The sequence below is a fragment of the Bufo bufo genome, chromosome 3 (genome assembly GCF_905171765.1).
Source record: "Bufo bufo chromosome 3, aBufBuf1.1, whole genome shotgun sequence".
Lineage (NCBI taxonomy): Eukaryota > Metazoa > Chordata > Amphibia > Anura > Bufonidae > Bufo > Bufo bufo.
This window is the reverse complement of record NC_053391.1, coordinates 44864025-44936113: the sequence shown is the minus strand read 5'-3', so window position 1 is coordinate 44936113 and position 72089 is coordinate 44864025. Positions and strand designations below refer to the sequence as shown.

The 72089-nt window shown below is 45.8% G+C and overlaps 1 protein-coding gene across 2 annotated transcripts; it reads right to left on the bottom strand.

Moving 5' to 3' along the window:
- Positions 1-15724: 15724 nt before the first annotated feature.
- Positions 15725-51310, bottom strand: BACH1 (BTB domain and CNC homolog 1). Of its 2 annotated transcripts, none has more exons than XM_040423174.1 (5): positions 51237-51310; positions 27636-27920; positions 22304-23629; positions 20281-20487; positions 15725-17075 (listed from the first exon to the last, which is right to left on the bottom strand). In XM_040423174.1, the coding sequence occupies exons 2-5, from the start codon at positions 27873-27875 to the stop codon at positions 16671-16673; spliced, it is 2178 nt and encodes a 725-aa protein (XP_040279108.1). In that variant the 5' UTR covers positions 27876-27920; positions 51237-51310; the 3' UTR covers positions 15725-16670. The 2 variants fall into 2 exon arrangements, with proteins under 2 accessions (XP_040279108.1, XP_040279107.1); XM_040423173.1 differs by lacking the exon at positions 51237-51310 and adding an exon at positions 38346-38435.
- Positions 51311-72089: the final 20779 nt, after the last annotated feature.

Genomic DNA, 72089 nt, shown 5'->3' with positions numbered 1-72089 from the left:
TGGGGCATTTCCCCTTCAGTTTTGTCTTAAGCAAGTGAAATGCATGCTTAAATCGGATTCAGGTCAGGTGATTGACTTGGCCATTGCATAACATTCCACTTCTTTCCCTTAAAAAACTCTTTGGTTGGTTTTGCAGTATGCTTTGGGTCATTGTCCATCTGCACTGTGAAGCGCCGTCCAATGAGTTCTGAAGCATTTGGCTGAATATGAGCAGATAATATTGCCCGAAACACTTCAGAATTCATCCTGCTGCTTTTGTCAGCAGTCACATCATCAATAAATACAGGAGAACCAGTTCCATTGGCAGCGATACATGCCCACGTCATGACACTACCACCACCATGCTTTACTGATGAGGTGGTATGCTTAGGATCATGAGCCGTTCCTTTCATTCTCCATACTCTTCTCTTCCCATAACTCTGGTACAAGTTGATCTTGTTCTCATCTGTCCATAGGATGTGGTTTCAGAACTGTGAAGGCTTTTTTAGTTGTTGTTTGGCAAACTCTAATCTGGCCTTTCTGTTTTTGAGGCTCACCAATGGTTTACATCTTGTGGTGAACCCACTGTATTCACTCTGGTGAAGTCTTCTCTTGATTGTTGACTTTGACACACATACACCTACCTCCTGGAGAGTGTTCTTGATCTGGCCAACTGTTGTGGAGGGTGTTTTCTTCACCAGGGAAAGAATTCTTCGGTCATCCACCACAGTTGTTTTCCGTGGTCTTCCGGGTCTTTTGGTGTTGCTTTGGTGTTCCTTCTTTTTAAGAATGTTCCAAACAGTTGTTTTGGCCACGACTAATGTTTTTGCTATCTCTCTGATGGGTTTGTTTTGTTTTTTCAGCCTAATGTCGGCTTGCTTCACTAATAGTGACAGCTCTTTGGATCTCATCTTGAGAGTTGACACAACAGATTCCAAATGCAAATAGCACACTTGAAATGAACTCTAGACCTTTTATCTGCTCATTGTAATTGGGATAATGAGGGAATAACACAGACCTGGCCATGAAACAGCTGAGAAGACAATCGTCCCATTACTTTTGGCCCCTTAACAAGTGGGAGGCACATATACAAACTGTTGTAATTCCTACACTGTTCACCTGATTTGGATGTAAATACCCTCAAATTAAAGCTGACAGTCTGCAGTTAAAGCACATCTTGTTCTTTTCATTTCAAATCCATTGTGGTGGCGTATAGAGGCAAAATTTTTAGAATTGTGTCTATGTCCCAATATTTATGGACCTGAGTGTACATGCGGTTAAGTTCCCTTACAGGCTCATTGCCCCCCGAATGGAACACCTGTGAAATTTTTGAAAGCGACTTATTTTGTTTCTGAGTGATCTTACTTTGTCCTGGGGTAAATAGGTTGTTTGGGATACAGAATCTAACTCTACGCCCAGGAACCTTATTTTTGTAGATGGGGTGAGTATTGATTTTTTCCGATTTATCACCCATCCTAAACCTGAAAGGGTACTTATAACTTCTTCTGTAGTCCTGGAGGTTTCTTCTTTTAAATTGCCAATTATTAGGAAATTGTCTCAGTAAGGGATGATATTGGTTCCCATCCTGCGCAGAAAGGCGATCATTTCCACCACTAGTTTGGTAAATGTTCTGGAAGCTGATGAGATACCAAAGGGGAGGGCTACGTAATGGAAGTGATGGAGGAGTCCCCCAGGATCTCTTATTGCAAATCTTAGCTATCTCTGGGAGGCCTGATCAATCGGTATGTAATAGTAGGCGTCTTTTAGATCTACTGACGTCATAAAGGCACCCTTTGAAATCAGCGGAATCGTCGATGCGATTGACTCCATCTTGAATCTTCTGTATACCATGGATCTGTTTAAAGGGCTTCTGTCACCCCACTAAACTCTTTTTTTTTTTTTTGGTGTACTTATAATCCCTATCCTGCCATATTGCCATACATTATGTTATTAATAATTTTCTTTCAGTAGATTTAGCAAAAAAATTACTTTTATGATATGCTAATTACCTTTCTACCAGCAAGTAGATGGCATTCCCCATGTTGTAAAAGGGACCTGTGCCCTCCATTCTCCGGGTCAGTATGATTACAGCAATGCCACATGTATATAGTTTTTATTGTGTTTTGATACTGAAAAAAATAAAAAAAACTTTTTTTTTAGCGACATTTTCTGATCCCCATATGGAACTGTATGGGAAGCCAGTGGCGTGCTAAGGTGGAGGGGTGGGCGGTCCGCCCCAGGTGCCAGCTCTCAGGGGGCGCCAGAGCCCAGAAGCAATGAACTCTTCCATCAATACAGATAGAAGCGCTCATTGCTGGAACACTGGAAGCTGCGGTCCTGTCACTCAGCTCCTCGCACTCCATCTCTCCCGCACTGAATGATGAAGCAGGAAGACTTCTCCCTGCTCCACTATTCAGCCTGCAGGCACAGATCGCGCTGCTGGCCTGTGTGGGAGAAGCCTGCAGCCCACACCGTGCTGCAGAGCGATCTGTGTCTGCAGGGGAGAGAGGACTGTGTGCTTCAGGAACGGGACAAGGTGATTAGTTACTGTGTTTTTTGTTTGTTTTTATTTTTTATTCAAGTGAAAGGTGGATGATTAAATATTTAAAAAATAATAATTCTACAGTAGATGTACAGCAGAGGTCGGGATGGGGCTAATTTAGGATAGGTCATCAATATTAAAAGCCCAGACAACCCCTTTAAATAACTGAACGATATATCCTAGTTTAAAAAAAAAAAAAAAAAGCATAAAATGCTACAACGGCCATTCCTTAAACCCCACTCTTCCACCCGGTGACCCCCTACCCGTGAGGCGAAAATAAAACGTAATTAACTATATGAAATCTCTACTTAGTTGTCAGTAAGGAATATTGACAAATTGCTTTGCAGCTGCAGATTCGGACTTTTATTTCCAGCTCTTCGGCCCCGTTTAATTGCCAGATGAAAAATTCATTGTAAGAGCGTTCCCGACGACAGGACTGTGCTGCCCTCTATAGCATTTCCAAATCAGAACAGATGTTCCACAAAATGAGAACCAATTACAGAGCCAAACAAACGTCCTGCTGGGTCCAAAAACAGTTGCATAATGCAATGGTGATTTGAATGTAATTAGATTGCTGGAGAGCCGCCAAATGCAGCATTATACAAGCTGATGTGGCTGAATGCAGCATGGCGACGTTAATTATCGCTGTGGAAAGTTCATTGGATTTCAATGCTTTGTCTGAGCACCTACATAACGAGGACAGTTGACTGAATGGCTATAAACAATGGCGACTTTTCCTTTTCAGAACAGGAGAGATTTGTTAAAACATAACGCTATTAGAACTTGTAAAATTTGTAAGCAGTCTTTTCAAGGATTACACCAGGGGTGCACAACCTGCGGCAAAGCAGCTGCATACTGTATGGCGCCACTATCCGTTCTGTGTGGCCCTCTGTTGGGATATGTTTATCGTCTGTGCCGCGATAAAAAAGCACAGCTTTCTTATTTCTACAGACAAGTTTGAAGTAATAAATTTTTTTAATTGATTTAGATGTATTTTGGGCTAAAATATTTTTTTTGTATTAGGGTTCTTGCTTTGTTTGGTTTCTGCAGCTTCTGTGTTTCACAATACAGAGCAGCTGCAGAATGCTCTTCTGTGATAAATCTATCAGTATGACTGCTTTTTCCCCATCTCCTCTCCTAAACGATCTTCTAAGCTGATTTATGAACTTTCATTAGGTTATAAATCAGCTTGGAAGATTGTTCAGGAGAGGAGAGAGAAGGACTGGATATCGAGGCCCCAGGCTTTAAGGTGTTGAGAAGACCCCCTGGATGCAGTTATTCCAGTTTTATTCTTGGTTTAGGCCTGTGTGAATTATGTTGGCGAGTTTCTTTTACCATTGCAGCTCCAGAGCCAAGCACCATTTGTTACTGTGTAATAGTGTTAGGGACTAATCATACAGATTATATATTAAAATTAAATTTTATTTTTATTTTTTCACTATGCTCCTCATGGGCCAGTGGCTAATAAAAGGGACTGCTTTCCTGCCTTAAGGGGTCCTGTTGGCATCTGCGACAGGGGAACAGATTAATCCCCCATTGGGCCCCTTAGGCAGGAGTGGGACCCCTGAAAAAAGCTGTACGGCCACTAGGGGTCTCACGTCCACTGCTTGTCAGGCAAGAGCCATCCCTGGTAGCAGAGACACAGATGACGGCTGAGAGGAAGTGGGGATGTGTTAGAGCTAGCCGAGATCCCGAACCAGTAAAAAGAACTGCTTCTACACTGCTTTTGAAGATTATTGGAGCCTCCTGTTTGTCTGCAAGTGTGATTTATCCCTCCTTATCTGTCCTTTGAGCTCCAGAGCTGAAAACAAACACAGTGGGAAGTAAGGGAAAGGATGTCACAGCAGTATAGTGCTGGCAGAAGGAAGACTCCCCATGCTTCTGAGTGAAATGCATCTATCTGTGCAGCTGAAACAGGGAATATGGCAGAAAAAAGCATTAGGGAAGCCTAAACATAACTGTTCCTTCACTGTTTGTACAAAGAAGCACAAGCCTTATTCAAACTTTTTTGAAAACTCAGGTACACTTTAAAAAACAAAAACAAAAAAGGAGGGGTTTAAAAAAAAAAAAAAAGTGAAACCACCCCTAGGGATGCAGAAAACAAATCTAAAAGAATAGCAACTGACATCATAAATAAGTGAAACCGAAATCCATGCTTCATACAATCTTTATTGCATTTATCTGTGCATCCAAAGTACAGTGAAAGATACCTGCAAATCTGGAGTGATCTTAAAATACTGAAACTTTATTTTCCTCACAGAAGTAATAAAATGATATGGCGTTAAGTCTTAAAATGTCCATTCGATTACCAAAAAAGACAGAATAATTGATTGAAACCACATACAACATATAAAATGGGAATATATAGGGCTTAGTATTTAAGAGGAACCCTGGTTATAGCCAACTGGATGTTGTCGGTGGGGTATCTCCTGGCAACGATCCATCACCGTTAGGGTCCTTTGACACTGTCAGATTACTGCACTGATCGATAATACAGCATGTTGATTATCGCTTGTAAAGTGCAGTATACATGCAGCGATCATCATGAGTACAATCGATTGTTAAAGGGAATCTGTCAGCAGTTGTCACCATGCTAAACTGCTAACAGGATTTTGTAGAGGATGGGGAGAGCAGTACAATACTTTTTATTTAAACCTTCATTATCAAGACTAGTGTGAATATGAAGTTTTATTCTGACAGGTTCTGCTCTTGCAGGAAACCAGGAGGCGGAGCTTCACTGTGAAGTGTTCTCTGCATGAAGCTGCTTCACAGCCCTTCCCCACGGAGTGACAGCTGTATCATCCAACCAGGAGAGCAGGGGGAGGGGCTGTGCAGCAGCTCAGTGCAGAGAGCACTTCACAATGAAGCCCTGCCTCTTGGGCACTTTCAGGAGTATAACCTGGCAGAATAAAATGTCATACTCACACTGCTCTTGATGAGAAAAACTCCACAAAAAGTATTGGTATGTTTGTCCTCCTCTCCACAGCCCCCACCTAGAACTGTCAGCAGTTTAGCATGGTCAAAACTGCTGACAGATCCCTTGGAATACAATCTCTCATCCTAGTTTTCAATTGTCGGCAGTACGTCCTCTGTTCACTGGGGCCATGTTCTGCTAACAATGAATTTTAGTGCCGCATAAAAGATACGACCACCCAACATGCCTTTTTAGGTATAAACCCAGGAAAAAAGGGCCCTCACATAATAGTCAAACAGACCAAATCAATAAATAAAGGCTAGGTTCATACCTGCGTTAACGGTAATCCGGTAGTCTGTTCCAGCAGAGGAACCGACTACCGGAGTTACAGCACCCGGCACAGCCAGATACTGCCGCACACCACCAGATCTCCATTGACTATAGTGGAATTTAGCACCATTCTGGCATACACCCATCAGATCCCATTATAGTCCATGGGAATCTGGCAGTGCATGGCGGTGTCAGACTATGCCGGATACTGTAACTCCGCTAGTCTGTTACTCTTCCGGAACAGATTACTGGATTACCTTTACCGCAGATATAGGCGTAGCCTTACACTACACATGCCGCTGGTACATATGTAACCAGATCCCGTGTCATGGCTCAGCTACGGTTATATTAAGCAAGTATTTTAGTGACGTTAGAATTACAGCAATGACAATTTCTACACACTTCACACCATAAGCATAACATGTACCTTTATCCCTGAATGTTAGCCATAATGCACCGGTATGGCGGCTCTATAATATTCAGCACGTTTCTAATAATTAACATAGATTACTTCCTTTATAAGACGGTTTAGCCTTAAGTCATTTTGTGCCCATGGATTATGGATTGTCAATAAATCAGTGACGTCGAGACGAACAAGACGGAGGTAATTTCATCTGCAGGCCAATACCCCGTTCACACTGCCACTGCTTTACGTTCCGTCAGGTCTGCATTGGTTTCTGGTAGCAAGAATACCACAGTGAGGCTACTTTCACATTAGCGTTTTTTTGCGGATCAGTCATGGATCTGTAAAAACGGATCAGTTACAATAATACAACCGCATGCATTTGTCATGAACGGATCCGGTTGTATTAGGTCTTCCATAGCCATGACGGATCAGACTTGAACACCATTGAAAGTCAATGAAGGACGGATCAGTTTTCTATTGTGCCAGAGAAAACGGATCCGTCCCCATTGACTTACATTGTGTGCCAGGACGGATGCCGTTTGGCTGCGCTTCGTTAGGCGGACAGAAAAATGCTGCAGGCAGCGTTTTGGTTTCGGCCTCCAGAGCAGAATGGAGACTGATCGGAGGCAAACGGAGGCATTCTGAGCGGATCCTTTTCCATTCAGATTGCATTAGGGCAAAACTGATCCGTTTTGGACCGCGTGCGAGACCCCTGAACGGATCTCACAAATGGAAACCAAAACGCCAGTGTGAAAGTAGCCTAAGCTGTACAATTGCCTAAAACCCAATGGGACCCATTATACGTCAAGGTCATGGCCCCCTTAAAGAGGGTTGTCCTGAATTTTAAAATTGATGACCTATCAACATCAGATCAGTGGGGGTCCGGCAACCTGCACTCCAGCCAATCGGCTGTTTCAGAGTAACTTGGGCACCGTAAGTGCACAGCTCCGACCACTGAGGGCCCCCCCCCTTCAAATTCTGATATTGACAGCCTAAGGGGCCATCAGTATTAAAATCCTGCAAAATCCCTTTAAGAAGAGAACCCATTACACCAATGTGAACAGTGCGTAAAAATTACTCAAACTGATCGTACAATCGATTAGTTCAACAACATATTTGCCAAGTTTGGCATCGCAACGGCGTAAACAGTGATTGGCCTTAGGCTAAGGTCACATGACATATTGCCAGTGTTTGATTGGTTCAATCAGCAATGTTAGTATGAGGTGAGTGATGGATCTGCCCCCTCTCCCGACACGTCTTGTTTTAGTAAACACTTGTTTTTTTCCCCATGAGGAATACAACTGTGGCAGATTTAACTCAGGACTCTGTTATTCCTCTTGGAAATTCCGGAACACATTCACACCTGGGTGTTGCCGTCCCCCTTTGTCAATAGGGGGTGACAAGCGCGTGTAGGGACGCACTCTACTGACAAGAAAAGACGGTAACGATTCATTCACAGATTTCCAGGAGGCGTAACACGGGGATGCCACAGTCCTAAGGAAAAGATGCTCCAGAATTGGTCTTTTTGCGGAAAACTAAGAATTTACTACGACAGATGTGTCGGGAGTGCGGGGCCGGTCCTTTTTTAACCAGTTAATTCAGACTGAATTTTTTTTTACATAGAAATCTGTAAACAAGCTTATTAAAAAATATCACATATCCACACGAGAGAATACTATAAAGTGTATGAAACTCCCCAAATGTATACAGAAAGAAAGGCTGCATAATATCGGATGCTGGATAAGCACCTACCTCAGAGAACTCTACAGGTAAAAGCCAATAAAAAACATTAAAAAAAACAACAAAACATATAATGCTTCAGATACTGAACTAATACGACGCACCCTGAAATCATCTGGAAATGAGGTAGTGTATGTATACGCATTTGTCTCCAATACACAGCATTCATTTTGGAACTATTTATTTTGCCCCCCCCCTTACAAATTTATCATTCATTATTAAATATGTTAATTATTGTCATCAGATTAGTTAGCGCGAGAAATCTTCCATTACTACTCTAATAAAGAAGTGCTCGGTTCATAATATCAAGCGTTATAGGGGTTGCACAGGATTATAAAATCATGGCTGCTTTCCACACCTGGACTGCAATACCACATACAACCTGCAGACAGGTGTGGCGCTGTTTTTGGAAGAAAGTAGTAGTATTTTTTTTTCCTAATCCTTGACAACCCCTTTAAAGGGGTTGTCCAACATTTTGATACTGATGGTATATCCTTAGGATAGGTCAAACAATATCTGATCAGTGGGGGGGGGGGGGGTCCGACACCTGGGACCCCTATTGATCAGCTGTTTGAAGAGGTTGTCGTGCTCTGGGGAGTGCTGCAGCCTCTTTAAACAATCGGTCGGACCTCCACCGATCAGCTTGGCTATCAATATAGAAATCTCCGACAACCCCCCCTTTAAAATGGCCTCGGTTTACACTGAAGGAAGCTAAACCGGTGACAGTTTCCAGTGGATTATATTGCATAACTCACAATCACAAGGTTATTTTTACAATTTTACTTTGAGGCAAAAAAATAAAAAATATATTAAAAATTAAAAAAGTGTTTGAATGAAATTTAAAATCAGTTATAGTAGGAAAGAAATTTAAAAAAAAATTGTCAAAAAGAATGTCGAAAAGAAAAAAAAAAAAAAGAAATTTTTTTTATGAGTTAACAAGTTCCTTAATAAATTATTAAAAAATAATAACATGAACCCCCGGTAAAACCACTCCTCCTGACGAAGCCTAGACCGCGAAACGTGCGTTGAAGATCCTTGCCACATGCACAGCCGCACTTTGGCATGTTTTTATCATAGAAATTCCCAGCCCCTCGTCGTATAAGATGGAAGGTCACTGTAGAATTGCAGGATGTTGGAAGCCACTGCATACAGCACGGTGAAGAGGCCTCCATCAGTGACCTTGTTCTGAATGCTGATCATGTATGCTCGGTCTCCTTATGTCCAGGAGAAGAGATTAGATGTGGGTGTTGATTTTATGGCTTAGAATATAATTATTGTAGTATACCGATGGCTTCATTATCAGGTATTGCAAAGTGGCATGAAGAAGTTTTTGTATTCCCTACTATCGACTATTTATTTCTATATTTTAATCATGGTAAATTAATAAAAATTGATTGATTACTAAGGAACTTGTTAACTCATTATTTTTGGAAGTGATGTTACTATATTGAGTGTTCCAGTAAAGGGGTTTTTTTTTGTGGTAATTTTGGATCTATTTTTGTGATAAACTAGACCACAAATCATAAAATTATCGACTTTCAGTTCACAATAGATCTTGGCAAAAAAACATCTGATAAAAGATTTTAATTATTTGAAGACACGGCAGTGCTAGGCCGGGTTTTCACGCAGCTGCTGTGGGGCGGTAGTGTGCTAATCGCAGAGGTTTTTTTGGGCAAATTTCAGGGGAAGTATAGGCTGAGAGACCACAGCAATTCGCGGAAAACTGCCGCGGTATTGCTGCAAAGTTCTGCTACTACTGCCCCGTGGTTGCTACACGGAAATCTGGCTGTGAACATTTTTATGATAATTCGGTATTAAATAATTGTATTGGAGAAAAATGTTCTAATGTCATATGACCCCCTCTTAGAACTTCTGGCCCCCAGGAGGAGCCTCCCTAAAATTTAATTTATATAATATAATAATATATATATATATATTCAGGCCAGGCATGATCAGGTTCTGCATACTTCTCACAGATTCTCCTCCACATTCTGAGACGCATTTCCAAATATGAGGTAGCTGGTTTTGTCAAAATATTTAGAAAATGAATTATAATTTTTTTTCTCTGCTCGCGCCAATATAGAATTGCTTAATTTTTTTTTTTTTTCTCTGCATAGAATAGAAACTATGTGTTAAAGGATGTGTGAGAGGTATAAATAGATCCCTCGATCATGCCAACACTAAATAGGCAAACGTAATCCATTTATAGTGCTGGAAATCAGCGCAAAAAATAAAACAAATGTATTAAAAATAGCTTTACTTCATGCAAACAGTATACTTAAATGAGAAGAAGTCTAGCGGATAACATTTTAAATTTCAGGTTAATTATTTAAATTTTTTTTTTTTTTTAATTTTAAATAAAATTATTGTGCTTTGCAGCATATGGGAAACTTAAAGGGATTCTCTGGAACTACAAATATGGTGGGCTTTCCTTAGGATAGGCTATCAAAATGAGATTCTTTGGGGGTCTGACTCCCTCTGATTTGCTGATGGACTTACCCTGGCATTTGCTGGAAAACAGCGGGATACTTTTTGTAGTGGCTGTGCCGGGTATTGCACATGAATGAGACTGAGCTGCTCTCAGCTGTAATACCAGACACTGCCACTACTAAAAAGTATGGCGCTGTGCCTGGTACACAATGAAAGGGAAGCCGCACTCATAGCCCTTCAATCACCTGACCGGTGGAGATGCCGATAGATGGACCATCACCGATCTGATATTTACAGCCTATCGTAAAAGGAGTAGTAGAAATTAATTTCTGAAATTACCCAAAGTCTAATAACTTCGGCTCATAGGAGCCAATACATTCTAATACTGTACGGAGCTCCTGCTCCGTACAGTATTCTAACAACGTTTTATGCAAATCGACTTCAGATGTCTCATCCCTATTCACTGCCCTCGGCTTTCTGCACTGAAGGCTTCACAGCCCCTGCCTTCTGCTACGAGTTGACAGCCCTCCATTCAGGAGACCGCTAGAGCGCTGTTGCAACAGTCCTGAATTTGCAGTGACTGTTCCTAATTTTCAGAGACAGTCCCTGCTAATTCTCAGGCAAAAAAAAAAAAGGGCGGTCTTGGGGGAGGGTTCCCCCCCAAATTTACAAACTGTAAAATTAGTAGGTACGCTAGAGTGGTCACTCAGAGCACAGGGTAGTGGTTGGGAGAGTCCTGGGCGCTAAACACAAAGGCACCACCTCCTGGACAATTGCAGACGAAAACTCAGATGTCTCAGACATGCAATATGCATGACCAACTCTGTAGGTGTGTCTGTGTAGCGCTCACCGGCAATCTACAGAATGATCAAAACTGCTGACAGACCCCTATTGAGATAGGACGTCAATTCTGTAACCCCCCCAGAGAACCCGCTTCATAAATGGATTCATTATTTCATTACTGTTTCATAGAAATATCCCTGCCCATATTCCCTACTGGGAAGGTGGCCCCTTGCTTGGGACCCACCTCTCTAAGCCATAGACTCCCGCTGTAGACTAAAAGGTTTTTGTTGCTGTAGTGCAGAGAATAAACCAACCACTGCAGATCTAATCTAAAAACAGAATACATTGGTCCCTCAAGACGACCATTGTATGTTGAAACCATTGTAAGCCGAGTAAATCGGTTTAAAAGCCCCAAAATGTCATCCAAGATAAGAGAAAATTAAAGTTTAAGAAAAATAAGCAGATAACCAAGACAGATAAAACAAGTCCTTACATATACCAGTCAGGAATAGATCCTAACTAGTAACTAATCCAGCTATTTTACCAGAGAAGTGGCCTTGATTGGTTGGATCTGAGTCTGAGACCTTGTATGTGGAGTCTGGTTTCAACTTACGATGGGTCAGAAAAGACCATTTTATGTTGAAAATATTGTATCCTGAGGCCATTGTATCTTGAGGGATCACTGTATATTATAATAAAAATATATTATATATTATATATATATATATATATATATATATATACACACACACACACAGTACAGACCAAAAGTTTGGACACACCTTCTCATTCAAAGAGTTTTCTTTATTTTCATGATTATGAAGGCATCAAAACTATGAATTAACACATGTGGAATTATATACATAACAAACAAGTGTGAAACAACTGAAAATATGTCATATTCTAGGTTCTTCAAAGTAGCCACCTTTTGCTTTGGTTACTGCTTTGCACACTCTTGGCATTCTCTTGATGAGCTTCAAGAGGTAGTCCCCTGAAATGGTCTTCCAACAGTCTTGAAGGAGTTCCCAGAGATGCTTAGCACTTGTTGGCCCTTTTGCCTTCACTCTGCGGTCCAGCTCACCCCAAACCATCTCGATTGGGTTCAGGTCCGGTGACTGTGGAGGCCAGGTCATCTGGCGCAGCACCCCATTACTCTCCTTCATGGTCAAATAGCCCTTACTTTCAAAGTTTTCCCAATTTTTCGGGTGACTGACTGACCTTCATTTCTTAAAGTAATGATGGCCACTCGTTTTTCTTTACTTAGAATTTGCATTATGGCAAGAAAAAAGCAGCTAACAGTCTATTCAGTAGGACTATCAGCTGTGTATCCACCTGACTTCTCCTCAACGCCACTGATGGTCCCAACCCCATTTATAAGGCAAGAAATCCCACTTATTAAACCTGACAGGGCACACCTGTGAAGTGAAAACCATTTCAGGGGACTACCTCTTGAAGCTCATCAAGAGAATGCCAAGAGTGTGCAAAGCAGTAATCAAAGCAAAAGGTGGCTACTTTGAAGAACCTAGAATATGACATATTTTCAGTTGTTTCACACTTGTTTGTTATGTATATAATTCCACATGTGTCAATTCATAGTTTTGATGCCTTCATAGTCATGAAAATAAAGAAAACTCTTTGAATGAGAAGGTGTGTACAAACTTTTGGTCTGTACTGTGTGTATTAGGGATCGACCGATTATCGGTTTGGCCGATATTATCAGCCGATATTGAGGATTTTGACAGTTATTGGTATCGGCATCTATTTTGCCGATATACCGATAACATATTGGGAACACAGAACGCGCTGCTCTCAGCGCTCTCTGTGTTCCCTCCGCAGCACAGGGGAGAAGGAAGCAGTGTCTCCTTCCCCCTGTGCTGCTGCTGCCGCTGCCGCCAATGAGAGGAGAGAACATAAGAGGAGGGGAGGGGCTGTGGCCACCGCGCCACCAATGAAGATAAGCCTTTCATTCATTCATATACAGGAGGCGGGAGCTGCAGAATCACATAGCCGGCTCCCGACCTCTATGAGCTGTAGCTGCGGTCCGCGGTAGTTAACTCCTCAGGTGCCGCGGATCGCAGCTACCGCTCATAGAGGTCGGGAGCCGGTTATGTGATTCTGCAGCCAGCTCCCGCCTCCTGTATATGAATGATTGAGAGACTTATCTTCATTGGGGGCGCAGAGCCTCCCAGTATTAATCATTGGTGGCGCAGTGCGCCCCCCACCCCCATCTCAATAGTAAAAACATTGGTGGCGCAGTGCGCCCCCCCCCCCCCCCCCCAGTATTAATCATTGGTGGCAGTGGCCACAGGATCCCCTCTCCCCTGCTCCTCCGATCGGAGCCCCAGCTGTGTAATCCTGGGGCTCCGATCGGTTACCATGGCAGCCAGGACGCTATTGAAGCCCTGGCTGCCATGGTAAGCTCCATGCTGCTGTGTGCACTATGCACAGAGCAGCAGGGACAGTGTGAGCTCCTATTCACACTGATAGAGATCAATAAATAAACATATTAATTTTCAGCAGATTTGTGTAGGAAATTTTTTTTTTCACAAAAATGAAAATTCCCAGAATATCGGTATAAATTATCGGCTATCGGCCTGAAAGTTTACAAATTATCGGTATCGGCCCTAAAAAAAATCAATATCGGTCGATCCCTAGTGTGTAATTATATATATATATATATATATATATATATATATATATATATATATTAGTAAGGTTTATGGAATATCAGGGGTGCCAAGGAGGAGCCCACTTAAAATATCACCAATTTCTACCATGTTTCCCCTGATTATTTTACTCAGATTTTGCCAAGAAAGTCATAGTGGAATAATAATGGCATATCCAGCTACTTGATAAGAAGTAAAATGAAAAAATAAAAAAGTTAAAAAAATCTGGTTAGTGTCCATTTAAAAAGAGTTTGTATGATATAATGCTATTAAAATAGGAAATAATTTTTCTTCCATGAAGCTCTAACTTTTGGTTTATGTACTGTACAACTGCAGTCCAGATATCACATGGGTCCAAAACATCCCCGTTTATGGTTAAACACTTGGCACTACTTTTTTTTATCATTGCATTGTACTTATTTTGGGCTAAAAAAAAATATATATATATTTTTCCAATAGGTCTTTATTAAAAACTTTTAGAGAGGCACTAAGGTCAGAGTTTTTTTTTCCCCTCAAAAAACAATTTAAAAAAAACAAACGTTTTGGCTGTTTTTCATTTTGGCAGTACAATACCAGTAAAAATTACATACACAAATTGTACTTCTGTGGCAGTCCGCACAGAGATAAAACTCCTATATAGGTAGTGAAACCATTATCAGTTTACTACTGCTGTGAGGGGAAGATGTCATCTGAAGAGTAATCCTCATGATAACAGTAGGTGTAGAATTGGGATAACAGTGTGGCAGCTTCATTGTTCTCGGCCTACATAAAGAGGCCCACAGATAAGCATTGCATTGATCAGAGTAATGTGTGATGCTCTAATGGAGCCACCACAGGGAGGATCTCTCCAGTCACAGTGTTAAGAGAGACTGCTGCCTGCCGTGCTAAAAGTCCAAACAAAGAGGAAGTTAAAGAGCCTGGACAGGAAGTAGAATCAAGTGACTTCAAAAATTAAAAATTATATCCAGAAAACCATCCACCCGTGTTTGTTTGTTTTTTAAATAAAAAAAATTGCATAGAATATTCACATAAAGGTTGTTAATATGTGATGAAAAAAGTTTTTGGATGGAAGTGTCTGCCTGCGTATGCACCTGACAAGCTTATTCTGTAACCCTTATTTCTGCATTCCTGAGCGATCGCCCTCATTTAAGTTGAATGCTTATCTAACTGATAACAACTTAGCTTAAATGAGTGTTTACGAGCTCTCAGGAGTGCAGGGGTAACGGTTACAGTTCAAGCCTCTGACGGATTTCATCTTGGTGGACACAGAGCAGCCAATACTATCCGAGAAAGGTGCAGGCTGTAGAGAACAAACCGGAAAAAAAGTTTTTAATCAAGACCTATTGATGAGGTTAGCCCCAAAATAAGTCCAATGTATTAATTAAAAAATATTTTTAACGCTATGTGGTTTTTAAGGCCAATAATCTGGGGGGACTAATTTCAGAGCCCAAATTTTCTTATCTAAATCTTAAAGGGTTTGTGAAGTGCTATAATATTGTACGTCCTCTGCACTGTGTAATCGTGTAGCAGCGGTGCAGTGCAACTTAAACCATTCGTCCCATTCACTTGAATGGGACGAGGAGCTGTAATTACACACGGCCGCTAAAAAGGGAGAAAGCGCGCAGTTAGGCTCCATTCACACGTCCGCAAAATGGGTCCGCATCCGTTCCGCAATTTTGCGGAACGGGTGCGGACCCATTCATTCTCTATGGGGACGGAATGGATGCGGACAGCACACAGTGTGCTGTCCGCATCCGCATTTGCGGTGCGTGGCCCCGATCTTTGGGTCCGCAAAAAGATAGAGGATGTCCTATTCTTATCCGCAGCTTGCGGACAAGAATAGACATTTCTAAAGGGGTGCCGGGCGGGAGTATTGCGGACCCGCAATTTGCGGTTCCGCAACACACCACAGACGTGTGAATGCAGCCTTAAACAGTGAAGATCATCATGACCCCTTCATAGAGCTGATCGTCGGCAGTCCTGGGAGTCGGACCCCATTGATCCGATATTGACGACCTATCCTGAGGACAAGTCATCAACACAGCACTGCATAACCTCTTTAAAAGGGGGTTTCCAGTAATTTGATATGGATGACATCAATAGCAGATCTTTGGGGTCTGACTATCGCCCCCGCTAATCTGATGTTCGGAAGTAGTTCTGCTGTTGAGAGGGAACAAGAAGTAGAGACCAGAGGGGATCTGGGAAGCACTGGCAAGGGACTGGTGATGTATCACTTAATTTATTTTAATTTTTTTTTACCATTCTGACCCTTAAAAAAATAATAAATGTTAAAAATTTAAAATACTGTCTGGACAAATCCAGACTGCCTGCAGTTACCACTAGGGGGAACACAGGAGCTCACTCGAGGGGGCTGCAGGAAGCCAGACTTATCATTTCCCTCGGTCTTGAAAGGGGCTCAGCCCTTACATGGAAACACTCTCTCACTGCAATAATAGGATGCATAACATTACCAAAAAATAAGAGCATGGGCACAATGTTTTGAAGTGCATGGCAGTTCTTCTATGGAGGAAATAGAAATGTTTGGAGTGCTACTGACCTGGTTGGGAGTCCCGGAGACGTTACACTGGCACACAATATACAAAATTACAAGTAATAATCATATAATATATATTCGGCTGCCTCTTCTTCCAAAACAATAAAGTAGGGTGACATTACCGACATTACAGACATGAGTACTCTGAAAAAAATCTTTTTCAAAAAAGGAGACCAAACATTTAGATCTCTTTGAACTTTGGATGGTGGTAGGTGTTTTTTTGTTGTTGTTTTTTGCTTTCTTCAAGATGGAAAAAAAAATTAAAAATGGAAAATAAAATATTGCTTTGTGTTAAAAAGTAAAATCCCCTCCGAATAGAAGTAATCCTACATTTGTTCATCAGTAGTGCATTTAGCAGTCACCTGCCGGCAAGTATCAGCGATGCCCCCTTGAGCGCTGGACTGCCGGGGTAAAGCTGGTACCTGGCCCGGACTCTGTATGCTGCAGCCCTCTTTCACTTGCGGGTGGGAAGACTCCACATTGTTTAACAGCCCTCCTGCCAATTCTTGTAATACGGCTTCACACTGGAGCAGCAGCTTCCCCCCTTCCGGAGCCAGGAAGGACAGGGGACACTCAGAACTGGAATATTTTGACAGGACTTGGATCTGCTCTCGGCTCAGAGACGCTTCTCGACAGACCTGGTGACACAGACCGGACAGGTTCTGCTTGGTTTCTCCCAGTGTGGACAAAATTTGGTCCCTCTCCTTCAGCAAATGCCGCTTTTCATTTAGCTAAAAGAAAAAAAAAAAAAAGAGGAAAAAAGAAAGGTCAAAATTTTATGAATATAAAACTTGAACAAAAAGGTTGATGACTCACCCTAAGGTGACAAGTGCAAATTATTTCAGGTTTCCTGTGGGCTACATAGGTACAGTTCTCGGCCCTGCCTAAATGAGAAACGTACAAACCAGGGGACCCACTATGAGCTGAAAATGCCCAAGAATTGTCAAGAACTTTGTTCACCTTTGCATTGGTGGGAAGGAAGGGGGGTTCAAAACTGAAGCCACAACACCACTGCTCCGATCCACGGTGCACAATGGACCCCAATGGCTTATAATTGTTCTACCGGGAGTCTGCTGTGATGGCAGGATTACTGATGCATTTATGTCAACAAATCTGAGCTTACACTCTACTGGAGAGAGGACCCTGCACATACAGTGCTGCCCATAATTTTACTTAGTTCCTTTTATTCAACCAGCAAGTAATTTTTTGTCGGGAAATGACATCGGTGTCTCCCAAAAGATAATAAGACGATTTACAAGAGGCATTATTGTGGAAAAAAAAACCCACATTTCTCAGCTTTTATTTACATTTGAGCAAAAAGTGTGCGCTTACTTACAGTATACAGTGTAGCGCGGTGCAGGCCGGCGGGTGACCACGGAGCGGTGAGTAAAAGCAAGCACTTCACTCCGGCTCCGTGGTCACATGGCACGAAGGAATCCTTTTTGTGTCGATTTACTCGATTCAATCGAGTAATCATTTCAGCCCTACCATAAGAGCTTACATTCTACAGGAGAGAGGTCCTCGCCGATAAGAGCTTACACTCTATAGGAGAAAGGAACCTGCCTATATGTAGTGGGACAATAGGTACATGGAACCCTTATATGACAGGAGAGGGTGGCGCTCACTTCAGTCCTCGCACATCTCTTCCCTCCGCTGTGCCAGTCATGCCATCTCATGCTGGAGTGTTATCTGCTGTACACATGAAGAACCTCCTTAGCCAGCCGCACAGTAGATAACATGCACACAGACCTGACGCTTTAGTGTCCTCCACTCAAAAAAATAAATAAAAAATAATAACCTCCCTGTGTCCTGTTGAGGTTATTAAAGGGCCCTCCACGATTACTACATGTAAACCAGGTGCACGGCTGGTTGTACCTCCATTCTTTTTAGCCTATACTGGTACACCCATATGGGCACACACAAGGGCAAAGGAATTATTCAACGGGGCATGAAAGAGATTGGAAAACTATGGCTGCCTCCAGAAACAGCGCCACTCTTGTACAGGTGAAGTGTGGGGTATGACAACTCTGTCCCAATCCTGATAGTGAAGATTTTTTTATTTTTCTACTGAAAGGGTTTTTGCCAGCTGAAATCTTCACTTTGAGCTTCATGAGGTCCTGAAATGACCCAATCTCAGATCCCTCGTCAGTGGCTCTGGGGTTTCGTGTACTGCGACGTGCACTGTCACTCGTGTAGCGTCCGCGCTTTCATCTCCTCCCAGAGCGACAAAGAATCATCAGCAAACACTATGCGTACAGAGACCCCGAGACGTATTACTCACAGCAGAGCCCATCACGTGGAGGGACGAGGATCAGATTTACCGCTTCTCCTTTTCTCCTGATCGGATGTATATTCGGGCACATGACAGCTCTGTCACTGGGAAACGCGTTAGTTTAGTAGACATCTCCGTCACTAGTGATGGCTGTCCTCTTACCACGGTGTGTTTCAGTTTCAATATTTCTGACAATTTTCCAGCACACGTCGTGTCTATTAAATCATTGTGTGCACTGTTCACACTGTAATAGTACATCGCAGGCAGAGAGTCCTTCCTGTAACCCTTCAGTGACAAGAGGAGCTGAGAGAGTTGTCACCTTAGTGCAGTGACTATGGCGGGGAGAGCAGCAACCATAAGAATAGGGGGTTCGATATATGTTGGCCAATATTGATGGGTTCAGACGACCATCTAATGTGTATGGCATCCTCCAGACAGCTTACGTCAGGGGAGCTAAGAAATGGTCATGTTGGACTTCAGCTGCCCGATCCTTCTGTTCTTGGGAGATCAGGCCGCCGCCAGTGGAGTCTGGTACCGGTGTGATATCAGAAAACCTTACCTCGGCAGATTCCCTTACCCCACGTGACTTCCAGGGGTGTGCCTCTGCGAAGGCGCAGTACCACACCTGCGCAGTGTCAACGCTCACTGTAATTTTACCTTACCCATGCTCCGGTACTGCGCATGCACAGAGGCGCACACCCCCAGCAGTCACGTGGGGTAAGGGAATCTGACGAGGTAAGGTTTTCTGACACCGGCTTCCTCCCCTCTCACTAAATGTTCAGCTGAGCCGAGTGTGCACATGTATGGGTGGACTGGCCAACCGTTAGCTCAGGTGTATGGCCAGCCTTAAAGAGGACCCGTCCCCTCTTCTGACACGTCGCTTTTAGTAACTACTTGTATTCCACATGTAATAACAATTCTGGAGCATCTGTTCTTATGGCTCTATGATGTGCCATTCCTTTATTATTGGTCCTAGAAGTTATGAATGAATTGCCAGCAGATAGCAGTAAAGGCACAGATGGGTGTTACCAGTTGGGGGAGGCGGGGCTGAAACAGTACAATCTGACACCAGCAGCACTGATTGGACAGAGTCAGACACACCCGCTATTGGTAACACCCAGGTGTACCTTTACTGCAGACTGCTGGCAATTTGTAAACCTTTAGGAGGAATAATAGAGGAATGGCACAACAGAGTGATCAGAATAGATGCTCCAGGATCGGTATTACATGGGGGATGCAGCTAGTCACTAAAACAGACGAGGAGAGGGGACGGGTCCTCTTTATGGTCTAAGAAAACTGTTCCATTCTTGTCTCACCGTATTCTGTCAGCCATAACCTTTTCGGGTGACATTGCTGTACGAAGGTTTGTTTTTTTGAGAGGCGAGCTTCATTTTTGCTATGGTTTTCATGTGAGATAACTGAGATAACTGCAGCCTCTTCGTTCTCAGGTTGGACCCATATTCGTGTTCCAGCTGATGCATTGCTAGAGAATATGTTCAAAAACTCATTTTACCATGAAGGGGACACCTCAAAAGCATCCTAAAAGCAGATTCCCCACCGCTCGGACAATACACACTTATGCTCAATGACGTTTGGCCAGATCTGGGCCCTTTCCCACCGGCCGTACACAAGTACATGGGTACTGCGGCCGTCTAGTTATTTACCAGCTTCTGGATCTCCGTCTCCAGGTTTTGGATGCAGTCCAGCTTTCTCTTCCGGCAGCGCTGAGCAGCGATCCTGTTCTTGCTCCGTCGGCGTATGTCGTGGATAAAGTCCAACTGCTCCGAGGTCAGATTGTGCATTTTTACCAGGGACTGGAAGTCGTATCGTGAGAGTGAAATTATTTTCTGTGCGTTGAATGGCAGTTTTTGCTAGAAAAAGGGAAAAAAAAAAAGAGCAATAAGTTATGAAGAAATCCAAAGATGTGGAAGGCGGCGGTGGCTGTGTGATGACGATAAAAGCCTCACTGCAACTGCCAATGCTATTTCCTGCAAATCCCTGCCGGCGGCATCGAGTTCAATGGCTCGGGTCATCTCTGGTACCCAGTTCTGCAGAATTCCTAGTCCGGACCTTACTGAGCATCAACACCGCGGTCTGTGCGCTTGGCTCCACGTTCAGATCCAACACAATGCAATCCAGCTGCTGCATTCATGCTGAAATCTTACCCATCAAAGAACTTAAAGGGGTTTTCCAGGCTTTTACTACCGATTACCTATCCTCAGGATAGGTCATCAATATCAGACACCCCCGCTGATCCGCTGTATGAGGAGACGGTGCGCTATCGATGACCTATTCACCCTGCAGAGGATAGGTCATTAACAGTAAAAGCCCGGACAACCCCTTTAAGGCACCCCACTAACCACTGGTGATGGAGCGATGATACTTTATTGATGTATTCCTGGCCGTAAATCTGGCAGGCATAGCAAATAAGGGTGCCCAGGAATTAAATATCGATGACCGGTCATCAATATCAGATTGGAGGACTCCCGACACCCCCTGCCGATCAGTTGTTTGAAGGGGATGTGTATACTAAGCACAGCGCTATACATTGTGTAGTGGTTGTTCCTGGTACTGAATGGGACCGAGCTCCACAAAAGGTCACAGGCCTAGGTAGAGACAGCAACGCTGGCCAAGGCACCACACCCCCGTCCAAAAGATGATGGGCAGGGGTGCCAGACCCCTACTGATAAGATATCCTGAGGATATCTTACCAATATTTAAAAGGAGTTGTCCGCTTGATTTAGGTTGATGACCTATCCTCAGGATTAGATCGGCGGGGGTCCGACACCCAGCGCCCCCGCCGATCAGCTGTTACGAGTGGAGTGCCGTCTTCTCTTCATTATTTACTTGTGTGCCGTCACAAGGGAAGAGACAGCTAGCTACAATGTCTGGAAAGTTTAGGAGGTCGGGTCAGTTAGTAGTCACCACATTACTACTACTGGAAAACAGCAAACGTCTACCCGATGAAGCGGAAAAAGATGGTAGACGAAGGCTCAGGGCATGGTCAGAAAAGGGCCCCACTCCACCTTTTATTACTGGGTGCCACGGATGCTTTTTTTTGTATGAGGTTTTTCAGCTAGAAGTGGATCCAGCAGGAAGGCAAAGTATACGTCCTTCCTATATATTCCCAATTCCTTTTAAATCCACTTCAGGCCTTGGCCGAAAATCCCGCAGGAAAATTTGCCTCACAACTTCGTCTAAAAAGCTCAGTGTGAACCTACCCTAAAGCTGGCTACAGACGTGAGAATTATTCTTTCTGTAGTTTGTATGAAATCTCTTTCCTTGAATAAAAAAATAAAATAAAAACTGGCCACCACTTTATGATCGTGGGGGTTGGTCTGACTTCTGGGACCTGTACTGATCCCGAGGATGAAGGGGGTCACAGTGCTGATTTAATGCTGCGTCCCTGGCTGTGCGGGGTGCTGCAGTCAGCCCCATTTACATGAATAGGGCTCTGTGGGTGTCTGAGCTGACCCCTTGCAATGAAGGAGTCCAGCACTATGGTCCCTTCAGTCTCATGATCTATCAGGGTCACACACTGATCGGTCAGTCATTTGATAAGATAGTGAATAACCTGTTAATACAAAAATATTCAGTGAATAAACCAGAAAACCAATTTACTTGGGAAAACAAATCTAATAAAAAATAAAAATAAAAAACAGGACAAAAACTATGACTGGAACCCACCTCACACTCCAGCTCTTTGGCAGAAAAAGATCCCCCGCTGTCTTCCTCGCTGTCCGTTTCAGATTCTTCCTCCAAGTTTATGGGACACACATATGGGCACTTTTCTGGCGTCGACCCCATGCTCTCGCTGTTCCTGCTCGGACTGGTGGCACAATCTTCATTACTAATGGTGTTGATAAAGGGGCATGAGACCGGATTGAGAGTGGTGAAGGTCCGTTCAGGGGTCTCGTTGGAAATGGAAATGGCAAGCCATGGACATTCAGCCCTTTTGTCCACTGTGCCCACTTCCTGCAGTTGCTTTGGAGTCACCAAATCCATTTCTTGTTGACCTGAAAATTCAGTGCGGTAGACATCGGTCCAAAAACCTTTCGCCAGATGTTCTGCCACTTCCCTCTCCACGTTACTACGCTCTTGAATGAGTTGCGGCTCCGTGGCGGGAGACATCTCTGGGTCTGTTTTTGGTAAATCAGGCGGCCGACTGTTGCTAGCTTCATTGCTGCCCCTATCTGGTAGACCTGCTGGACTGGAGCTGTTAGGTGGGTCGATGTAGTTGACGTTCCTGTATGGCTGATAAGCACATGGAAAAGGCACAGAACTGAAGTCTGGAAGCCCAGGTAGTAAAGGAAAACACGGAGGGAAGACGGCAGGAGGGGCAATTTTGTCCTCGCTGCGCATGAGGTTCTTATAAATGACATAAGTGTCCGGCGGAGGTAGAGCACTCAGTCCCACGTCAGGCTTACCTACCGGTAGGTCCTCCACCTGAGATTTTGGCTGACTGTTACCCTCTGATAGCTCACTGGAGGGTGCTGGTGATGGACTCTGAGCTTCTTGGTTGCTGGAACAGGTGCTGACGGACCGGACCCTGCCACTTCTACAAGCCTTCTGAAACTTCCTGTATTTGGGGCAGAGAGAGGAGAAGTTGGAAGCATTCTCTCTGGCAAAGCAGAACGTTTCACATGGCTGTTTTGGACTTTCCGGGGATGGGGATAAATTTTCGATCTCCGATGGACATTTGAGGTTCTGAGAAAAGTCCTCCCTCCAGATATCCTCCACTTCATGTACAACCACTCTCTGGGTTTCATCTGCTTGACGTTGATTACTCGCCTTCGGACAGAAGGACTTACAACATTTCTTTCTGGGACACTCTGAGCTTTCGGTTTTATGGTCCGAGAATTTTAACTGAAGGAACTCGAAACAGGTTTCTTCAATGTCGTGCACCTCCAGGAACTTGGCACACTTTCTGATTTCCAATAAATTATCTTTGTTGACCAGAAGTTTCGAGGTGTAGGCAAACTGAAGGAGCGGAACAAAGCCTTTCACGGTCACCTGCGAACAGAATTTGCAAGATGAAATTTAAGAGAAATTTTACAGTGAAGAAAACCTTATGTTGTGCCTACGAACTAAATTAAAGAGATATTTTTTCCCAAAAAAAATTGACTGAAAAGTAGTGAATCACATCAGATCATTTAGGTCCTTGACTCAATGACACAAGAATAAATTATTTAATCATAGAGACATGCCATGTATAGCTTGTTTTAATACGCAATCAACTTAAAGGGAGTCTGTCAAAGTTTCACCTTTTTAACCCTTCCCATAGCTTTCTAGCAGTCTTACAGTTAATGAAAACGTTACCTTTATGAGCAATCCTGGACTTATACAACCGGCAAAAAACATCTTAGTAGCATATGCAAATGAGGGCTCGCAAGTGCCCAGGGGCGGCGTTACCCTCGTAGGTGCCCTGCTAGCTCAGCCTTTTCTTTGCTTCCCCCCGTCCATCCTTTCCCTCTGCCCGCCCATCTACTTCTTGTTTCGCCGAGATCCCGCGTCTGCGCACTCAGTCCGTCGGCCGGCGCATGCGCATTAATTACTGTGATGCCGTACAAGGAATGGGCATCGCAGTGCGCATGCGCGGGATCTCGGCGAAACAAGAAGAAAGTAGATGGGCGGTCAGAGGGAAAGGATGGGCGGGGGGAAGCGACGATAAGGCTGAGCTAGCAGGGCACCTACGAGGGTAACGCCGCCCCTGGGCACTTGCGAGCCCTCATTTGCATATGCTACTAAGATGTTTTTTGCCGATTTTATAAGTCCAGGATTGCTCATAAAGGTAACGTTTTCATTAACTGTAAGGCTGCTAGAAAGCTATGGGAAGTAGGGATCGACCGATTATCGGTTTTACCGATATTATCGGCCGATATTCAGTATTTTGACCGTTATCGGTATCGGCATCTATTTTGCCGATATTCCGATAACGTATTGGGAACACAGATCGCGCTGCTCTCAGTGTTCCCTCAGCAGCACAGGGGAGAAGGAAGCAGTGTCTCCTCCCCCTGTGCTGCCGCCAATGAGAGGAAGAAGGACAAGAGAAGGGGAGGCGTTATGGCCACTGCGCCACCAATGAAGATACCTCTCTCATTAATTCATATACAGGAGACGGGAGCTGGCTGCAGAATTACATAGCCGGCTCCCGACCTCTATGAGCGGTAGCTGCGATCTGCGGTAGTTAACCCCTTAGGTGCCGCGGATCGCAGCTACCGCTCATAGAGGTCGGGAGCCGGCTATGTGATTCTGCAGCCAGCTCCCGCCTCCTGTATATGAATGAGAGATTTCTCTTCATTGGTGGCAGTGGCCACAGGATCCCCTCTCCCCCTGTTTTCCGATCGGAGCCCCAGCGGTGTAATCCTGGGGGTCCGATCAGTTACCATGGCAGCCAGGACGCTACTGAAGCCCTGGCTGCCATGGTAAGCTCCATGCTCCTGTGTGCACAAAGCCCAGAGCAGCAGGGACAGTGTGAGATCCTATTCACCCTGATAGAGCTCTATCAGGCTGAATAGGACAAGGGTTCTAGTCCCTAAGGGGGCTAAAAGTTAGTAAAAAAATAAATAAAAATATTAAGTATAAATGAAAAAGAAAGATTTACAAAAAAAAACTACACGTTAACAATAAACATATTAATTTTCAGATTTGTGGTAGGAATTTCGTTTTTTTTTCAAAAATGAAAATTCCCAGAATATCGGTATAAATTATCGGCTATCGGCCTGAAAGTTCACAAATTATCGGTATCGGTCCTAAAAAAAAATCAATATCGGTCAATCCCTAATGGGAAGGGTTAAAAAGGTGAAACTTTGATGACAGACTCCCTTTAAAGGGGTTCTGTAGTTTGTTTAAACTGATGATCTATCCTCCAGGAGCACCGCTGCCTTCTCAAACAGCTGATCGGCGGGGGTCCTGGGTGTCAGACCCCCGCCGGTCAGATGCTGATGATCTATCCAGAGGATAGATCATCAGTTTAAACAAACTGCAGAACCCCTTTAAATGCTATGGACACCTACAGAGCAATGTTTGCATATTACTCATTTTGGGCTAAAAATCTTTTTCCCAATAGATTTTTGTTAAAACTTTTCTGCCATTTCTGAGATACAGGGGTTAAATATAAGCAATAATAAGTGTTTAAGAGGTCAGGATACCAGTCATAAGGGCTACACATGAGCCGACAGATGACAGGATTCAAAGAGAGCAGAAAACAACAGCATGCAAATAGACTTTATTTTTAAACCCTCTATCACAGAAACAGCTGAACATTTTTAATAAAGACTAATTGAAAAAATAATTTTTAACCCAAAATGAATAAAATGCATTCCAAAATAATAACTGTCTCGAAAGGTGTTCATAGACTTTTTTTATGTTCCCCTTTAAAAAGGGTGAAAGGTTACCAAAACCTTCACACAAAGCATGGAAGGTGCAGGAGCACTTCTCAAGAGCAATATGCACCTTGCTTGCATCGGCTCTACTTTTGCAGCACGTGGCGTACAGATTCTATATACTTTTCTACGGATCCAAACTCCACGTGTTGCAAAAGCAGAGGGCAGATCATGCAATGGGAGGGTGCAAATCACTCTGACAAGCGCCACGCCACTGTCCTGGCAGCGGGGACTGGACCAGATTCTGAACAGAACCAGTGGGGAATTAGAGAGAGTGGCCATGGCCCATTTATTTATTTTTTTAAACTTTGTGGTCCCTTAAAAAATAAAAATAAAAAATTGGATGGAAAATGCCTTTAAACCTCTTATCTTGTAACCCTGCGTTGCGCCATTCCTCTCTACTGGAAATGTATGAATACATTGCCCTCGTCATTGGGTGTGCCCCTGCCTAACGTGTCAGACTGACAATTTATTCACACATTTCCAAGACTAAGGGTACATTCACACAACCAAAATTCTGGGTCCGCATCCATTCCACCATTTTGCAGAACAGGTTCGGACCCATTCATCTCAAGGGGGCCATAAAAGATGCGGATAGCACACAGTGTGCTGTCCGCATCCATAGTTCCGTTGCCCCGCAAAAAAACACAAAGCATGTCCTATTCTTGTCCGCGGACAATAGGCATTTTTTATATAGCATCGGCCATGTGCATTCCGCAAAATCGGGGAACGCACATGGTCGGTATCCGTGTTTTGTAGATCCGCAATTTGTGGACTGCAAAGTATGGCACGTTTGTGTGAACGTACCCTTAGGCTGACTTCACACTTCAGTTATGGTGAGCCAAAACCAGTAGTGACGCCTCCTCAGAGCTCAGGTGTGATGGAAACATCTGCTCTGAGCTGTGTTTTTGTCTCACAATAACTGAAGTGTGAACTTGGCCAAACAGAGGAATAACACAATGCAGGGTCCTAAGAAACAATGCTATTATTGGGAAGACAAGAGCTGAAAGATCCTCTTTACACGATCAAGCATCAAGCTCCATCTCCTCCACCAGAAGAAGCCACAGGCTCCTGCTCGGTGGAGAAAGGGCACAGCGGAGGACATAACGAGAGCCCTGTGTAGAAATGTTGCTTGCTTGTGGCTTTACTGCCAGCAGAAGGAGCGTGAAGAAGGCATGTGGGAGGTAAGACGATGATGGGGCCCTGCTGTGGCTGCTGGGGTACAGGGAAGGGACTGCTGACTACTTTTGATATACGGTGGTTCTTCTCATTAGTCTTGTGTATACAAATGCAAAGAAGACCGGCACTCGCTACGATGAATACAATATTATCTTTTTAATTCCCACATAGAGGAACAGATTGAGTGACGCGTTTCGACTCAACAAACGAGCCTGTCAATCTGTTTGACAAAGACTCGTTTGTTGAGTCGAAACGCGTCACTCAATGTGTTCCTCTATGTGGGAATTAAAAAGATAATATTGTATTCATCGTAGCGAGTGCCGGTCTTCTTTGCATTTGGATTGATGGGACGCCGACCCTAGACGCGTGCACCGCTCACTACACAACGGCGGTTCTACCTCTGGTCTTGTGTATACATGCGTGGACTCCATCAGTCAGACATGTACGGCTCTCACCTCTTCAGGCAGGGTTATGATCAACTCGCCATTGCTCGGCGGCACGACGCGCGATAGGAAATAATCGCTGGAGGCGGCGAGCACGGAGCGATGTGCTCTGAACCTCTGGTCCTCCACCAGGACGGTCACATCACAGAGCAGGCCCTGCTCCCGCTGGCTGTTCAGGCGAAGCAGAAGGTTTTCACCGTGGACCGAAGACTCGTAAGCAAAATCGTCGTCCTTCTTCTCACTGCTAGACATCGTGCACAGGGTACTCGGCTACCATGCTTCCCTGGAGCTCCACCACTGCAAGAAAAACAAACAGGGGGTTACTACAGCGGCTTCTGACAGGACATCCTCCAAGCCTGCTGAGGTTATTGTCAAGGATTTCCTACATAACCAGCATGGCCCGAGAGCTGCGGGCTGCCAGGAGTCGTAGTGTTGCAAACGCTTTGGTGGGAAACCAGACTAAAGAACAACTGCCCTAAACTGAAGCATCTGCCGTATCCCGACACCAAACTCAGATGTCGCACCCGATTTTATGGATACAGAATCTGAACCTTTCCCCTTCCCAATGGCACCCTAGACAAGTGCCTGTGCTCCAATTGCCAGAGATGCTAACCAAAGAGGTTCCAGCGCTGGTACCCTCTACATGTATTACAAGAATGAGCCATGTGTAATACTACATTCCCCCTGTAGTGGCCGCTGCACCTTCCCATTCGATCTCCAGAACCGCGCTGTCAGCGGATTGTTAGGATGGATTTCTATTAAAAGGGGGTTTGATGGGAGTTCAATACTGATGACCTACCCCTCCCCTCGATATCTGACTGGTGGGGGGGTCCGACACCTGGAACCCCTGATGAACAGCTATTGGCGGAGGCTGTGGCACTCTGATGAATGCTGCAGACTCTTCACAGCGCCGCACAGTGGCTGTGCTTGGGATTGCAGCCCAGGCCCATTCACTTGAATGGGTCTGAGCAGCAAATGGTCTAGGATGAGGCCACGGCTCTCGCTGGAGCACCACAGCATGTTCAAACAGCAGACACCCACCAATCTGCGGCCGATGATGAAGTATCCCGAGGACAGGTCATTAATCTACAAATCCGAGAAAAGCTGTTTAAATAGGAGGTCAGGATCTTCAGACGTTATGGCTCCCAACACACCTTGTGCCACATAAGTAGAGAGAATGCTACGTCGCCAAAAGGCTCCCATTAAAAAAAAATAATAATAATTTAGAAGAAAATTAAAATGCATACTGCATGTTTTTTTTTACTGTGTGCCTTCGTTCAGGGAAGCATAGTATTCCCATGAAAAGGGCGCTATTTTGGCGTATACCATGTGCATGGGCGTCTGTGGACAAGATGGAGGTAGGTCACGTATACCTTCTATGTGCATAGAGCCTACAATCATTCGTGTGGGGTGTATAGCAAAGCAGGTTCGCATTCTAGTAGGTGAGGGCAGTGTGCCAGTGTACTGCCAGTCCCCTCTTCTCACACTGGCAAAAGACGGCAGAGATTGCGCGCTGCCATCAGTTATAAATTATGGAAAGATTCATGAAAACATGTCGCCAAAAAAACAAATATATATATATATAAAATCTGCCCATTAGCCGGGCCGTCTAATTGTGCCACAAGGGAGGCAGAGAAAGACCGGGCAACAGACAGCGGGCAGCCGGCTTCATACATGATTAATGTGCCGACGCAGATGTCCCAGCATTTCAGGCCAAATCCGTCCAAGTGAATAGTAGAAAACTTTCACCGGAGTTCTTTTTTTTTTTTCACTACTGGAAGATATTACATATCTGACACCAATTAGGTTTTATTCTCCACTCACATCACAAAGCCTCGTGCACACGAACGTATTATTGGTCTTATTCCTGTCAATTTCTACTATTGGGAGTGTGAAAAATGTGCCATGCGCGTGGACGGTATCCGTATTGTGCCCATCGTGCGCAGGAGGCCCTGTACAGCTGCCCGCGCACATTACATGAACACTGGCTGGATCGTCAGACCATCCGATGTGACTCTCTCACAGTGCTAGATGACGTAGCAAACAAGGATCAGGCATGCTGGATTTCAATACGCCTGATCCTTATGTTCTCGGGGGGAGATAAACGCCACCATAAAAACTATATGGTTGGCACCATGCTGAAAAGGACATGTAAACCGCAGCCTATTGGCGAGAGCAACCGTCAGAACTTGGAAGTGGCCATACGCATTAAAGGGGTTGTCCAGGATTTTAATGTTGACGATCTATCCTCAGGACAGGCAATCAATAGCCGATCGGATTGACTTCAATGGGAGCAGCGCTCCTTCCACTATACAATGGATCATGGACCTGTGGAGGAGCAGTGTCGCAGCTACTGCAGAACAGCTGAATGGAGGGGATGCGGAGTGTCGGACCCCCTATCCTAAGGACAGTCAATTAATATTCAAATCCCTTTAATTGAGGCTGGAAAGCCCCTTTAATTGCAGCCAAACCCACAGATTTCGACGGGATTGCCTAACCATCAAATGTGTAAGAGTGTGCCCTGACTTCTCGCCATCGGAAGGAAGAGGGACTGGGCAGATGATTGTGTTCACAGGGGAGAAAAGCAACCGCCAGAACACCTGCATACTTGGCTGAGAAGAGGGGGGGGCAGAATCTGTGATGAAAAGTAAGGCTTCAATGTTAAAGGGGGTTTCCAGGATGGTTTAACAATATCAGATCGGCGGGGTCCCCAGAGTGCTGCGGTCTCCTTACAGCGCCTTACATAGTATAGTGGCTGTGCTTGGTACTGCAGCTCAGGCCCAAGCACATCTATCTCAGACTATCTGGACACGAGCGGACGATAGTGGATTAGCACAAACACAGGGGAATCCCACCGCACCGCCCGCGATCGAGAATAAAGGGAAGGAAAAAGACGACAACGTCTCTGCAATCTCCTCCGAGTCTGTGAAATGTAACGAGGGGAACAAGAAAAGTCAAGACCTTTCTATTTGCTTCAGTTTTCCACCTTGCCGACGTCATTCAACAAAAAAAAAAAAAAAAAAATCCAAAAACATATAAAAGCTGGCAATGGAAAGAAAAGCACTTCAGCTGTAGAAGTCACGTACTGCACGTACAGGAGGGGAACTATTTTAACCAGTTCAAGCCCGAGCCATTCACCCCCTTCCCAACCAGGCATATTTTTTTAGTACATGCATCTTTGACAGCAATAACTTTTTTTTATTTTATTTTTTTACTGTTGGTGATGTAACTAAATTTTGTGCCTTTCGTGATACATAGGGCTCTATTTTTCTGTAATTTTTTTTTTTTTTTAAATGTATGTTCTGATATAAATTTCTGGCATGTCCTCTTTCCATAATGGTAGTTTTGATATACAGAATGTATGGGTAATAGTTGCAGAGGGTGAAGTCAGAAGTTACGGTGAGACACGTTTTTTTTTTGTGGCTTTCCATATAAGGGTCCAGTCACACACCCGTAGTGCATTGCGGATCCGCAATACACCCGGCCGGCACCCCCATAGAAATGCCTATTCTTGTCCACAATTGAGGACAAGAATAGGACATGCTCTATTTTTTTTCCGGAGTCGCGGACTGGAGGATCGGCGGTGCGCTCCAGAAAGGCGGATGCGGAGAGCACATAGTGTGCTGTCCGCATCCATTCGGTCCCCATAGAGAATGTATGGGTCCGCACAATTGCGGAACGGATGTGGACCACAATTGCGGACGTGTGAATGGAGCCTTAGGTCATACAAGACATTTGGGGGGCATTTAAGATTACTTTCTTTTTTTTTCTCCAGCACGTAGAACATACACACACACACGTGGACAACCCCTTTAAGGGTGGATTCACATGTTCCATTACATTGCGCCACACAAAAATCTGCCGCAAAATCTGAATGTCGTAGAGCATATGAACATCAGAGACGGGTGTCCTGTGCTCCCGATCCCCTCTATGAGCCAGAATGGAGAGCCGTTCTGTATACGCTGCAGCTGTTCTAGCGGACTTCAGCTGTCCTTTTGTATTACACCTATCCCCTGGCTGGCCACAGATTCCCCTAAGGCCTCGTGCACCGTTGTGTGCATCCGTGGCCGTTGTGCCGTTTTCCGTTTTTTTTTTTTCGCGGACCCATTGCCTTTCAATGGGTCCGTGGAAAAATCGTAAAATGCACCGTTTTGCAGCCGCATCCGTGATCCGTGTTTCCTGTCCGTCCAAAAAATATGACCTGTACTATTTTTTTGACGGACAACGGTTCACGGACCCATTCAAGTCAATGGGTCCGTGAAAGAACACGGATGCACACAAGATTGGCATCCGCGTCCGTGATCCGTGGCTGTAGGTTACTTTCATGCAGACGGATCTGAAGATCCGTCTGCATAAAAGCTTTTTCAGAGATGAGTTTTCACTTCGTGAAAACTCATATCCGACAGTATATTCTAACACAGAGGCGTTCCCATAGTGATGGGGACGCTTCAAGTTAGAATATACTGAGAACTGTGTACATGACTACCCCCTGCTGCCTGGCAGCACCCGATCTCTTACAGGGGGCAGTGATCCGCACAATGCTGCACCTGAGGGGTTAATTGTGCATATCATAGCCCCCTATAAGAGATCAGGGGCTGCCAGGCAGGAGGGGGCAGACCACCCTCCCTCCCCAGTTTGAATATCATTGGTGGCCAGTGTGCGGCCCCCCCTCCCTCCCTTTATTGTAATATCATTGGTGCGGCCTACCCTCCCCCCCCTCCCCCCCCCCCCCGATCATTAGTGGCAGCGGAGAGCTCCGATCGGAGTCCCAGTTTAATCGCTGGGGCTCCGATCGGCAACCAGGATGCTACTGCAAACCTGGTTGCCATGGTTACTTAGCAATATTACAACCATCATACTTACCTGCTGCGCTGTCTGTGACCGGCCGGGAGCTCCTCCTACTGGTAAGTGACAGATAATTAAGCAATGTGCCGCACAGACCTGTCACTTACCAGTAGGAGGAGCTCCCGGCCGGTCACAGACAGCGCAGCAGGTAAGTATGATGCTTCTAATATTGTAATATTGCTAAGTAACCATGGCAACCAGGCCTGCAGCAGCGTCCTGGTTGCCATGGTTACCGATCGGAGCCCCATCGATTAAACTGGGACTCCGATCGGAACTCTCCGCTGCCACCAATGATCGGGGGGGGGGGGAGGCCGCACACTGGCCACCAATGATATTACAATAGAGGGGGGGGCCGCACACTGGCCACCAATGGTATTCAAACTGGAGACGGAGGGGGGTCTGCCCCCTGCTGCCTGACAGCCCCTGATCTCTTACAGGGGGCTATGATACGCACAATTAACCCCTTCAGGTGCAGCACCTGAGGGGTTAATTGTGCGGATCACAGCCCCCTGTAAGAGATCGGGTGCTGCCAGGCAGCAGGGGGCAGTCATGTACACAATTCTCAGTATATTCTAACTAGAAGCATCCCCATCACTATGGGAACGCCTCTGTGTTAGAATATACTGTCGGATATGAGTTTTCACGATGTAACTCAAGTCCGATGGTATATTCTAACATAGAGGCGTTCCCATGGTGATGGGGAAGCTTCAAGTTAAAATATACCATCGGATTGGAGAAAACTCCGATGGTATAATAGGGACTCCTGATTTTACATTGAAAGTCATTGGGGGACGGATCCGTTTGCAATTGCACCATATTGTGTCAACGTCAAACGGATCCGTCCACATTGACTTGCATTGTAAGTCAGGACGGATCCGTTTGGCTCCGCACGGATCCTCCAAAAATCAAGGAAGACCCACGGACGAAAAAACGGTCACGGATCAACGGAACCCAGTTTTGCAGACCGTGAAAAAAATACTGTCGTGTGCAGGAGGCCTAACAAAAGTCCCCTGGTGGTTTCTGATGAGACAGTCTCTTTAGGATATGTTCACAAAGGGCAGATGAGCTGCAGATTTTTCTCCAGATCTGGGCTCATGCACACAACTGTACGGTCGCTGCGCCCACGCTGTGGTCCGCAATACCGGCATAGAGCCCTCATTGTCGTGTGAATGAGCCCTTTACAGGTGGAAAATCCTCCACGCGTTACAGAAGCAGTAAAGAGGTTGTGCATTCTCGGGACAAGTCATCAATATCTGATGGGTGGGGGTCTGATTCCGGCATTCCCACCGATCAGCGGCGGTCGGTCGTACAAGTGCACGTCCCGTTTAAGTGATCGCTGTGCCGCTGAGACTACTGACACTATGTGCAAGGTAATCTTCAAGGAGAAGCGTTCATACGAGCACCACCTGGAGTCAGACCCCCACCGATCAGATATCCTGAGTAGGGATGAGCGAATCGACTTCGGATGAAACATCCAAAGTCAATTTGCATAAAACTTTGTTCTATACAGTATTAGAAAGTATTGGCTCCGATGAGCCGAAGTTATTGCTTCGCGAGACTTCGCGCAATAACTTCATAAATTGATTTGTACTGTGAAAAACCATTTCCCGAAACCCGGGTTCGGTTCCAAGGTACCACTCATCGGAGCCAATACATTCTAATACTGTACGGAGTTGCTCGCTCCGTACTGTATTGAACCGGTTTTATGCGAATCGACTTTGGATGTTTCATCCGAAGTCGATTCGCTCATCCCTAATCCTGAGGATAGGTCATCGATATGTACTGGTTGCACAACCCCTTTAAGGTCTTTGTCCACCATAAGGAGCAGCAGTCGTCCTGGAAAGAAACCCTTTAAGGTACGCCCACACAGGAGGGGTCCTCCGCAGGTATCACTCTATATATACAGTGCGGATCAAGCACTGTGCACACTCGTTCCATGGTGCGTTTTGTAAAATCTCATCCGTTTTGTGGCAGACATCCCACAAGTGGTTATACCCTTAAAGGGGCTGTGCTATTACAATAACTTATCTGCTATCCTCTGGATAGGGGATAAGTGTCAGACCCTCGCCGATCACTTACCTGCGATCCTGTGTACAGGGGATAGGCTGATGTAATGGGATAGCCCCTTTTTGCTTCTGTTACTTTAGAAGCCTTGAAAACAACAGAAAGCGATTGTGAAGGTGGAGCCCCATCTTCCGCACCAGCTGTCACTGAAGGAGTACAGCTCCCAGCATGCTCCCACCGCTGAGGACTAGAGTTGCCAGGTTGGGGTTATAGTTGCGGCACCCTCCAAATTAACCCCCGACGGCCTCCCGGAGCTTGTAACCTGTGGGAGCCCGACACCTGTCTACAAATGGCTAAAGGTTCAAGGTGAACCACATAGCAGCAAGAAAACAACAGCGCGACACGTGCGAAGCAACCTACACGTACAACACACGGCCGCCCGCATCTCAGGTATGTCTCCAGGGCAAATGGAAATTCCCAGGTGGAACTACTGGTCTGTTTGCTTTCAACTTTAACCCTTGGGTTTCTGGATATCTGCTCAGTTCTGCCCTTACCTGGAATCCATCTATATAGACACATGACCTCCAGTTACATGAAACGTGCCGTCTTACAGCTATGAGGCTGCTGGAGCGCGCACACGGATATACGACGCCACTGCCACAATCCTGTACATAGGAACCCGACCGGGTCTTGTTCTCTGTTCTGAGGGCAGAGAAGTCTGCTAAACATAAGGCTCTGTTCACACTACCAGTCACACAGTGGATAGTATCAGGGGGTCGCAGAGCGCGCGCCACGCACAGGCAGCCAGCCAGAGAGCGCGCGCCACGCACAGGCAGCCAGCCAGAGAGCGCGCGCCACGCACAGGCAGCCAGCCAGAGAGCGCGCGCCACGCACAGGCAGCCAGCCAGAGAGCGCGCGCCACGCACAGGCAGCCAGCCAGAGAGCGCGCGCCACGCACAGGCAGCCAGCCAGAGAGCGCGCGCCACGCACAGGCAGCGCGACACAATTCATTTGGAAAGTTTTCAGACCCTTTCACTTTTTTTCAGATTTTGTTAGGTTACGGACTTGTGCTAAAATCCCCCCCCCCCCCAAAAAAAACATCTAATTTTTTCCCCCCATCATTCTGCACTCAATCCCCCATAATGAGAAAGTGAAAACAGAATGTTAGAAATTTTTTGCAAATGTATTAAAAAGGAAAAACTAACATTCTGTATGGACATAGGTGTTCAGACCCTTTGCATTTAGCCCTGGGGCCTCTCATTTCTCTTGATCATCTTTGAGATGTTTCCACACCTTGACTGGAGGTCACCTCTGGTAAATTCAGTTGACTGGACACAATTTGGAAAGACACAGCCCTGTCTATAGAGGTCTCATAGCTGACAATGCAGAGGAGAAAAGAACTGCCTGTAGAGCTCAGAGAGAGGATTACATGGAGGCAGAGACCTGGAGAAGGGCACAAACAAATTTGTGCTGGACTGAAAGTTCCCAAGAGCACAGTGGCCTCCATAATTCTTACATGGAAGAAGTTTGGAACAACCTGGTCTCCTCCTAGAGATGGCTGCCCCACCAAACTAAGTAATCTGGCACTGCTCGTCACCTCAGACCGGGCGAAAGGTTCCCCTTCCAGACACTGACCCTAAGCACACAGCCAAGAAAACATGAGGCCCGTTTTACACTTGCGGTAAAGAGATCCGGCAGGGTCCAACCTTCTGGATCTCTCTGCTTACCGGCATTGCCAGAAGCAACCGCATCGCCGCCCAGCCCCATTCACTATAATGGGGACTGGCAGAGATCCAGCCGCAACCCTGCAAATATGCCGAGAAGCGGCAGGACAAATACTGCTGTGCGGAGTGGTTTTTGTCTGGCCGCCTCTCAGCATGTGTGCCGGGTTGCAGCCAGATCTCCGCTGGTCCCCATTGCAGTGAATGGGGTATGCGGGACAGGTGTCAGGTAGCAGTTCTGGATCCAGACATCTCCAGAAGGTTGCACCCCAGCTGGACCAGCCTGCCGGAGATGTAAACGCAAGTGTCAAAGCTGCCTTAGGGACAACTCTGTGAATGTCCTCGAGTGGCCCAGCCAAAGCCCTGACTTGAACCCAATCGAACATCTCTGGAAAGACCTGAAAATGGCTGTCCACTGACGGTCCCCATCCAACCTGAGAGAGCTTGAGAAGAATGGCAAAAAATCCTTGAGCCTTGTGACATCATCTCCAAGAAGACTGGAGGCTGTAATCGCTGCCAAAGGGGCTTCAACTAAGGCTACATGCACACGACCGGTGTGTGTTTTGCGGTCCTCAAATTGCGGTTCCGCAAAACATGGATGGCGTCCGTGTGCGTTCCGCAATTTGCAGAATGGCACGGACAGCCTTTAATATAACTGCCCATTTTTGTCCGCAAAACGCTTGTTATATTTTTTTGCGGGGCCACGGAACGGAGCAACGGATGCGGATAGCACACGGAGTGCTGTCCGCATATTTTGCGGCCCCATTGAAGTGAATGGGTCCGCATCCGAGCCGCCAAAACTGCGGCCGTGTGCATGAGGCCTAAGTCCTGAGTGAAGGGTCTGAATACTTATGTCAGCGCAAGATATAATAAATCAGCAAAGAGTTCTAACGTTCTGACTGCAGAATGATGGGGAAAACTGGATTTTTTTTGTATTTTATCACAAGGCTGAAACATAACAAGGACTTTCCGAGTGCATTGTGTGCGATTAGATAGATAAAACAATACCACACAAATAACACCGCCATACAGCGTCCACATCAGGGACGCCCAACCTGCAGCCCTCCAGCTGTTGCAAAACTACAACTCCCAGCGTGCTCGGACAGCCTACAGGAGGGCATGGTGGGAGTTGTAGTTTTATAACAGCTGGAGGGCCGCAGGTTGAGCATCCCTGGACTACATAATACCGCCATATACTGTAGATCACTGCAGAGCAGAAGGTAGAGAGGATTGTGTTCCTTTCAAACAATTGCAGTTTTCTGTAATGAACACGGGGGACACGGCTCACATTACTCAGGGTGGTCTTTTGTTCGGGTTCCCCTAAGCAACTGCTCAATCTGCCAGCCCTAAAACCAGCCTCTCCCCTCCGGGCCAGAGGGGGCCGCGTCCCATCTCCCCTCCGGGCCAGAGGGGGCCGCGTCCCATCTCCCCTCCGGGCCAGAGGGGGCCGCGTCCCATCTCCCCTCCGGGCCAGAGGGGGCTCATACCCTACTTTCTATTGTACAGTTTACACTGCGCCAGCCCTCTGTTACTCCTCCTGGAAACGTATGACCACTGACAACTAGACGTTACCATCCTCCATGCCGCGGGGCGCATCCCTACACAATATGATATTGCCCAACCAGAGCGGACAGGGTCAGACTGTGTACAGACAGGGGCAATGGCAGCCCCTAGCAGTCAATTTATTATTCCTGCATTTCTAGGTGGAATAACAGAGGGAGGGCACACACAAGAAAAAACTCCAGAATTTTTTTTATTTTCAGGAATGCTGACAGACTTGGGCGTCAGGCTGATGAACGCGTGTATACATATATATCCCTCTCGGTTTCATCACCTGACTGCCTTGCACTGTGTCATGTGACCAGGTGACGTCACACGCCAGGCAGCAATCACGGCTTTTTTTTTTTTTTCAAACCTAAGATTATGCAAAACCTATGCAATAAATTAGATAAAAATAAAACCCCTTTAGGAGCCATGCTATATGAGCACAGCTTAGGACACGCAGGGGCAGCACTATATACACCTGACCACAGCACCAGAGGGACGCGTCCCCTTTAAGAGCTCGTGTCAGGAACACCCCAGAAGCGAGAGCCTTTCCCCCCCACTTTCGGCAGGCTGCTCTCCCACCCCCATGCCGCCTGCACACACTTACTGCAGCCGGAGACATCGCTTCCCTTCGGTTCTGACTCTTCTTCCTCGTTTTCTGGGCTGCTTGGGTCTCCTGGAATGACGTAGCCGCGTGACGTCACCGGCGACAGAGGCTCAGGAAGGTCAAATTCAGCCAGTCTGCGAACTGTGGACAGGCTGCTGCTGTGTGTGCTGACTCATGGGTTTATACAAAGCAAACAGTGTGCTTGATATCCAGATGCCTGCACTGTGAGGCTCCACAGAGTACGGGCCACCATAGTCATTTGGTATATTTTTTTTTGCAAGGCAAGAAGCAGAAACAACCAGTGATCTAGAGTAGACAAATCTACTTAAAGGGGTCGACTTAAAGGGATTGTTCGGTCTTCTGTCCAATCTGACACTGTCCGTCAGATGGTAATTGTACCGCCCAGCATGCACTTACCATACTAGACAAATGTACTTAAAGGGATTGTTCAGTCTTCTGTCCAATCTTCATGCACTTACCATACTGACTAATACTTACACACTTGCGGCAGAGTGATCCGGCAAGCAGTTCCGTCGCCGGATCAGGCAATCTGCATGCAACCGGACAGCTTTTGTAGACTGATCCAGATGCGGATCCGTCTCACAAATGCATTGCAAGAACGGATCCGTTTCTATATTATTATTTTTTTCACATTTTTACCATGCTTAGACCGGAAGAATGGATCCGGTGTTCTGCCAAATCTCTATACCTTGCGAAAAGTCTATACCGGAAGTGACGCGGCCGCACAGGAATCAGCTGGAGGAGGGTGTGCGCGGCGCAAGCGCACATCCACCGGCTTAGCAAAGAATTATTGCAGCGCCGCGATAGAAGTACTTCGTACACCGCGCGTGCGCACTTAGGGGTATAGAGATTTTGCAGCGCAAAATGTTTTCTCAGATCTCCCTACCCCTGAGTGCGCAGGCGCCCACAAATCATCAGTTGCAGTTCATCCTTACCGCAGAGCTGAGTGCTGGATACCGAGCTCACCACATAGCAGAGCTGAACTGCAACTGATGATTTGTGGGCGCCTGCGCACTCAGGGGTAGGGAGATCTGATGCAACATTTTGCGCTGCAAAATCTCTATACCCCTAAGTGCGCACCCGCGGTGCACGAAGTACTTCTATCGCGGCGCTGCAACAATTCTTTCCTAAGCCAGTGGATGTGCGCAGCGCCGTGCACACCCTCCTCCAGCTGATTCCTGCGCGGCCGCGTCACTTCCGGTATAGACTTTTCGCAAGGTATAGAGATTTGGCAGAACACCGGCATTCCGGTATTTTTAATGCCGGATCCGGCACTAATACATTTCAATGTAAATTAATGCCGGATCCGGCAACTGATCCGGAATTTCGGACGGAGAGAATTTCCTCTGTCCAAGACGCCGTTCAGTGACTGAACTGAAGACATCCTGAATGGATTTCTCTCCATTCAGAATGCATGGAGATAAAACTGATCAGTTCTTTTCCAGTATTGAGCCCTTAGGACGGAACTCAGTGCCGGAAAAGAATAACGCTAGTGTGAAAGTACCCTAAATTTAAAGAGGTATTCCAGTTTCATGATTTTTAGATCGGCAGGTGTTTGAAGAGGTCACGGTGCTCCTGCAGTGCTGCACCCCCTTAGGGTACTTTCACACTAGCGTTTTTCTTTTCCGGCATAGAGTTCCGTCCTAGGGGCTCTATACCGGAAAAGAACTGATCAGGTATATCCCCATGCATTCTGAATGGAGAGTAATCCGTTCAGGATGCATCAGGATGTCTTCAGTTCAGTCGTTTTGACTGATCAGGCAAAAGAGAAAACCGTAGCATGCTACGGTTTTATCTCTGTTGAAAAAAACTGAAGACTTGCCTGAATGCCGGATCCGGCATTTTTTCCCCATAGGAATGAATTAGTGCCAGAATGTTCAGGTGTTTACCTGATCGCCGTCTAGGTCAGGGATGAGCAACCTCCAGGTGTACTGAAACTACAACTCCCAGAGTGCTCCATTCACTTCTATGGGAGTTAGAAGAACAGCCGAGCCGGTCCGCATCCTGGGAGTTGTAGGCTGAAGGTTCACAGATTGTAGCAGCAGTGCAGTGTAATGGCAATTTCCTCTGCCGCTCAAGTATAGGGGGTCGAACAGCTGTAATTATACTGCACCGATGCTGCGGGTGAACACTGAGGAAGACGCCGTGCTTACAAAAAGCACCGCTGCTCCTTCAAACAGCTGATCGGCTGGGAGTGGCGGGAGTCAGACCCCTGAGGATAGGTCATCAAATTCATGAAACTGGACAACCCCTTTAAATCCCCAAAAGATATATATAAAAGTGCCGATGACACTGGCTGACCTGTTACATGTGCCCTTGGCAGCTGAAGGTGTCTGTGTTGGTCCCATGTTCACATGTGCCCGCATTGCTGAGAAAAATTATGTTTTAATATATGCAAATTAACCTCTAAGAGCAATGGGGGCGTTACCATTACACCTAGAGGCTCTGCTCTCTCTGCAACCACCGCACTATGATTGACAGGACCAGGCAGTGTAAACGTGATAACACCTGGTCATACAAAGTGCAGAGGGCGCGGCAGTTTGCAGAGAGAGCTGAGCCTCTAGGTGTAACGACAACGCCCCCGTTGCTCCTAGAGGCTCATTTGCATATAATAAAACAACATTTTTCTCAGCAATGCGGGCACATATGAACACAGATGCCTTCAGCTGCCAGTGTCATAGGTACAGAACTGCTGACAGGTGCCCTTTAAGCTCTGGCCCTGGAATGCCCCCCAAATGAGCACTTTTAGAGTCAATTTTCATAAACCCTGCTTTTTTATACACCATATTCACAAGATTGTCGTGAGCTGCCGCTCCATTCGCCAGGACCTCTATTTTCATGATTGGGCACTTAAACCATAATGCCAACTCTCCGGGAATGGGCGTTAGGTTCCTGGAGAATGGGGTGACTTCCCAGACTCATGGGCGAGCTGGTGAATCCCCCAGGGGTCCCCATGAAAAGTAGCCCTCCATGAATTTCTGTTGCATGTGGCATCGGGATGCTGCATCATAAAACACCCAAATGTACATTGAAGGGGGCATGACGCAGTGAGAATAGGGGAGTGATGTCACAAAATGGGCGTGTCAATCCTAAAAAAAATGTCTGGTGATGCCCTTCATACACCGCACTTTCACTGCTCCTGCAAAGGACCTAGTAAAAGTTGGCAAGTCTGTGTTCAACTGGCACTGGGGGGAGATTTATCAAAACTGGTGTAAAGGAAAACGGCTTAGTTGCCCATAGCAACCAATCAGATTCCAGCTTTCATTTTTCAGAGCAGCTTTGGAAAATGAAAGGTGGAATCTGATTGGTTGCTATAGGCAACTAAGCCATTTTTCCTTTACACCAGTTTTGATAAAGTTTGTTGTGGGGTGGGGGGGGGGCTCTTGCCTCTCAGTTTTAGAAGACATGTAAGATCCAGCTATACAAAAACAAAAATGTGACATGCCATAATACAGAGGTATTATGGGGGGATTTATCAAAACTGGTGCAAAGTAAGACTGTTTTAGTTGCCCATAGCAACCAATCAGATTCCAGCTTTCATTTTCCAAAGGAGCTCTGAAAAATGAAAGGTGGAATCTGATTGGTCGCTATGGGCAACTAAGCCAGTTTTTTTTTATAAATCTCAATGATAAATGCTATAGGGGGAGATTTATCAAAACTGGTGTAAAGGAAAACGGCTTAGTTGCCCATAGCGACCAATCAGATTCCAGCTTTCATTTTTCAGAGCTCCTTTGGAAAATGAAAGGCTCAATCTGATTGGTTGCTATGGGCAACTAAGCCAGTTTTCCTTCACACCAATTTTGATAAATCTACCCTTTTGACCCATTGCAGCGTCACATTGGGCATAAGTGCTGTGACGTGTCACCCTGCAGTGCAGGTGGGGAGGGCGGCATGAAGGGGGGAGCAGGCCATTGTTTTGGATGTGTTTCATGTCCCTACATTCCAGTCTCTGTGAATCAGATTGCATAAAACAGAAAATAGCAAAGAGGGAAACCACAGACTGCCAGGGCTGCTGACTCACTGTGCTGCTGCTGACACGGGATGAATCAGCAGTCCCTTGCTACATGTCCGAAGCCCTTGTGTAACTCACAATATTTCATCACACCACAACAGTTACCAGAAATGCAACTGAAGCGCGCACTCCTGCCCAACTACACAGCCGCCACGCTGGATCCAGAGCCCTGTACTGTGTGCTGTCCTATCCAGACGGGGCGGCATAGTATACGGCTATGTTACTGTGTGTTATACCTGCCAGAGCTACTAACAGAGTCATACAGTGTCAGCAACCATGCCGTGCTTTAATACTGTAACGCCATACACATACCAGTGTCATCCAAGGTCAAAGAATATCACCATGCATAGCATAGTGCTGCCAAACACTACATAATCAATATCGTCGTTATTATGCCCTGTGCTGAAATAATACTTGCTATACAGTGCTAAAAAATAGTGTCATACAAGGCCAAATAATACCACCATGATTAGCATATTACTGCCAAACACTTCATGATTAATACCATCTTCATTATGCCCTGTGCTCAAATAATACTGCCATAAAAATAGAGTGCTAAATTAACTGCATCATACAAGCCTAAAAAGTACCACCATGCATAGCATAATACTGTCAAATGCTACATAATTAATACTGCCGATATTGTCCTCTGCACCCAAATACCACCAAACACTGCTTGATGGGGTTCTCCGGGAATTAAGATAATGTAGATACTTAAAATATTACTTTATTACTTTATAAATATATTTCCAAATACTTTTTATTAGTTATAATGGCTCGTTTTGTCTAGGGAACAATCATTAGGAGAAATAAAATGGCCGCCATCCTATTAGTACACACAAAGCCTGTCCTAACCACACAGCAGGACAAGTTACTTCACAGCACTGAGCTAAAGAGTTGCCTCATCCTCCTCTCTGCTCTGCTTGTCAGGGATTATGATCCTAAATACAGCTAATAAGATCTTCACCTGAACTTCTGTAGGAATGGAGATCATGAGAAGACATGAAGTACAGAGCGGAGGTAAGGATCTGGTAATGAGCAGCAGCTTTTGTATGCAGTCTCCATCACCACAGTCTGCCCTGTCTGTCCTCTCTGTACTTCGTGTATTCTCATGGACTCCATTCCTACAGAAATTCAGCTAAAGATCTTATCAGCTGTATTCAGGATCTCAGTCCCTGACAAGTAGGGCAGAGAGGAGGATGATGAGGCAGCTCTTAACCACCTCCCGACCGCCTAATGCAGGGATGCGTCCTGCGGGCGGCCGGGTTATTCCTCCTGGACGCATATACGAGTCATCTCGCGACAGTCGAAATTTCCTGTGAACGCGCGCTCACAGGATCGCAAGGTAAACGAGTTGATCTACAGCCTGCCAGCAGCGATCATTCGCTGGCAGGCTGTAGATGCGATTTTTTTAACCCCAGAAAGGTATATTAGACGCTGTTTTGTTAACAGCATCTGATATACCTGCTACCTGGTCCTCTGGTGGTCCCTTTTGCTTGGATCGACCACCAGAGGACACAGGCAGCTCTGTAAGTAGCACCAATCACCACACTACACTACACCCCCCTTCCTGTCACTTATTAACCCCTGATCACCCCATATAGACTCCCTGATCACCCCCCTGTCATTGATCACCCCCTGTAAGGCTCCATTCAGACGTCCGTATGTGTTTTGCGGATCCGCGGATCCGCAAAACACGGACACCGGCAATTTGCTTTCCGCATTTTGCGGATCCGCACATTGCCAGAACTATATAGAAAAAGCCTTTTCTTGTCCGCAATTGCGGACAAGAATAGGACATGCTCTATAGGCTCTACAAAAAACGCAGTGTTCGCCCGTTCAGGCCTGATCTTGTGCGCACACTTGCGTTCAGTCCGCCCCACCGCAGTGACAGAATATATATTTTTTCTGATCACTGCAAAAACACCGTAAAATCACTGCGGCGCTATAAAGATCACTTTTGAGGGGCTAGCGAGTTCATAGAAGATTTTTCTTTTTGGCACAAGTTAGCGGAAATTGATTTTTATTTATTTTTTTTTCTTTCCATGTTTTCATATTCCACTAACTTGTGACAAAAAATTAAATCTTACATGAACTCACCATACCCCTCACAGAATCCAAATGCGTAAAAATGCCCTGTGAAATCCTAAAGGTACTCATTGGAATTTGGGCCCCTTTGCGCATCTTGGCTACAAAAAAGTGTCACACATGTGGTATCGCCGTACTCAGGAGAAGTAGGGCAATGTGTTTTGGGGTGTATTTTTACATATACCCATGCTGGGTGAGAGAAATATCTCTGTAAATTGACAACTTTGTATAAAAAAATGGAAAAGGTGTCATTTACAGAGATATTTCACTCACCCAGCATGGGTATATGTAAAAATACACCCCAAAACACATTGCCCTACTTCTCCTGAGTACGGCGATACCACATGTGTGACACTTTTTTGCAGCCAAGATGCGCAAAGGGGACCAAATTCCAATGAGTACCTTTTAGGAGGGCATTTTTAGACATTTGGATTCCAGACTTCTTCTCACGCTTTTGGGCCCCTAAAATGCCAGAGCAGTATAAATACCCCACAAGTGACCCCATTTTGGAAAGAAGACACCCCAAGGTATTTCGTGAGGGGCATGGCGAGTTCATGTAAAATTTTATTTTGGGAGTGCTGACAGATTCCCTTTAAGTAACAATTTCTTATAAGTCCAAATAATACCACTATGCATAGCATAATGCTGCCATATACTGCATAATTAATACTATCATTATTATGCCCTCTGCTGAAATAATGCTTGCTATGCAGTGCTAAAACAACAGTGTCATATTGTGCTAAATAATACCATCATGCATAGCCTAATGCAGTAAAACGCTGCATAATTAATACTGCCATTATTATACTCTGTGCCCAAATAATACTACCGTACAGTGCAAAAGTAACTGCATCACAGAAGCCTAAAAAATACCACCATGCATAGCATAATACTGAGAAATGCTACATAATTAATACTGCCAATACTACGCCTTGTGACCAAATAAAACCAAACAGTCCTAAAGCGGTTGTGTCACTTCAGAAAATAGCATTTATCATGTAGAGAAGGTTAATACAAGGCACTTACTAATATATTGTTATTATCCATATTGCCTCCTTTGCTGGCTGGATTCATTTTTCCATCACATTATACAGGGATCGTATCCAGGGGTTACAACCACCCTGCAATCCATCAGCGGTGGTCGTGCTTGCACACGATAGGAAAAAGCGCCGTCCTCTCTGGTGGCTGGGACCGTGGGAGCGCACATAGGCTAGTGCTTTTTGTTATAGTGCGCAAGTACAACCACTACTGCTGGATTGCAGGGTGTTTGTAACCATGGAAACGAGCCGTGTATAATGTGATGGAAAAATCAATATGGACAATAACAATACATTAGTAAGCGCCTTGTAGTAACTTTCTCTACATGATAAATGCTATTTGCTGAAGTGAGACAACCCCTTTAAGTAACAGTTTCATATAAGGCCAAAATATTTGTATTATTATTATACACCGCATATTTAATACTGCTATTATGTCCTGTGCCTAAATACTACTGCCATACAGTGCTAAAATAACAGCGTCATACAGTGACAAATAGTACCACCGTGCACTGCCCTAATACTGGCAAACTTTTCTTAAAAAATACCATCATTATTATGGTCTGTAGCTCAATAAAACTGCTACTGGGATAAAATAATAAAAGATAACCCATACAGAGAAATGCACATACCACATAGACACATAAATATAAAGATGCCATATGTGCACATATCGTGGAGGGGATTTATCAAAACTGGTGTAAAGGAAAACTGGCTTAGTTGCCCATAGCGACCAATCAGATTTCACGTTACATTTTTCAGAGCTCCTTTGGAAAATGAAAGATAGAATCTGATTGGTTGCTATGGGCAACTAAGCCAGTTCTACTTTACACCAGTTTTGATAAATCCTCCTTATGGTATTTATATGTGTTCCTCACCGCTATATTGTAGTGGTTTTGTCTTCACGTATATTTTCTACATCGAAGCATCAATAACTGTTATCTACGGGACAACATTTTTCCGCACCGGTAATTCAGTCAGCCGCAGGCTAATGACCTCTTCCTACACAGGAGGCTAATCTCTGCCCAGGGTGGGAAAAATATAATAAAAAAGTAATGAAAAAAAAAAAAAAAGGTATCCATATTGGTTTACCCTACATTTTCCAAGCCCTAACAGCACTGGCGTCTTGTTCGTATGCTGCAGGGGTGATACGTAGTCCCACTGATTGAAGTGTTGATGAAGTTATGATAATAGGGGGTCCTAAGGACTGAGACCCCCACACTGGTTATAAGAATAATGTCTATGCCATAACTCCGGATAGGTTAGGGTGGCCACTTGCTTAAAGGGGTTGGCCCATCTCACTAGGCTATGCCCCCAATGTCAGATAGGTTCAGGTCCCACCTATCTCTATAATGGACCAAGCAAAGTGAAGAGAAGCGGACCGTGTATGCAGGGCCACCCACTATTCATTTCTTTGGGAGTGACGAAAATAGCCAAGCAACGCGCTAAGTCCCATAGAAATGAATGGGAAGCCTACGACGCAAGCGCAGTCACAGCTCCATTCACTTCTATGGGGCTGAGGGAAATAGCCGAGCCAGCGGTCCCATAGAGGTGAATGGAGGGCAACCGCGCACGCGTGGTCCGCTCTCCTTCTTTTTACGGGCTCCATTGTAGAGATAGGTACAGGTCCCAGAGGTGGGACTTGCACCTATCAGACATTGGTGGCATACCCTAGTGATATAGAGAAAAAAGAGACAATGCAGCAGCACCCTGCAAATCAGATAGAGTACAATAATGCTATAGTCACAAAAATTCTAGTGCTAATGCTGCGCTTATTTAAAAAGTGAGATGCTTGGCCAATGCATTTTGTACAAAACCATCTGAGCCCGTCTGCCGAACGTCAAGGCGATCTCTGTTAGACGGGTCCTAACACTAAATACTACCTGTTATGCGCCATAATGGCCGCCATAAAGTTCAGGGAGTGTTGGATCCACATGCATGCTGGATCCACTCTGCTTTTTACCATTTTTGGTGCCATAATGGCCTCCATTACAAGGGATGCAGGTACCAACATGCATGCCGAGCCCACTCTATACCCTTCCTGGTGCTAGACAGCTTCCAATGAATGTAGTGAGAGCAGGCTACAGCTTTATACTGAAACAAATTAAAATCAACCTATGGGGCAGACAGGCTAATCAGGAGTGCACGACTCGCTGGAGTGCCACACCATTGTCGGCATGCATGTTGGTAGCTGCATCTCTTGTAATGGAGCCCATTTTGGCACCAAAAATGGTAAAAGGCAGAGTGGACCCAGCATGCATGTGGATCCAACACTTCCTGAACTTTATGGCGGCCATTATGGCGCATAACAGGTGTTAGGACCCGTCTTACAGAGATCGCCTTGACATACGGCAGACGGGCTCAGATGGTTTTGTACAAAATGCATTGGCCAAGCATCTCACTTTATAAATAAGCGTAGCATTAGCACCATAATTTTTGGCATTATTGTACTTTATCTGATTTGCAGGGTGCTGCTGCATTGTCTCTTTTTCTCTAGGTATTTGCTATGGCGGCGTGCACCTGCGCACTGGGAGGTGCTGACTAACCCCTTTTCTTTGCAGATTTGCCAAGCGCATGCTCGACTGCCGCTTCATTTATATGGGGGGAAACAGGACCCCCGTTCTCGTCATCAGTGGGTGTCCCAGTGTTTGAACCCCCAGCAATCAAATCCTTATCTCCTATCGTATGTAAAATTATGACTGCCTGCACCCACCACTAGAGGGAGCTCACTGTGTATGGATTTACACAGCATCTATTGAATGCAAACTGTACAAATCTGTATGCAGGGACCACCCTGCAGTGGCGTCTGTATTTCAAGGGGTGCTCCAGTTTCAGAATAAAGCTCATTTCTTGTAGAGAAAAATATTAGTATCAGTATTGTAAGATATGTATATATGCTTCCTGACTCTGCTTGTAGTCACTGAATAGGAACACTGTCTTGGTCATGCGATGGCCACACATGTGCTTGGCTTCTTCCAAGGCACAGCTCTAATGTCTGTGCTGTAACGAGCCGAGTCCATCACATGACTAAGACAGATTAGTATTTACTGGAAGTAAGCAATAAAGGTTCCCGTTCATTACCTACAAGCTGAGATCTTGAAAATAACCAGGCAGGGCATGTGCGTGTTGAGGGGGTTACAACCCACTTGTAACGGGTACTCCAGATTCTGCAGGATTTAGCAATTGATGACCTATCTCTAGAATAGGTCATCATCATCAGATCGGTGGAGGTCTGACAACCCCTACCCCCACCAATATGCTGGGAGCGGCTCCGGTGCTGGATCCATTATGCTCCATCCATTATGTCGTGGACGCAGTTGGTTACAGCTTCTCCCAAACACAATGTAGTCACCATTTCTATCCAACACACAATGGACGGAGCTGTGTAGTTATGGAGCCTATTCCTAGCACCGGAGCTACTTCCAAGCAGCTGATCGGCAGGGTTGGGAGGTGTCAGACCTCAATCAGATATTGAGGATAGGCACCATTTTTGAATACCTGGAAAACCACTTTAGGATTGTGCTATGGCTGCAAACGGAATTTTTGCCTTCTATATTTTAGACCATTTCCTGTTTTATTTGACTTAAAAAGAAAAACTTTGACAGTTAGAATGGAATGGAGCGGTGGCCTCGCTTGTGCAGTGCACTTCCCATTCATTTCGATGGGACTTCCGAAAATAGCCATGCGCTCCACTCGCGCTATTTTCGGCACTCCCATAGAAATGTATGGAGGATAGGTGGGAGTCTTAGAGATTGCGGACAAGAATAGGACATGTTCTATTTTTTGGGGGAACGGAATTGCGGACCGCATTTCTGGATCCGGGCAGCACACCGTGCGGCCCCATAGAAATGAATGGGTCCGCAATTCCGTTCTGCAGAATGCGGAACAGAATTGCGGACGTGTGAATGGACCCTTATAGAACAGTACTATCCTTGTCCGTAATGCGGACAATATTAGGACATGTTCTATTTTTTTTCGGAACAGAAATACGGACATACGGAAACGGAATGCACACGGAGTAATTTTTTGGCTGAATTTCTTTAATACTGCTCACCAGTATCACCCTCGCTGTGAAAACCCAACATATTTTAAGTAGGAACAAGTTTCTTAGAGATATGGCGCTCATTCTGAACACAATATTTCTCACCAGACAAGTAAATCCAGTTCTAAATCTTCTGATTCCCTTTACGTGACAAAACTGGGAGCCTGCAGCCACCACTAGAGGGGGCTCCGTGTATATGAATTTAGACAGTTACCTTTGAACTCAGTGGAAGCTATAAAATGCCTTTGCACTGTGCTCCCCCTAGTGGTGGCTTCTTCTTAGCACAGGCCCCATAGCAGTGAGATGGTCTGACTCTATGGTGAGCATGTCACTGGTGTGCGATCAGTCACTTCAGTTCAAGAAGTTTTTCAGTTTTTTATTATTAAAGTTTAATCTTCAAAGGGGTTTTCTGAGATTCTGATATTGATGACCTATCCTCAGGATAGGTCATTAATATGAGATCGACGGGAGTCCAATACCTGGCACCCTTACTGATCAGCTGTTTGAGTAGGCCGCAGCGCTCCGGTGAGGGCCATGGCCTCCTCGCTGCTTAGGCCGAGTTCACACTTCAGTTATTTGGTCAGATATTTCCATCAGTTATTGTGAGCCAAAACCAGGAGTGACGCCTACTCAGGTATAAGGGCTCATGCACACGACCGTGTACCGGCTGGGCCCGTATTGTGGCCCGCAAACAGTGGGTCTGCAAAATTTGGGCCCTGGCAGTTCTCGCACCACATCACGGATGTGGACCTCTTAACTTGAATGGGTCCGCAGTCCGGAAGGTCAGTGCGGAACGGAGGCACGGAACACCACGGAAGCACTACGGAGTGCTTCCGTGGGTTTTTTGTCCTTTCCTCCGCACCGCAAAAAAAGTAGTGCATACAGTGGCGCAAAACACGGACACGGCAATGTGCATTCCGCATTTTGCGGACCGCACATCGCCGGCACTTAATTGCGGACAAGAATAGGACATGTTCTATTTTTTGGGGGAACGGAATTGCGGACCCGGAAGTGCGGGTCCGCATTTCCGGATCCGGGCAGAAATGAATGAATGGGTCCGCAATTCCATTCCGCAAAATGCGGAACAGAATTGCGGACGTGTGAACGGACCCTTATAGAACCGTACTATCCTTGTCCGTAATGCGGACAGTATTAGGACATGTTCTATTTTTTTGCGGAACAGAAATACGGACATACGGAAGCGGAATGCAGACGGAGTAACTTCAATTTTTTTGCTGAATTTTTTCCGCCAAAAAACAAACAAAACGGGCACGGAAAGAAAATACGTTCATGTGCATGAGCCCTTACTAAGCACAGCGCCATATATTGTATAGTGGCCAGCCTTGGTATTGCAGCTCAGGCGCTTTCACTTGAATGGAACTGAGCTGCACATCTGACATGTGATTGATGAACATGGCGTCACTGGCCAAGGAAGAGGCAACAGCACTAGGTGCCGGGAGTCGGACGGCGACAGATTAGATATTGATGACCTATCCTGAGAATACGTCATCAATATCGAAATCTCGGACAACTCCTTTAACACAAAATTATCACACTTTGTGTTCGCAGCAGTTCATTTTGGACTGTGGTAGGAATTCGGCAGTGTTTAGACTCATAATTTTTCATGCGCCCCCTATAGGTGAATATTAGCAGTAATCACAAGGAATGACCAGGGCAATATTAGCGCTTACCTTAGGAATTCTTCTGTCTTCAGCTCTTTCTTGCAGTCGATGAGGTGCAGCGCGTCCTATGGGCGATCTTTCCTGACGACACTCTCATATATTGCGAGGGGGGGGGGGAGAAAGTTCTGGTGAAATGTTGAAAGAGAGATAATGAAAAAAGTTGAAAGTGAGAGTCCTGCCAACTAATCTGCTCCAGCCGGCCGTGTGGAAGTCAGCTGATGAGAGAAAACGCCTTTGTGATGATGCATCATACTAGGAACTCACCCAAACCCTTTTCTGTAGAAATCCTCCAAGCTTCGCAGACTCCTCCGTAGTATTACTATAGTGTCCCAACAGCAGCTAAATACTGTGATATTCTGACACCCAGTAACCCAGAAAGTCGAATAATACGGCTCTATGGTGGTCAGAGGTACAGATATTGTACAGATCCTACCATTGAAGGGAATGTGTCATCAGAAAATGACCGATTTTTTTAAATCACGTTTTTATGTTAAACATATTTTTTTTAATTTTTGGTAATGTCATATTTAATATTCCATGTCACTATCAATGTCCCATCTGGGACACTGACGACATATCGCAAGGCTGTGCCATTAATGTTAGATAGGTGCAGGTTCCATGTCTGGGACCCGCTCCTGTAATACATTTCTACACCCTGCTACTGTCTTTAATTGCTAACCACAATGTCATCTGTGTATGGATTCCAGGTCCTTTGTCACTGTGCATTGATCATGTTGCCATGAAACAGTTTTTTACATGTAATTTGCCTGGTTCACCAGCAGGTGGCAGCATATATGGCTGAGAGATCTTTAGATAATAGAATGCCATTCCATTCTTCCCCTTTTGGTGTCACGGATGGTGTACAGGAAACAAGACAATAATATAAACAATGACTCACTGGATCCACAACTAAGGAACAAAAGGGGAGACCCCTGCAAGAGACCTGCCGCTCTCCCTTATTGCTCAGCCTATGCGACCACCCCAAAGGTGGATGGGCGCATATCCACGTACCTCGACTATCTTACACCTGAAGACCCTACAATAGTGAGGGGACACGACCACCGGCTCCCTACACAGACACGGAGGGAGTCAGGGTCACCTGGATCCAGAAAACAGAAAATCATAAATACATAAACAGAACTTATCTTGCAGACGACTGGGGACTGTGGACTGGGAACAAGGAACAGCATGCACACACACTCCAGGAAGTTGTATAAGCCGCACACTACTGCATTCTGGGGAGGAACTTAAAGGGCAGCAATCAGTCCAACAGCATGACAGCTGAGATAGACTAACGAGATGAGAAACTAAACCAAAACAAAGAAATTCAAGGAGGATCTGAAAGGCTCCTGTCAGAACTTCTCAACTGTCTGGCTGTGACATTTGGGCAGAAGTGGGCTAGTCTCATTTCCTACCAAGGGAGGGGCAGCAGGAAGTGTCTAGTCAGTCTAAGTCAGGGCAGCGTCAGATGCAGACACGCCAAGACGTAGCAGCGAGGGGAGGCCCCCTCCTGCAGCAGGAGTCCCTCAGAGGGAAGCAGCCCATAGAGCATCATGACTCCTTACAAATTTACCTACAGAGTGTCCCAAAGGAAGGGGTCAATAGCCGAAGGCACCCCACTCCAGAGATACCAGAAAAGTCCTAAAATCCAGCTGCCAGACTAAAGCTGTGTTTAGCACAGTAGAGAGAGAAAGCATTCAAGTGTGCCTGCCAGTTTATGCCAAAGCCTGCTGGAGCCAAGAGAAAGCCTAAATATTGTCTGGATACAAGTTAATGCAAGTAAAGCTGTTGAACTTTATAAAAGTCTGGACTCGACTATTTCTCCACCTCCACCATTACTCCCCCCTTTATTGCTTTGGAGCCTAACCCCGTGGAGCGACGGTATCCAGGTAGGAGCACCGTGACACAGACAGAAAACTATTGAGGCCGCACCACACAACTCGGCATTCCACTAAATCTGCGACATGATTGGCCCTGGGGGGCAGCACGTTGCACTCCTAACTCCAGAACCATGCCCCCAAAGTGAACAGAGAGCACACCGCACATGCATGGCCACCCTCCGTTGACCTCTATGGGAGTTCCAAAAATTGCCGAGCCAGCTCAGCTATTTCCAGCAGTCCATTGAGGTGAATGGAAAGGTGACTGCACATGCACAGTGTGCTCTTCATTCTCCGCTATGGGACTGCCAGAAATAGTGGAGCTGGCTCTCTCAGCTATTTTCGGAACTCTGTGTGCTCACCCTCACTCCAGTGGCCCCGTCCCCTAGATAGGGGAGGGGGGTATGGAAAAAAAAAAAAAAACAACATAAAAAATTCTAAAAAATTATATATAACATAAAAATTTGATTTAAACAATATGTCATTCTGATGATACCTTCCCTTTTTGCGGCTCAGATGCGGACCCATTCACTTCAATGGGGCCGCAAAAGATGTGGACAACTCTCAGTGTGCTGTCTGCATCTGTTGCTCCGTTCTGTGGCACCAGAAAAAAAAAAAAATAGAACATGTCCTAATCTTGTCCGTTTTGTAGACAATAATAGGCATTTCGGGCAGCATCTGTGTTTTGCAGATCCGCAATTTGGGGCGTGTGCATGTATCCTAAGGCCCCTTGCAGACGAGCGTGTCCGGATTAGGTCCGGATGCGTCCCGGTGCATTGCGGCAAACCTGCACGAGTAGGTACGCAATTGCAGTCAGTTTTTATCGCGCGGGTGAAATGCGTTTTGCACGCGCGTGATAAAAAACTGAATGTGGTACCCAGACCCGAACTTCTTCACAGAAGTTCAGGTTTGGGTTCAAGGTTGTGTAGATTGTATTATTTTCCCTTATAACATGGTCATAAGGGAAAATAATAGCATTCTGAATACAGAATGCATAGTACAATAGCGCTGGAGGGGTTAAAAAAATAAAATAAAAATTTAACTCACCTTAATCCACTTGTTCGCGCAGCCGGCATCTCTTCTGTCTTCTTTTGTGAGGAATAGGACCTTTGATGACGTAACTACGCTCATCACATGGTCCGTCACATGATCCATCACCATGGTAATGGATCATGTGACGGACCATGTGATGAACGTAGTGACGTCATCAAATGTCCTATTCGTCATAAAAGAAGACAGAAGAGATGCCGGCTGCGCGAACAAGTGGATTAAGGTGAGTTAAATTTTTATTTTATTTTTTTAACCCCTCCAGCGCTATTGTACTATGCATTCTGTATTCAGAATGCTATTATTTTCCCTTATAACCATGTTATAAGGGAAAATAATAGTGATCGGGACCCCAATCCCGATCGTCACCTAGCAACTGTGCGTGAAAATCGCACCGCATCCGCACTTGCTTGCGATTTTCACGCAACCCCATTAATTTCTATGGGGCCTGCGTTACGTGAAAAACGCACAAGGAGGAACATGCTGCGATTTTCAGGCAACACACAAGTGATGCGTGAAATGGTCCGGATTCAGTGCGGGTGTTATGCGTTTACCTCACGCATTGCACCCACGCAGAAAACTCGCCCGTGTGAAAGGGGCCTTAAAGTGATATTATCATGTGGCTATGAGGTGTAATCACATCAGTCCTGGACACTTCTAAGTCATGTCCTACCAATGTCTATACATCAGCAGCCAGCGATGTATTTAGGAAAAGGTTAATTGCGCCTCTGATTGAACCTGCGATAATGACATTGTAGACGATGACCTGAAATAATCATCCTGAAGTCTATTTCCTCTGCTATTAAGGCTTCGTTAATCTTTATAATGTAAGGATCATAGTTTATAATATAGCATTTTTCTTACGACATGTCCCTCTGGTGCCACCGGCTTTCATTAATAAAATGGAATAATCTGTAGACAATTCCATGCTCAAATGAGAGTTCATTTCTCCATCTTTTAACGCTTCAATCACGGACTACAAGAAGAATTTTTCTGATTTCAGGAGACCTGTAGCACGTAGCGCCCTCTAGTGGGCACTGCAGTTGGTGTACCATGTAGATGTAGACCTAAAGGGCCTTCAACCAAAGTAAACAAGGGTGTCTAGAAAATCACAGTTCCAGTAAGGCCTCATGCACACGACCCTTGTGTGCATCCGTGGCCGTTGTGCCGTTTTCAGTTTTTTTTCGCGGACCCATTGACTTTCAATGGGTCTGTGGAAAAATCGTAAAATGCACCGTTTTGCAGCCGCATCCGTGATCCGTGTTTCCTGTCCGTCAAAAAAATATGACCTGTCCTATTTTTTTGACGGACAACGGCTCACGGACCCATTCAAGTCAATGGGTCCGTGAAAGAACACGGATGCACACAAGATTGGCATCCGCGTCCGTGATCCATGGCCGTAGGTTACTTTCATACAGACGGATCCGAAGATCCGTCTGCATAAAAGCTTTTTCAGAGATGAGTTTTCGCTTCGTGAAAACTCATATCCGACAGTATATTCTAACACAGAGGCGTTCCCATAGTGATGGGGATGCTTCTAGTTAGAATATACTACGAACTGTGTACATGACTGCCCCCTGCTGCCTGGCAGCACCCGATCTTTTACAGGGGGCTGTGATCAGCACAATTAACCCTTCAGGTGCTGCACCTGAGGGGTTAATTGTGCATATCATAGCCCCCTATAAGAGATCAGGGGCTGCCAGGCAGCAGGGGGCAGACCCCCCTCCCTCCCCAGTTTGAATATCATTGGTGGCCAGTGTGCGGCCCCCACCACCCCCCCCTCCCTTTATTGTAATATTATTGGTGGCACAGTGTGCTACCCCCACCGCCCCCCCCCCCCTCCCTCCATTTATTGTAATATCATTGGTGGCCAGCGTGCGGCCCCCCCCTCCCTCTATTGTAATATCATTGGTGGCCAGTGTGCGGCCTTCCCCCCGGCCCCCCCTCTATTGTATTAATATCATTGGTGGCCAGTGTGCGGCCTCCCCTCCCCCCCCAAATCCCCCCCACCCCCGCCATTATTGGTGGCAGCGGAGAGTTCCGATCGGAGTCCCAGTTTAATTGCTGGGGCTCCGATCGGTAACCATGGCAACCAGGACGCTACTGCAGGCCTGGTTGCCATGGTTACTTAGCAATATTACAATATTAGAAGCATCATACTTACCTGCTGCGCTGTCTGTGTCCGGCCGGGAGCTCCTCCTACTGGTAAGTGACAGATCATTAAGCAATGCGCCGCACAGACCTGTCACTTACCAGTAGGAGGAGCTCCCGGCCGGTCACAGACAGCGCAGCAGGTAAGTATGATGCTTCTAATATTGTAATATTGCTAAGTAACCATGGCAACCAGGCCTGCAGTAGCGTCCTGGTTGCCATGGTTACCGATCGGAGCCCCAGCGAGCAAACTGGGACTCCGATCGGAACTCTCCGCTGCCACCAATGATCGGGGGGGAGAGGGGAGGCCGCACACTGGCCACCAATGATATTAATACAATAGAGGCGGGGGGGCGAACACAGGCCACCAATGATATTACAATAGAGGGGGGGGGCCGGGGGGGCGCACACTGGCCACCAATGATATTACAATAGAGGGGGGGGGCGGGGGGGCGAACACAGGCCACCAATGATATTCAAACTGGGGAGGGAGGGGGTCTGCCCCCTGCTGCCTGGCAGCCCCTGATCTCTTACAGGGGGCTATGATACGCACAATTAACCCCTTCAGGTGCGGCACCTGAAGGGTTAATGGTGCTGATCACAGCCCCCTGTAAAAGATCGGGTGCTACCAGGCAGCAGGGGGCAGTCATGTACACAGTTCTTAGTATATTCTAACTTGAAGCGTCCCCATCACCATGGGAACGCCTCTGTGTTAGAATATACTGTCGGATCTGAGTTTCACGATCTAACTCATATCCGATGGTATATTCTAACATAGAGGCGTTCCCATGGTGATGGGGACGCTTCAAGTTAAAATATACCATGGGATTGGAGAAAACTCTGATCCTATGGTATATTAACTCCTGACTTTACATTGAAAGTCAATGGGGGACGGATCCGTTTGAAATTGCACCATATTGTGTCAACGTCAAACGGATCCGTCCCCATTGACTTGCATTGTAATTCAGGACGGATCCGTTTGGCTCCGCACGGCCAGGCGGACACCAAAACGACTTTTTTTTCATGTCCGTGGATCCTCCAAAAATCAAGGAAGATCACAAAACCAACGGAACCCCGTTTTGCGGACCGTGAAAAAATACGGTCGTGTGCATGAGGCCTAAAGCATACGATCAGGCCTTTAGGGGTGTGTGACCTCTGTGGTCACACAAGGTGATCATCTGTCCTTAATGAAATGGGCACCACTGACGACTCTGAACTTGTACCGCCATTACCACTCTTGGTGCTCTGTGGCTTCCAAAAAAGTTACTAAGGCCAACCCTGCACCTAATAATATTAAAATCTTGCTGTGGTTTTAAAAGTACACTCAAATGCTAGAACCAGTCCTGTAGCTCACATGGACCCAGAGATCTCCCAATTAATTTCTCTAATTGCTCTTCTAGATTTATTCCAAGCTGGCAGCTCAGGTGGTGTGTCCCTTCTGCTGAAGCTCTCTCTCTATTACAGCTTAGGGGGCGTGTCTGCTGTAGCTCTCCCCCTATCACAGCTCAGAGGTCATGTCCTTTCTGTTGCAGCTCTCTTCCTAAAACAATTCAGGGTGTGTGTCCTTTCCGTTGCAGTTCTCTCCCTATAACAGCTCAGGAGGTGTGCTCCTTTTGCTGGAGATTTCTCCCTGTATCTGTCACAGCATCTAACAGTAGGTAGGGCTGGTTGCAGTTGAAGGATGGAACTGAGCATGTGCGACCACCACAGTGATGTTACACAGGTGGACAGAGAAATAAGAAAAATAGCAAACAGCAGGTGGCGCTGTACAGATCGATTTTATTCAATAACTCAGTGGCTATACTACATTTTTAATGATATGCGATTACAAAAGTATTCAGATCCAGGTGCTCGTTAGAAAAATATAGAATATTTATTGTGGGACAACGCCTTTAACCTGTGTTGAAGTTACAATTTTAATGCAGTTCGTACTACTGTTAGAAGTAAGCTGTGCTCTTCTTTAAAGGCACAGTACCCCCTATCTATTGAGGACTCAGACCAGAACACTGTGGCCCAGCGACCGTGCTCCTGGGTGCGATAGTATTTTGTGATGTGCACGCTTACAGCGACAGATAGCCGGGTGATCCATGAAGGATAGTGGTAAGGCCATGAGCATCCAGAGGCACAGGGCAGCACAGAACAGAAAAAAATGGAAAGTGTAAAAAAACGGATCCTGTTCATCGTTATTTACATTTGGCATCAGTTTGAGCCAGATCCGCTTTTTTAGATGGAAAAAAACATGTCCTGCATTCCATACTTTTTTTCCCCTCTAAAATAACGTCTCTCAGATGGAAAGGGCTCAAACAGATGCCAAATGTGCGTAACTGATGCACAGGATCAATTTTTTTACTCGATCAGTTTTTTAAAGGATCAGTTTCTTTTACAGGATCCATATTTTTTTTCTTTATTTTTCGATTGTTCCGACAGATCAGAAGAACAGAAAAATAAACGGTGACGTGAACTCTCTCTAAGTTGTGCTACTATTTGAGTTATGTGGGACAGGCCGTGGCAGGGAGTAGCGTCTCGGAGACCTACAAAGGGAGGGGTAAAAGGCGACAGTCACAGTGGAGGCCCTTGGACAAAGCGGGGTAGTAAAGTCAGGGACAACACATAGTTGGCAATAACTGGTGGCAGGTTCAATGAGATGGGCTGAGGACTGAGCAGTGAAGGATCCTAGGTTGTGGATCCCCAAGGGCAATTGCCCATCTTGGTGCCTCCATAATTTGGCTGCAGTGACCATAGATGAAAAGGCGCCATAACCCTGAGATGACGAAATCCCAAGTGAGATTTACTAATTCATTGCTCTCATTTCCCTTTGGAGAATACAATAAGCGATCTGATGGGTTGCCATGGGCTACGCATCCACTTTCCCTTCTCCACTGGTTTTGATAAATCTCCCCCGTCCGATCAGTGTTATATTCTCACTACCATCTACATATGCGAGACTGGATTTGCTCGGGAAGCGTTTTTCGGTGGTTCCCAGTATCTTATCTCTAATCCTCCTTTACGTTTCTGAGTGCGGTTAGTTTACTTTTGTATTCTTCGCCTATGGCCATCATCCGTACGATTTGTGTTGTGTCTGATATTGTTGCAGATATTTCCTTTGATTTCCCCTTTTCTGTATCACTTCCTTCATTAGATTTCATTTCACGTTACGGAGCGATGGGCTTTCAGCGATATCAGAGCAAAGCCGCGGAAGGTTCCTGTCGTGTGATTTCATTTCCACTTTTTTGGTTCAAGTGAGACGCAAAAGGGAGACGATTGACGGAGGGCAGTTCCTCTTGTGAAGGTTAATAATTAACCCCTTAAAGTAAATGTCTGCCTCGGAACAGGTAAAAAATTCTTAATATACATTGGGCCATAATTATGCTACAGCTATGTCAACTTTTTCATCAGCACTAGCGCTAAAATTTTTGCGCAAGTGCTGTTAATCCCTTGTGCTCATGGCTTTCCCGAAAAGGAGGCGTGATGAGGCTGATGGCCGGCCACATTTATGATCTTCTACTCCAGTGTTCTGGTTATCATAGCTCAGCGTACGCTTTCTGCAGCAGTCTCTTTATATCGGTTAGAACTTGGACGTGTTTGGCAGAGGGTTGGAAATCAGCTTGGCCCCTCATACAAAGAAAACCGTATCCTTCAAGTAGCGGTGCTATGGGTTCCTGTTTGGCGCTGTCTTGGTGGCAGCATGTCAGTTTTAGGAACTATCTGCATTCCCTATGTAATAACAATTTTAGGGCATCTATTCTTATAACCCTATGGCTCCTTCCAGACGAGCGAGTTCCATGCATCAGACTCGCAGGGCGAGTATGCAGCAGCTCCCGTCCTGACCTTCCAGCACTGACGGGGTCGCATAGCATTATTTTGATTTGTGATGCTATGTAAGCCTTAGGCCCCTTTCACACGGGCGAGTTTTCCGCACTGAATCCGGACCCATTCATTTCTATGGCGCTGTGCACATGAGCGGTGATTTTCACGCATCACTTGTGCGTTGCGTGAAAATCGCAGCATGCTCTATTTTGTGCGTTTTTCACGCAACGCAGGCCCCATAGAAGTGAATGGGGCTGCGTGAAAATTGCAAGCATCCACAAGCATGTGCGGATGCGGTGCGATTTTCACGGTTGCTAGGAGACGATCGGGATGGAGACCCGATCTTTATTATTTTCCCTTATAACATGGTTATAAGGGAAAATAATAGCATTCTGAATACAGTACAATAGGGCTGGAGGGGTTAAAAAAAAATAAAAAAGAATTTAACTCACCTTAATCCACTTGTTTGCGCAGCCGGCATCTCTTCTGTCTTCTTTTGTGAGGAATAGGACCTTTGATGACATCAGTACATTCATCACATGGTCAGTCACATGATCCATCACCATGGTCTGTGAAGAAGTTCGGGTCTGGGTACCACAGTCGGTTTTTTATCACGCGCGTGCAAAACACATTGCACCCGCACGATAAAAACTGAACATCGGAACGCAATCGCAGTCAAAACTGACTGCAATTGCGTACCTACTCACGTGGGTTTGCCGCAATGCACCGGGACGCATCCGGACACGCTCGTGTGAAAGGGGCCTTAGAGTACAGGAATATATTGGATAACATTGACAGCATTGTGTCAGTGTTATCTAATACATTCCAGAACTGTAAGGGTTACATAGCATCATAACTCAGTATAATGCTATGTGACCCCAGCAGTGCTGGAAGGTCAGGACGGGAGCTGCTGCATACTCACTCTGCGAGTCCGATGCGTGGAACTTGCTCGTCTGAAAGGAGCCTATATCATATTGTGCCAGACATCCCGCCGTGTAGCCGTACACCTGTCACGCCCCTCTTCTTCTGTGCAGCAGATGCCAATTAGGTAATCTAGGAACGGTTATATCACCCAGCTTTCCTAAGATTCCCTTGCTAGTTATCAAGCTTTCAACCTGTTTCCTGTGTTGTTTTAATGTACTCGGCGGATATCCTGTGATTTTGATCTTACTTTGGCTTGATTGCTTTGATTTTGGTTTTACTTCACTACTTTATTAGGATTTACCCTTTACTGACTGATTGCTAGTAACCTGACTCCTGGACTGTTTCTTGGATTTCCCTCAATTTTTCCCTTCCGTGTACCCCTCTACTGCTCTGTCAGTCAGCAACTACTCTATGGGTGTAACTTGGGGCTCTACACAAGTCTTTTCTGCTTCGCGGCGGGCTCTGGTGAATACCTGCTTTATCTCGCAGACTCTGCCAACCAGATCAACCTGCACAAAGTCTGACGACGGAAGCCTTTTTCATGGACAGGTGCGTTACAGCGGCAATGGCGACTTCAGGCAGCCAGATTGTTATGCTTAAAATCTATGTCTATGTGGCTCCGTATCAGAAAAATGGAATTCCGGCTGCTATAAATATGTACTCAAAAGTTAAAGGGGTTATCTGACCTTGAAGCTAAATAAAAAACAACAGCAAATGTTTTAATGAAAAAATAACAATGGTAGTCAGGTCCCCAGTCCTCTGCAGTGCAGAAGCACCGGCCGTCCTCAGCAGTCATGTGTCTTACTACTGGCCTCTTGGCTCCCATTGCTGAGTGGTGATGCCAGTATTATACCCCATGGGTATATGCAGCGGCCATGTGCCAACTGCTTGTATACAAAGGCCCAGGGGCACTGCAATTGGCAGGGAGTTGGAGAGGTGAGTAGAGTTTTGATATTTGATAACATTTGATGCTTTTTTTTCTCTTATTTTTAGTGCTGGACATAATTTTTTTTATATTTTGCAGTTTGATGCTTTGATTTTTTTTGCTGTATGAGTTTCAGATTTTAGGTATCATTTTATGGTTTAATATACACTCACCTAAAGAATTATTAGGAACACCATACTAATACGGTGTTGGACCCCCTTTTGCCTTCAGAACTGCCTTAAAGGGTTTCTACCACTTTGTTTTCACATAATTAGCTTTCAGACACTAGCGATCCGCTAGTGTCTGCTCTACCAAACAATCCTAATATAATAGCTTTTGGGGCAGCCGTTTCGCAAAAAAAAAGAACTTATATTGATATGCTAATGATCCTCCCTGTGAGCGTATGTATTCGGCGCATGGGCAGTGAATGTCTGACCGCTTTCCTGCTCAGACATCTCCACTGCGCCTGCGCCGATGACGTCATAGTGCTCCGAGGAACAGGCGCAGTGGAGATGTCTGTGCAGAAAGCGGTCAGGCATTCACTGCGCATGCGCCGAATACATACGCTCAAAGGGAGGATCGCATTCCGGAGGAGATGGGCGGGCTGGAGGGACGCGCTGGGCGGCGGCATTTTGTGAAGGTAGACCGAGCCTCTAGGTGCTAATGACGCCCCCATAGCACCTAGAGGCTCATTAGCATATCTATATAAGTTCTTTTTTTAGCGAAACGGCTGCCCCAAAAGCTATTATATTAGGATTGTTTGGTAGAGCAGACACTAGCGGATCGCTAGTGTCTGAAAGCTAATTATGTGAAAACGAAGTGGTAGAAACCCTTTAATTCTACGTGGCATTGATTCCACAAGGTGCTGATAGCATTCTTTAGAAATGTTGGCCCATATTGATAGGATAGCATCTTGCAGTTGATGGAGATTTGAGGGATGCACATCCAGGGCACGAAGCTCCCGTTCCACCACATCCCAAAGATGCTCTATTGGGTTGAGATCTGGTGACTGTGGGGGCCATTTTAGTACAGTGAACTCATTGTCATGTTCAAGAAACCAATTTGAAATGATTCGAGCTTTGTGACATGGTGCATTATCCTGCTGGAAGTAGCCATCAGAGGATGGATACATGTTCTCATTCTGTTTACGCCAAATTCAGACTCTACCATTTGAATGTCTCAACAGAAATAGAGACTCATCAGACCAGGCAACATTTTTCCAGTCTTCAACAGTCCAATTTTGGTGAGCTCGTGCAAATTGTAGCCTCTTTTTCCTATTTGTAGTGGAGATGAGTGGTACCCGGTGGGGTCTTCTGCTGTTGTAGCCCATCCGCCTCAAGGTTGTGCGTGTTGTGGCTTCACAAATACTTTGCTGCAGACCTCGGTTGTAACGAGTGGTTATTTCAGTCAACGTTGCTCTTCTATCAGCTTGAATCAGTCGGCCCATTCTCCTCTGACCTCTAGCATCCACAAGACATTTGTGCCCACAGGACTGCCGCATACTGGATGTTTTTCCCTTTTCACATCATTCTTTGTAAACCCTAGAAATGGTTGTGCGTGAAAATCCCAGTAACTGAGCAGATTGTGAAATACTCAGACCGGCCCGTCTAGCACCAACAACCATGCCACGCTCAAAATTGCTTAAATCACCTTTCTTTCCCATTCTGACATTCAGTTTGGAGTTCAGGAGATTGTCTTGACCAGGACCACCCCCCTAAATGCATTGAAGCAACTGCCATGTGATTGGTTGACTAGATAATTGCATTAATGAGAAATAGAACAGGTGTTCCTAATAATTCTTTAGGGGAGTGTATATATATATATACACACTGCTCAAAAAAATAAAGGGAACACTTAAACAACACAATGTAACTCCAAGTCAATCACACTTCTGTGAAATCAAACTGTCCACTTAGGAAGCAACACTGAGTGACAATCAATTTCACATGCTGTTGTGCAAATGGGATAGACAACAGGTGGAAATTATAGGCAATTAGCAAGACACCCCCAATAAAGGAGTGGTTCTGCAGGTGGGGACCACAGACCACTTCTCAGTTCCTATGCTTCCTGGCTGATGTTTTGGTCACTTTTGAATGCTGCCGGTGCTTTCACTCTAGTGGTAGCATGAGACGGAGTCTACAACCCACACAAGTGGCTCAGGTAGTGCAGCTTATCCAGGATGACACATCAATGCGAGCTGTGGCAAGAAGGTTTGCTGTGTCTGTCAGCGTAGTGTCCAGAGCATGGAGGCACTACCAGGAGACAGGCCAGTACATCAGGAGACGTGGAGGAGGCCGTAGGAGGGCAACAACCCAGCAGCAGGACCGCTACCTCCGCCTTTGTGCAAGGAGGAACAGGAGGAGCACTGCCAGGGCCCTGCAAAATGCCAAAAAATAATTGTGGAATCGCACTCACCAGATCTTGAGGTCATCCGGAATGCAACAGCCTACCTGGAGTCCAAGGTTCATCAGGGCTCCTGCGTAACAAGTCCCAGAAAAGAAGATGGAGGCAGCATGTCCGGTAAAAAACCCTTTAATGTGAATCGCCAAGTGAACTAACGTGCAGCAGGTTATGACGTTTCGGCTGTTCCGCAGCCTTTATCAAACACAATGTGAAATCTAAAAGTATCCGTTTAAATATATTAAGACACACCCACTCACACAGGAGTGGCCAATAACACAATGAGTGAGGTGCTAATGTCATTAAAAATGTATATTGCAGTGCTCCCACTCAGTGTATCAATGTACACCAATCACATACAGTATATATAAGATCCAATACCTCCACATACCTTCAGGGCACACATGTTCCTTGGCGTTCCTAGGCCACCAGTGCGCATGTCAGGGAAGGCGGAACTGCGTCACTACCCAGCTGACCCGAGATCACCTGACCGCGAGTAACTGGAAGCCAGGGAGCGTATTAACTCCCATAAGAGCAATATTCGTAGGGCCCAGATTGACAAACCGGTGGCGAGGCATTTCCTGGAGCGTGGACACTCGGTCAACCAACTCAGGTTTAGAATCATTGATTCTGTCAGCCCGCTGAGACGTGGGGGGGACAAGGATCGAATTCTACCTAAAAAAGAGCTCAAATGGATCTTTGAGATGAGAGCACTCCAACCATTCGGAATGAATATAGAATTCTCTGTATCAAATGTGTAATGGTTCAGAGTGACCTTTGAACTGGTTCACTGTATAGTGTTTTCTAATTGTATTTTGTTTTTCATTGATTCACTATTACACTTGTTTTCAACCCACACTGGATCATGGCACACTGAGTAATTAGGGGGCTCGTTCCTGTCTGCACCCCGGCTGTTGGTGTGGTTATCTCCTTCCACACGTCACCGCTGTGGGTGGTGCTGGATCCTGGATGCGTCTCTGGCAACATGGGGCTGGTTGGATAATAGAGAGGCGGGGCGATTATGTCACCTAGGCCGGGTTTCGGCCGGAGACATAAAGACTGAGGGCCCCTGCCTATATCTCTCCTGACGGTCCCCGGTTGCGCCAGAGGATATTATGCAGTCGGCGATGAGTTCTGATCGCCGCATCGCTTGGCCCGGGACCCGGCCGCCAGCACTGGTGACGTGGGGCTATGGGGTGACCGCTCTTATTACGTGGAGGTGGGCGGATCGGCTCATTGGCGTCCCTAGAAACGGTGCGCATAGCGGAGGATGTGTGGAATGACGCGACGATCACCAGGGCGGAGTTACTTGTGGTCAGGTGATCTCGGGTCAGCTGGGTAGTGACGCAGTTCCGCCTTCCCTGACATGCGCACTGGTGGCCTAGGAACACCAAGGAACATGTGTGCCCTGAAGGTATGTGGAGGTATTGGATCTTATATATATATGATTGGTGTACATTGATACACTGAGTGGGAGCACTGCAATATACATTTTTAATGGCATTAGCACCTCACTCATTGTGTTATTGGCCACTCCTGTGTGAGTGGGTGTGTCTTAATATATTTAAACGGATACTTTTAGATTTCACATTGTGTTTGATAAAGGCTGCGGATCAGCCGAAACGTCATAACCTGCTGCACGTTAGTTCACTTGGCGATTCCCATTAAAGGGTTTTTTACCGGACATGCTGCCTCCATCTTCTTTTCAGGGCCCTGCAAAATGACCTCCAGCAGTCCACAAATGTGCATGTGTCTGCTCAAACGGTCAGAAACAGACTCCATGAGGGTGATATGAGGGCCCGACGTCCACAGGTGGGGGTTGTGCTTACAGCCCAACACCGTGCAGGACGTTTGGCATTTGCCAGAGAACACCAAGATTGGCAAATTCGCCACTGGCGCCCTGTGCTCTTCACAGATGAAAGCAGGTTCACACTGAGCACATGTGACAGACGTGACAGAGTCTGGAGACGCCGTGGAGAACGTTCTGCTGCCTGCAACATCCTCCAGCATGACCGGTTTGGCATTGGGTCAGTAATGGTGTGGGGTGGCATTTCTTTGGAGGGCCGCACAGCCCTCCATGTGCTCGCCAGAGGTAGCCTGACTGCCATTAGGTACCGAGATGAGATCCTCAGACCCCTTGTGAGACCATATGCTGGTGCCGTTGGCCCTGGGTTCCTTCTAATGCAAGACAATGCTAGACCTCATGTGGCTGGAGTGTGTCAGCAGTTCCTGCAAGACGAAGGCATTGATGCTATGGACTGGCCCACCCGTTCCCCAGACCTGAATCCAATTGAGCACATCTAGGACATCATGTCTCGCTCTATCCACCAACGTCACGTTGCACCACAGACTGTCCAGGAGTTGGCAGATGCTTTAGTCCAGGTCTGGGAGGAGATCCCTCAGGAGACCGTCCGCCACCTCATCAGGAGAATGCACAGGCGTTGTAGGGAGGTCATACAGGCACATGGAGGCCACACACACTACTGAGACTCATTTTGACTTGTTTTAAGGACATTACATCAAAGTTGGATCAGCCTGTAGTGTGTTTTTCCACTTTAATTTTGAGTGTGACTCCAAATCCAGACCTCCATGGGTTGAAAAATTTGATTTCCATTTTTTTTATTTTTGTGTGATTTTGTTGTCAGCACATTCAACTATGTAAAGAACAAAGTATTTCAGAAGAATATTTAATTAATTCAGATCTAGGATGTGTTATTTTTGTGTTCCCTATATTTTTTTGAGCAGTGTATATATATATATAGTGGCAATGTAAACATTGAGGTGTTGTTTCCCCAGGTTCCAGTCCGGGACTTAGGGCATGCTCATGTCCAGGGATCCTATTTAATCCTGCTACTGGATCTTGGGTGTGTCTCACTCTGGAGTGTCTTGTGAAGCAGAGGCCTGGGAAGGCTCTGTACAGGTGGGCTTAGCCGAGCTGGCTGAGGGGCCACGGGGCTAGGTGTTAGCCTGAACTTTGGGGGACTCCGCGAGGTCTTGGAATCGATGGTCGCTAGGCCAGAGTCAGGAGGACTTCTGGGCCACCATCCCCCAAAAGGTACTGGACTTTGTTACAGCCTGGAAGGCTGGGAAAAGCCGCATGTTCTTCCCGTGTGTGAACGGGGCTTTCAGTGAGGTAGGGAGTCCTCATGTTTAGTTAGAGCCCATTAGAGAAAGAAGCTATCCACCTTCTTTCTCTAATATACCTCCTGGCCAATCAATTAGAGAAAGAAGGTGGATAGGAGTAATGTAGTCATGTGTTAAGTGACGGAGAGGGAGTAGAATGAATGAAATTGATACGTGTGGTCTAAGATTGCTATAGAAGTTTATATACCGATGTATGGTAGATCAATGTGAAATGTCCCTGTTTTATGTATTTATTATGAATTTTTATGTATTTGATATGGCATTGATGGATATGTATTTATATTATTGGATGTTTTGATTATTTAATTTTATGATGAGTTGGATCATGTGTGAGTGGGTAGGTGGGTGTGAACCAACCTGGCCCTTTATAAGACCGCCCTGGAAGGGGCGGGAAGAATACCCCTGACGAAGCTCGACTGAGCGAAACCCGGGTCGGGTGATTGATCCATTGTACACTGCTTATTTATACCTGTGCATTGTGAGTATAATAAAACCATTTTTTACTCCAATTTGCATGACGGTACTTCACTATTGGCTGCAATTTTTGGTGTTCCATAGAAGCTTGGAAAGGAGAGGAGGAAAGGCTTCGATTGGCTTGTTGCTTTCCCATGTCCGTGATTATTTAACTGGCTTCGAATGTGGATTTCCTGTGACCTCTGAGGCAGCGCGGTCCAACATAAAAGAAACGCATCTACTTGTGTGAACTATACCCACTTCACCACTGGGACCTGCGACGCTACTAGACACGTACTTTTTGAGGCTTTTTTTTACTATTTATAAGGTGTTTTATTTGTATTGTTTGTTTTTGGTTTTGCTGAGGTGCCAAATAAAAGCAATGTTTGGCCCCTAACCCTGTGGTCGATGAAGATCATTGTGAGAATGACCCCCGAATAAGAGGCGATCCCTTACAATAATATATTTACAGGATTCTAGCTTTTCTGCTGCCTGAGGCGAAAAATTAAATGGCGCCCCCTAACCCCCTCTCCCCCCCCCCCCCTCTCCTCTCCCCTCCCCCCTCCCCTCCCTTCCCCCCTCCCCCCTCCCCTCCCTTCCCCCCTCCCCTCCCTTCCCTTCTCCCCTCTCCCCTCTCCCCTCTTCCCCTCTCCCCTCTCCCCTCTCCCCTCTCCCCTCTCCCTCAGTGCTTTGTGGCCAAGGGCAGGGGAGCACCTAGCCTTTCTGCTGAATGAAGTAAAAATTGAAAAGTCACCCACATGCCAAATTCTCAACCCCCCCCCCCCCTGCCGATCAGCTGTTTGAAGAGGGTAGCGCTATGAGAGCTGTTTTCTCTGCTCTGCTCACTGCTCATAACAGAGCAAAAAAAAACAAACAGACAACCCCTTTAAAGTCATACAGTGTCCCATATGTACCTCTCCTTTCAGACCAGACCACCATGATGATTTCTCTGTCATCTCTTCTCTCTGCAGAGTTTGACAAATAGACATCTTAGTTTCCTACTTTTCCATCATCCTTCCACCTTCTAAACACCCCATCCTGCCACCCCTAATACTGATCCTGCTGTGCTCCCCAATACTATAATTCCACAGGCAGGGTGATAGTGTGTAGGGCAGATATCGGCACCTTACGTCAGTAACACTATTACTAAGTGAGCGCTGCTGTAAAACGCAATACAGAGCGCTGACGTACTGCCTAAAACCTCACTGGTATAGACTGGGCTGTTTACTGGCACGGCTGGTCGTGATTGCTGCTCTTTGTGGCATCTGATACGTAGCTGAGGTGTATGCCAGTGTGGAAAACTACCGGGCTGACACACTGTTAGTGTATCCTTACACCTTTATGGGGAGCAATAGGATTGAGGGGAATATCTATAGACATACCTCTGATTACCTATTGCACCCTAGCCTGCATTTGACGCTTTAGGTGGGCTGTTTTGCCCCAGATTTTAGTTAGTAGTTTAGTTACCAGGCTGAGAATTAATGACAATTGTGAACGTCTACTTTTTACACTGATTTAACCTGCTAGTATTGCAGCTCAGTCCAATTTCTAATATGGGGCTAAGTTGCAATACCTCACATGGCCCATGGACAAGAGTGGCACTGTTTTCTATTTGCCAACAGTCCTAGAGCTTAAAGAGGACCTTTCATTACAATAAAAAATCTAAACTAAGCATACAAACATGGAGAGCGGCGCCCAGGGATCTCCCTGCACTTACTAGTATGTCTGGGCGCCTCTCCGTTCTCCCGGTATAGGCTCCGGTATCTTCAGATTTTCGGCTCAACTGGGAGGAGCCTGCTCTTGTTCTCCTGGACGTCTTCTTCTCCCAGGCTGTAGCGCTGGCCAATCGCAGCGCTCAGCTTATAACCTGAGTGTTTTTTTTTCTTTCTCCCAGGCTATAAGCTGAGTGCTGCGATTGGCCAGCAGAAGGAGACGCCCAGGAGAACAAGAGCAGGCTCCTCCCAGTTGAGCCGAAAATCTGAAGATACCGGAGCCTATACCGGGAGAATGGAGCGGCGCCCTGGGATAATAGTAAGTGCAGGGAGATCCCTGGGCGCCGCTCTCCATGTCTGTATACTTAGTTTAGATTTTTTATTGCAATGAAAGGTCCTCTTTAAGGTAAAGCAATTTTGCATTAAAAAGGGAATTTATAAGGAAGTGGACATGGGGCTTAAAATGTATGTGAAGCGGGAGTCAAATATTAGTGGGCACAGCTGTGTAAATGAAATATTAACTACGCATCGAATATGGCCTCAGGAATAAATCTGTTGGCTTAAAGTAGCTACAGTATATATTCAAGACCAACCAAATGTTGGAGTAAACCCCTGTTCATGTGAATGAATTAAAGGGCATCTGTCAGCAGTTCTGTACCTATGGCACTGGCTGACCTGTTACATGTGCACTCAGCAGCTGAAGGCGTCTGTGTTGGTCCCATGTTCATATGTGTCCGCATTGCTGCGAAAAATTATGTTTTAAGATATGCAAATGAGTCTCTAGGAGCAACAGGGGCGTTTCTCTTACACCTAGAGGCTCTGCTCTCTCTGCAACTTCCACGCTCTCTGCACTTTGATATGGTCAGGTGTGATCATGTTTACATGACCCGTCCCTGCCAATCAAAGTGGAGAGGGTGCGGCAATGGCAGAGAGAGCAGAGCCTTTAGGTGTAGCGGTAACGCCCCCGTTGCTCCTAGAGGCTCATTTACATATAATACATTTTTTCTCAGCAATGCGGGAACATATGAACATGGGACCAACACAGATGCCTTTAGCTGCCAAGCGCACATGTCACAGGTCAGCCAGACATAGCTACTTTCCTATGAGACAAGCTACAAGTTCATGAATTAAAAGTGTTGTATGCATTTAGACAAGTCTTTTTTCCCAGAAACAGCGCCACTCTTATACATGGGATGTGTATGGTATTGCAGCACTCAAATGGAACTGAGCTGCAATACCAGACATGGCACATGAATAAGGCTGAATTCACACTTCAGTTATTTCGATCAGTTATTGTGAGCCAAAACCGGGTGTGGGTCAAAAACACTAAATAGGTACAAATCAAATCATTACCCCTGATCTCTGAGTTGGCTTCACTTTTTCATACTGGAAAACTAAAAAAAGCACCATTTTATGTGCTGTGTGTTCCGGTAGGATTTCATCATCTCCCATAGCTATAATATTGAGTTTCTGAATCCAGCTGCACATTTGTGGCATCTATAAATAAGAATTCATGAAATACCTGTCAGATTGCTGAGATGACATCTGCATCTGGTTGCGGCCAATCCGAGATGAACACGACTGAATAAATAGTAAATAATTTAGCACCACTCGGCCCTCGCGCCCTACAAATAGCAGACTCTCAGTGCGCTGACCCCGTCAGCTGTCCCTCTGTGACTAAAATGGCGAGTGCATCCCGATGGAAGTGAGAAGTGCGGTATTATATGTCTGGAGTAACCCTCCAATCTATAAACAGACGCGGACTCTTCCATGAAGCAATGGACCTAGCAATGATGCTGTGCCGAGAGAAGGTAGAACACAAATACCTGCCGAGTGAGATCATAATGAAAACATTTCTGTTTCAGATGGGCCCTATACTAAAATTAAACTGGCCCTAGATACGGAAAGGTGGCACATATCTGATGTACCCCCATCACAATTTTATTATAGTCTAATACCTTCTTAAACACATTCCTTATACGCAAGTAGACAAAATTGTTGGCACCCTTATGTTAAGGCTACATACACACGAACGTTGTTTGTTTCCGTGTCCGTTCCGTTATTTTTGCGGATAGGATGCGGACCCCTTCATTTCAATGGGTCCGCAAAAAATGCGGACAGCACACCGTGTGCTGTCTGCATCAGTATGTTCGTTCCGTAGCCCCGCAAAAAAAATAGAGCATGTCCTATTCTTGTCTGTTTTAGGCATTGTTACAATGGATACGCAAAAAATAAAAGTATGACATACGGTCGTGTGCATGTAGCCTAAAGAAAGAAAAACCCACAATGGTCACTGAAACAACTTGCAAATGAGAAAACTAATAATAAATAGAAAATCTACTGAAAATCAACTAATGAAAATCAGGTTTGCGTCCCAGGTTTTTAGGAATGCTGAGTGGTGTGGTGTGGCCTTAATAGTCTC

Excerpts from the sequence above, each read along its gene's own strand:
- BACH1 (XM_040423174.1), bottom strand. The coding sequence starts at position 27,875 with ATGTCTAGCAGTGAGAAGAAGGACGACGATTTTGCTTACGAGTCTTCG. Across the intron at positions 23,630-27,635 it reads TCATAACCCTGCCTGAAGAG|GTGACCGTGAAAGGCTTTGT; the intron begins GTGAGAGCCGTA and ends TTCTGTTCGCAG. Across the intron at positions 17,076-20,280 it reads AGACGGAGATCCAGAAGCTG|CTAAATGAAAAGCGGCATTT; the intron begins GTAAATAACTAG and ends TTTTTCTTTTAG.